Source organism: Salvelinus namaycush, chromosome 18 (assembly GCF_016432855.1).
Source record: "Salvelinus namaycush isolate Seneca chromosome 18, SaNama_1.0, whole genome shotgun sequence".
Taxonomy (NCBI): Eukaryota; Metazoa; Chordata; class Actinopteri; order Salmoniformes; family Salmonidae; genus Salvelinus; species Salvelinus namaycush.
Genome location: NC_052324.1, coordinates 31,032,842 through 31,090,602, shown reverse-complemented (window position 1 = coordinate 31,090,602; position 57,761 = coordinate 31,032,842). Strand labels below are relative to the sequence as shown.

At 45.0% G+C, this 57,761-nt stretch overlaps 1 protein-coding gene across 1 annotated transcript; it reads left to right on the top strand.

Moving 5' to 3' along the window:
- Positions 1-5,783: 5,783 nt before the first annotated feature.
- On the top strand, positions 5,784-45,554 carry LOC120062782 (substance-P receptor-like). Its single transcript, XM_039012851.1, has 6 exons — positions 5,784-6,193; positions 16,595-16,789; positions 35,341-35,491; positions 38,954-39,150; positions 45,176-45,358; positions 45,410-45,554. Exons 1-6 carry the CDS (start codon positions 5,784-5,786, stop codon positions 45,552-45,554), a joined length of 1,281 nt encoding a protein of 426 aa, XP_038868779.1.
- The last annotated feature ends 12,207 nt before the right edge of the window (positions 45,555-57,761 follow it).

Below are 57,761 nucleotides of genomic sequence, written 5' to 3'. Positions count from 1 at the left end.
TCCACCTGGCCGTGCTGCTGCTCCAGTTTCAACTGTTCTACCTGCGGTTATTGAACCCTGACCTGTTCACCGGGCGTGCTACCAGTCCCAGACCTGCTGTTTTCAACTCTCTAGAAACAGCAGGAGCAGTAGAGATACTCTGAATGATCGGCTATGAAAAGCCAACTAACATTTACTCCTGAGGTGCTGACCTGTTGCACCCTCGACAACCACTGTGATTATTATTATTTGACCCTGCTGGTCATCTATGAACATTTGAACATCTTGGCCATGTTCTGTTATAATCTCCACCCGGCACAGCCAGAAGAGGACTGGCCACCTCTCATAGCCTGGTTCCTCTCTAGGTTTCTTCCTAGGTTCTGGGCTTTCTAGGGAGTTTTTCCTAGCCACCGTGCTTCTACACCTGCATTGCTTGCTGTTCGGGATTTTAGGCTGGGTTTCTGTACAGCACTTTGTGACATCAGCTGATGTAAGAAGGGCTTTATAAAAACATTTGATTGATTGATTGAAGTAAGACACATGAATCAACCTCCATTATTTACAGTGGTGGGATTACTACAGTATGTGATGCTAGTAGTACCTTGACAGGCTACTATTGTGTGGTCTTTTCTCTGCAGAGGATTTTCCCAGAACTGCAATGTCCTTGCCTCGGCTCCCAGGCTGAGCTCACGTCATGTGAAAGCCTGTGACAGAGGCGAGTAATGGCCTCATAAAATGCAATGTCCTTGTAAAAGCGTATTACTACATTGTCACGATCGTCTTGACGTGGAAGAGAGGACCAAAACGCAGCGTGTGAAAAATACATTCTTTTTAATTATAACGACGAAACAAAAACAACAAACTGACGATCGTGAAGCTATTTAAACAAATCGTGCTGACACTAAACACTACACAATGACATAGACAATTACCCACAAAACCCAATGCCTATGGCTGCCTTAAATATGGCTCTCAATCAGAGACAATGAACCACAGCTGCCTCTAATTGAGAACCAATCTAGGCAGCCATAGACATACAAACACCTAGACAAGACACTGACCCATTTAACATACAAACCCCTAGACAATCCCAAAAACACATACATTCCCCATGTCACACCCTGACCTAACTAAAATAATAAAGAAAACAAAGAATACTAAGGCCAGGGCGTGACAGTACCCCCCCCCCCCCCAAAGGACTCCGGCCGCAAAACCTAACACAGAAGGGGAGGGTCCGGGGTGGGCCTTCCTATGGCGGCGGCTCGGGTGCGGGACGTGACCCCCACTCCACCATTGTCAATACCAGCTTTGGTGTCTCTGGTAGATCCTGGCTGACTGGCGGCTCTGGAAGATCCTGGCTGGCGACTCTGGCTGCTCATGGCTGGCTGGCGACTCTGGCTGCTCATGGCTGGCTGGCGACTCTGGCTGCTCATGGCTGGCTGGCGACTCTGGCTGCTCATGGCTGGCTGGCGACTCTGGCTGCTCATGGCTGGCTGGCGACTCTGGCTGCTCATGGCTGGCGGAAGGCTCTGGCTGCTCATGGCTGGCGGTAGGCTCTGGCTGCTCATGGCTGGCTGGCGGCTCTGGCAGATCCTGGCTGACTGGCGGCTCTGGCAGATCCTGGCTGATTGGCGGCTCTGGCAGATCCTGGCTGATTGGCGGCTCTGGCAGATCCTGGCTGACTGGCGGCTCTGGCAGATCCTGGCTGACTGGCGGCTCTGGCAGATCCTGGCTGACTGGCGGCTCTGGCAGATCCTGGCTGACTGGCGGCTCTGGCAGATCCTGGCTGACTGGCGGCTCTGGAAGATCCTGGCTGGTTGGCGGCTCCGGCAGATCCTGGCTGACTGGCGGCTCTAGCGGCTCCTGACTGACTGGCGGTTCTAGCGGCTCCTGACTGACGGACGGCTCTGACGGCTCGGGACAGACGGATGGCTCAGATGGCGCTGGGCAGACGGATGGCTCAGATGGCGCTGGGCAGACGGATGGCTCAGATGGCGCTGGGCAGACGGATGGCTCAGACGGCGCTGGGCAGGCAGGCAGCTCAGACGGCGCTGGGCAGACGAGCAGTGCAGGCGGCGTTGGGCAGACGGCCGACTCTGACCTGCTGAGGCGCACAGTAGGCCTGGTGCGTGGTGCCGGAACTGGTGGTACCGGGCTGAGGGCACGCACCTCAGGGCGAGTGCGGGGAGAAGGAACAGTGCGTACAGGGCTCCGGAGATGCACAGGAGGCTTGGTGCGTGGTACCGGAACTGGAGGTACCGGGCTGGGGACACGCACCTGAAGGCTAGTGCGGGGAGAAGGAACAGGGCCTACTGGACCCTGGAGACGCACATTAGGCCTAGTGCGTGGTGCCGGAACTGGTGGTACCGGGCTGGGGACACGCCTCTCAGGGCTAGTGCGGGGAGAAGGAACAGGGCATACTGGACCCTGGAGACGCACATTAGGCCTAGTGCGTGGTGCCGGCACTGGTGGTACCGGGCTGGGGACACGCATCTCAGGGCTAGTGCGGGGAGCAGCAACAGGACGCACAGGACTCTGGAGACGTACAGGAGGCTTGGTGCGTGGTGCCGGAACTGGTGGTACCGGGCTGGAGACACGCACCATAGGGCGAGTGCGTGGAGGAGGAACAGAGCTCTGGAGACACACTGGAAGCCTGGTGCGTGGTGTAGGCACTGGTGGTACTGGGCTGGGGCGGGGAGGTGGCGCCGGAAATACCGGACCGTGCAGGCGTACTGGCTCCCTTGAGCACTGAGCCTGCCCAACCATACCTGGTTGTATGCTCCCCGTAGCCCGACCAGTGCGGGGAGGTGGAATAACCCGCACTGGGCTGTGTAGGCGAACCGGGGACACCATGCGTAAGGCTGGTGCCATGTATGCCGGCCCGAGGAGACGCACTGGAGGCCAGATGCATTGGGCCGGCTTCATGACATCCGGCTCAATACTCAATCTAGCCCTGCCAGTGCGGGGAGGTGGAATAACCCGCACCGGGCTATGCACACGTACAGGAGACACCGTGCGCTCTACCGCATAACACGGTGTCTGCCCGTACTTTCGCGCTCCACGGTAAGCTCGGGGAGTTGGCGCAGGTCTCCTACCTGACTTCGCCACACTCCCTTGTATTCCCCCCCAAGAAATGTATGGGTTTGACTCTCGGGCTTCCAGCCTTGCTTCCGTGCTGCCTCCTCATATCGCCTCCTCTCGGCTTTAGCTGCCTCCAGCTCTTCACGAGGGAGGCGATATTCTCCCGGGTGAGCCCAAGGTCCCTTACCTTCCAGTATCTCCTCCCAAGTCCAAGAATTCTTTATGCGCTGCTCCTGCTGCTGCTTAACACGCTGCTTGGTCCTGGTTTGGTGGGTAATTCTGTCACGATCGTCTTGACGTGGAAGAGAGGACCAAAACGCAGCGTGAAAAATACATTCTTTTTAATTATAACGACGAAACAAAAACAACAAACTGACGATCGTGAAGCTATTTAAACAAATCGTGCTGACACTAAACACTACACAATGACATAGACAATTACCCACAAAACCCAATGCCTATGGCTGCCTTAAATATGGCTCTCAATCAGAGACAATGAACCACAGCTGCCTCTAATTGAGAACCAATCTAGGCAGCCATAGACATACAAACACCTAGACAAGACACTGACCCATTTAACATACAAACCCCTAGACAATCCCAAAAACACATACATTCCCCATGTCACACCCTGACCTAACTAAAATAATAAAGAAAACAAAGAATACTAATTCCAGGGCGTGACATACATACACTACCGTTCAAAAGTTCGGGGTCACTTAGAAATGCCCTTATTTTTGAAAGAAAAGCAATTTTTTGGTCCATTAAAATAACATCAAATTGATCATACATACAGTGTAGACGTTGTTAATGTTGTAAATGACTATTGTAGCTGGAAACGACTGATTTTAAGGGAATATCTACATAGGCGTGCAGAGGTCCATTATCAGCAACCATCCCTCCTGTGTTCCAATGGCACGTTTTGTTAGCTAATCCAAGTTTATCATTTTAAAAGGCTAATTGATTATTAGAAAACCCTCTTGCAATTATGTTAGCACAGCTGAAAACTGTTGATCTGATTAAAGAAGCAATAAAACTGGTCTTCTTTAGACTAGTTAAGTATCTTGAGCAACAGCATTTGTGGGTTCAATTACAGGCTCAAAATGGCCAGAAACAAAATGCTTTCTTCTGAAACTCGTCAGTCTATTCTTGTTCTGAGAAATGAAGGCTATTCCATGTGAGAAATTGCCAAGAAACTGAAGATCTCATACAACGCTGTGTACTACTCCGTTCACAGAACAGCGCAAACTGGCCTTAACCAGTCACTTAGACAGAACAATTTATCTCTGGGCCTCTAGGAAGTTATCTCTCTCTCTCTCTCTCTCTCTCTCTCTCTCTCTCTCTCTCTCTCTCTCTCTCTCTCTCTCTCTCTCTCTCTCTCTCTCTCGCGCTCTCTCTCTCTCGCTCTCTGTGTTATTCAAGCACATTGACTGATTGTCGATCTGCCCCAATTCCTCGGGTACAACATTCATTCAGTAATATAGCTATGACCATTATAGTGCAGAGAGCGCCACAGAGCATTGGGTGGTTGAGGCAGAAAAGGCCACCAGATGGAGAGTGAGAAGGAACATGTGTCAGAGAGTAAGTTGTGATAACTGACTTAAAATGAATTTCCCTGCTCTTTCAGGTTTCAGGACCTGATTTCAGTTATGCTTGACATAGTACTCTATCTATCCCCTTATGGCGCATGCAATAGAAGCCCATCAGGTACGTTTTCAGAGGCCTCTAAAACCTCCAAAACATATCACAAAGTTGTTCACCTCAGTATAAATATCTTCTACACTTTTTACACCAATTTGGGGAAAGGAAAACAGAGCAACATTCATTTGAGTCTCTCTCTAATCTAACCCTCTCTTTCTCCTTTTCCAATTTTTTGGCACAATGTCTTGTTTCTCCAATGTTGTCAGAATATGTGGCCTATGTCAGCTGATTGGAAATAGTGGGGTAGAGCCTATAATGAAATACACCACCCATTCACTATAGGTGTCCCCATATCCTACAGTAGCAACATGTATTTGTCGGCTACATATCTCTCTATTGTCTATATTTAGACATTTATGAATTTGCTAAACTATGCTGGGCTCGTTGAACAAGTTGTCCAGTCCATGGACGTTTCCGTTACCATATAAAATTGCAGAAAATCTCTGATATTTGCGTACGCCTGCTCTTGGCTGCGCACCCGTTGGCACGCATCTAAGTATGAGCGAGAGAGAGAGAGAGAGAGAGAGGGGGAGAGGGAGAGGGAGAGAGAGAGCGCACCTCAATGAGCCAAGAGTATAGGGTACGGAGTACAGAGTAGAGCGCTGGAGAGTGGAGTCAAGTCTAGGAACAGCTCCTTTCAAGTCATTTTTGCTGCGGTGGAGAAGAGGTGCTCCGTTGAACGCTATGTACAAAGGAACACCTACATTTTACGCGGAGTGGAGTCAACTTAAATACACATTAATTTTCTTATCCAAATTCAATTTTGAATAACTGCGGATTATTCTAAATGTTCTGTGTGTGAGCTGCTTCTTCAGTGATCATTGCATCATGTTACCAGTCTAATTTAGGGGTGCCAGATTCGTCAGGATGGCAATGCCGAAGAAAGTTTCAATTGAAAGACATCAGTATTCTCCAAGATGATTTCTTACCATTTATTCACTCAGTAACTGGTTGATTAGTGTACATTTCATAGGTGTTGCATGGACTAACTATATTATTGTCACCAGCAGAACACCAAAAAAATGGATCCCTTGTTCACCACAACTGATTTACAATTGCCAAGCAATTGGACCAACTCTTCAGGGGTCAATGGAACTGATCAGGACTGGAACCAGTTTGTGCAACCCGTTTGGAGAATTGTGCTATGGGCATTCGCCTACAGTTGCATGGTTACTGTGTCTCTGGTGGGGAACGTCGTAGTAATTTGGATCATTATGGCGCATAAACGAATGCGAACTGTGACCAACTATTTTCTGTTGAACCTCGCGTTTGCTGAAGCGTCTATGTCTGCCTTCAACACCGTTATCAACTTCATCTATTCCGTGCACAACGAGTGGTACTTCGGGCTGATGTACTGCCGCTTTCACAACTTCTTCCCCGTCGCTGCTGTCTTCGCTAGTATATACTCTATGACTGCGATAGCGGTGGACAGGTGAGTTCTGTTTGGGGAAACGTTTCAATGCGCAACTTCTTATGTTTCACACTGATCTAACCAATGTGAATTTAATCCAAAGGCTAGAATGTATGTTTATGGTGACAATAATTCAAACAGAACAAAAATGCACTTTAATAATAACAATAATGCACTTGAATCCAGTCAAGTTATTAGTAGCCAAATAACTATGTTATAACATATTAGGATTAAGACAATTAAGACATTAAGACAATAACATTTATACATAGGTTACATAGACATGTTATATAGCTAGTAATGTATTCATTCAACAGAATTGGTTCTGGAGTGATGCTACTGCCTCTGCTACTACATCCTTCATCAAACCAACCAATCAATATGTATTTCATTTGTGCACTGCAATTCAAACAGTTATTTAGGGTATGTCAATCAGCAACTTGTATAGATAATTGATGTTAATAATAATGTATGTAGTAGATGTGTTCATGTTATGTATTGATGTGAGGTGACAGAGGCTGTGATGTTAGAGTGCTGTGGTATGTTATTAGTATAATTAATGTATGGTGGTCAGGTGTAGTAGCCATTTGTCAACCTACAGCAACACCATATTCACCAATCTGATGGCTTCATTCCCCCAAAAACAGCTGTGTGTGTGTGTGTGTGTGTGTGTGTGTGTGTGTGTGTGTGTGTGTGTGTGTGTGTGTGTGTGTGTGTGTGTGTGTGTGTGTGTGTGTGTGTGTGTGTGTGTGTGTGTTTGCGTGCGTGCGCGTGTATCTGTGTGCATGTGTGTGTGACCTCACTGTTTTGTTTATCTCCAGGCTTTTGTTTTTAAACAGACTCACCCCTCACATGGCTGTTATAATTAACCTCCATTTCTGTTTGTGAGATTCTCATGTGAATGCTGCTGTCTGATTTGTCCTCTGACTTCGTTCTCCAGCAGTAATAGTCTGTAATGTCTGCATATCTCTGCTTTTCTACCAGCAGAGTCTGCATGAACTTGACCTTTGCAGTGTTTTAAAATTAAATGACCCCTGAGAGGAATTGGAGTAGTGAGAGCAGGCTCCATGTCAGGTGCTGAAAGGTCACAGAGAGACACGCTCCAAACACACACTGATCTGAATTTACCCCCAATGTTGGCCAAAATGGCACCCTATTCCCTATATAGTGCACTACTTTTGAGCAGGGTCCGTATTTGACCCCCCCCCCCCCCCCCCCCCCCACACACACACACACACTGCTTGTGAGCGGAGCAATACTATACACACAGGGGTTAAGCTAATAGTCAGCTCTCCATTCATCATTATTCAACCACATACTGTAATTAACTTGCTTAATGAATCGTGTCTCTTCATGAACACATTATCTTTACAAACTTAATGAGCCAGTGATCATGTATGCACTCCTGTATGCAAAATGTAACTGGTAAGGTCTATCATGTAGCGTCTCTGTTACCTCCTCCCGCCGCCTGTCAATGTGTGTGTGCATGCATGCATTTGTGTGTATTTGTGTCTGTTTGTCAGTGCATGCGTCTGCCTGTCTGAGTATATCTGCATGGGTGTGTGTCGACGATGGACAATATCCCCAGCAGCTTGTGGTGGGTGCTAAAACATTCAGTGTTGCAAAATTCAAAAATGCTGTCTGACTCTCAGTCTCCCAGTGAAGACACCCTGGTAAGTATGTACACACAATCAGATCCTCAGCCTGCCAAACCAAAACACACTGACAAGCCCTGCCACTTTTTTTAGAGTTCTCAGAAGAAAACAGTTTTCCAAGTGTCAACAACAACCCTAAAAACCAGCAGAGGAATTAAACAATGCTTTACTGACAGTCTGGGGGGGTGACGATGTGTGTGTATATATTTGTGTTGGAGAGCATGTGTGTGTGATACTGTGTGTGTATGTGTGTGTGTGTGTGTGTGTGTGTGTGTGTGCGTGTGTGCGTGTGAGCGTGTGTGTGTGCGTGTGTGTGCGTGCGTGTCTATGTGAACATAGGGTAGGCACTGCAAAGCACTTTAAAGCACATTCAATTGCATGTTAACCCAATTGTACCATCTGCTGTGGCAGTTAGACTACTGTGTCCGTGATTCTTCATTCACTTTCCACTCATTTCATCCTGACTCTCAGGGGATGTCACCGTGATTCTTCATTCACTTTCCACTCATTTCATCCTGACTCTCAGGGGATGTCACCGTGATTCTTCATTCACTTTCCACTCATTTCATCCTGACTCTCAGGGGATGTCACCGTGATTCTTCATTCACTTTCCACTCATTTCATCCTGACTCTCAGGGGATGTCACCGTGATTCTTCATTCACTTTCCACTCATTTCATCCTGACTCTCAGGGGATGTTACCGTGATTCTTCATTCACTTTCCACTCATTTCATCCTGACTCTCAGGGGATGTCACTGTGATTCTTCATTCACTTTCCACTCATTTCATCCTGACTCTCAGGGGATGTCACCGTGATTCTTCATTCACTTTCCACTCATTTCATCCTGACTCTCAGGGGATGTCACCGTGATTTGGCAAATCACTGAATCTGTATCTCTCTCACCCATCTTCATCTGATCGCTTTATATAGAAAAGGACAACAGCATTCTGTATGTGTTAATTTGAAGGAATGAAATAGGGAGGGTTAGAGGGAAGTGAATGGAGACAAGTAAGGAGTATGCGGGGAATGAACCCCCAGTGTTGGGGTCAAATGTATAAAGTCTGGGGTCAATGCGGCAGCGCTACCGCCAGACCAGACCCTGGTGGACCATGTGATTGCTGACTTTTTTTATTGATCTGCGGTTGGTCTATTTGATTGGTGACTCTTAGGGCAATAAACCAACATGTTGCTGTTGTTCATTTTGCTGTTGTCTACACTTGGCTTTTACAATGTTGGCGATACTTTTAGAGCCCGTTGCTCTGTGAATTGAGGAAATATATGACTGTTTCTCCCTCAAGTTTTGTGAGAAACCACACGCTTGCTCCGTAAATACACGTGAGAACTATGCACATTTCTCCCAAACAATATGGGAGAAATCGGACTCTTGCTCTTACATGTCAGGACTGTTCTCTTGGTACTTAACCATGTCTCTGGACTTCACACATCTCCTGAAATATGTGGCGTTAAAGACTCTGGTGACTATGGATTCTCATTCAAGTGCTGTCTGTAAATCCAAATGTTGTAACCCTCAATCTAGCCATTATCTTGCTGCTTCTATTGTCTGGAAATGTGCAATCTAACCCAGGTCCTGACATTCTTACCCCTGCCGAATTAAGTAGTCAGTGGCCTGCAGTTTTTGCATATGAATGTAAGAAGTCTTCTGCCGAAGCTTGATTTTGTGAATATATGGATAATAACTGCCGACCCTGATGTATTTATGCTTTCTGAAACCTGGCTCAAAAAATCTTTTACAGACAAAAAAATTGGCATAAATGGTTACAATGTTTTTCGTACAGATGGTAAATCTAAGGGTGGTGGTGTTGCTGTGTATGTAAAAGACAAGTTCTCGGTGGTCGTTCTGACTTCTGTTACCTAACCTAAGCAATTTCAATATCTGTCTTTGAACCTAAACCTTGGCTCATCTTTAAATATTGTTGTATCTTGTTGTTATAGACCTCCATCTGCTACTGTTGGCTCTCTGGATTGTATTTTCGAATTGTTATCACAGAATGTAAATTCTGAGTTTGTCCTGATGGGTGATCTGAATCAGGATTGGTTAACATCTAGCTCTGATCATCTCTAAATTCTATGCAATACCCATCATCTCACTCAGATTGTCAACAGTGTAACTAGGTTGAATATAAAATATCCTCTGAAATCCTCTTTGATTGATTTGATCTTAAACAATACTCCTCATTATTTTAATGCTTCTGGTATTTTTGCAAATGACAACAAGTGATCACTGTGCTATTGCCTGTGTGAGAGATGGTACAATTCTTAAGAAATCTCCACGTGTCATTAAGAAAAGAAACTGGAAGCGGTTTGATATTCAAGGTTTTCTACATGATGTATCTAGCATTGAATGGAATAGACTGGAATGAATCCCTGATGTTGAACTAGCCTTTTCTTACTTCCACAACGCATTCCAGGATGTATGCAATAGGCATGCCCCTTTAAAAAAAATCAGGATTAAGGTCAGAGAGAACCCTTGGTTTACTAAGGAACTTACAAAAATCATAACACAACGAAATGCTATGTGAGCTAAAGCAAGAGGGACTGGTTAGGCAGATGATTGGATGGCTTTTCAACGTCTTGACTATGATCCGTAAATTGAAAGCAGACCACTACCTGAAATATACTTCAGATAATTTAAATAATCCATCCAAATTTTGGCAAGTAGTGAAAGGATTGTAGTGCAAAAAAGAGACACAGCTTCCCAAACAATTGTTGGTCGACACACAGATTGTAAATGGGAGAACCTCCATTCTGAAACGCTTGAATCAGCATTTTTTAGATGCAGGGAGTTTATTTGAAAAGGTCAAAGGTATAATTGAGCCCCCTATGAATTTACCTGACACCCCTGTGCACTCACTCTTTCACCAGATTCTCCTTTTCATCCTTCTCTGTTTCAGAAGTGCATAAAGCCCTGAAAGAAATTGATGGAAAAAAATCCCCTGGCCCTGATGAACTAGACCCCCGTTTCCTACACCTAGCTGCAGACATCATTGCTCCCCCTTAACATGTATTTTTAACCTTACGCTTGATGTTAAGGAAATCCCCAAGTTATGGAAATCTGCTTGTGTACTGCCTCTCCTGAAAGGTGGAGATCCCTCGCTACTTGACAACTATTGACCCACATCAAGATTGTCTGTATTGTCAAAGGTACTGGAGTCCTTAGTTAGTAGGCAGCTAAAGGCCTACTTCCAAGAAAACAACATCTTAAATGGAATGGAATCAGGTTTTAGGTTTGGCCACAGCACTGTTTCAGCAACATTGAAGGTTTTAAATGACATCCACTGTGCTCTTGACAAGAAGTTACATTGTGTGTCTGTCTTTATTGATTTGTCGAAGGCATTTGACATTGTGGACCATGCTGTGTTGGTGCAAAGATTAAAATGTTGGGGAATTACTGGTCATGCTCTAGATTGGTTTATAAATTACCTATCAAATCGTACACAATGTGTAATGGCAGATGGTTGTAAATCTGAGTTCATAGAGGTATGCTCAGGTGTTCCACAAGGTTCTATTTTGGGCCCACTGTTGTTCATTTTGTATATCAACAACATTGGGGATCTTATTGAAACAGCGGATGTCCATTTTTATGCAGATGATACTGTTATTTATTCAAGTGGTAGTAGTTGATCTTTATCTTTTGAAAATGCCCAAAGAGCATTTAACATCATACAACATAATCTGTATGATTTAAAGCTGGTTCTAAATTTGGGTAAAACAAAAGGCATGGTATTTTCAAATGCCAGGCATGTTACTAATCATGTAATTGCTACATTGGCTGGACATACTATGGAGCAAGTCAAAGTGTACAAATATTTGGGTGTGTGGGTGGATGACTAGCTGAGCTTCACTGTTCATGTAGAGAACTTGATAAGGAAGTTCAAGCTGAGAATAGGTTTTTATTACCGGCATAAGGCTTGTTTTTCTCTGGAGCTGGGACGATGTACATTACTGGCGGTTTTAGATTTTAGAGATGCTATATACAGTTGAAGTCAGAAGTTTACATACACTTAGGTTATAGTCATTAAAACTCATTTTTCAACCTCTCCACACATGTATTGTTGACAAACTATAGTTTTGGCAAGTCGATTAGGACATCTACTTTGCGCATGACACAAGTCATTTTTCCAACAATTGTTTACAGACAGATTATTTCACTTATAATTCACTGTAATACAATTCCAGTGGGTCAGAAGTTTATATACAATAAGTATACCTCCCTGTAGGCTGTCTCATTGTCGCCGATGATCAGGCCTACCACCGTTGTGTCGTCAACAAACTTGATGATGGTGTTGGAGTTGTGCATGGCCACGCATTCGTGGGTGAACAGGGAGTACAGGAGGGGACTAAGCACACACCCGCCTGGTAGAGAGGCATCATTGGGCAGATCATGGCTGTGTCTTCCTTTGTAGTCCGTAATAGAGTGTTGCCCCTGCCACATGTGGTTGGTGGCAGAGCCTATGTAATAGCTTCTACCTTGTTCCTTTATTGTCCTTTTGTTTGTTTGATGGCTCTGGGGAGGTTGTAGTGGGACTTCTTGTACTTGTTCATGTCCTCAGCCGTAGCCTCGGGGTTGTCTGCAATACCCTTGTGTGTGGTAGCCCTTTCTTTAGCTTAGCGTCAACGTCTGTGTTAATCCTGGGCTTTTGATTGGGGAAGCAGCGAACCTTCACTGTGGGGACAACGTCGGCGATGCAGTTCCTAATGAAGCTGGTGACGGCGATGGTTAGCTCATTGATGCGCTAGCAAAGCAGTCCTGTAGCATAGCCTCTGATTCGGAGGAGCATTTCTCAACGGAGTGCGTCAAGGGTACTTCCTATTTGAGGTACTGCTTGTAGACAGGAAGCAGGAGAATAGAGTCATGATCTGATTTGCCGAAGGAGGGACGAGGGAGTGCCTTGTATGCTTTCTTATGGGTAGAGTAACAGTGGTCTAGAACTTTATCGCCCCTTGTGGCAAAGGAGACGTGTTGATGGAAGTTTTCATCACGTGTCTTAATGACGTGGAATTAAAATCACCGGCAAGAAGAAAAGCGGCCTTCAGGTGCATGATTTCCTGCTTGTTTATAGCCTCGTACAGTTCGTTAAGTGCCAGCTTGTTGTTATTTTTGTCATGACGTGGAATGTATAACAGTCACGATAACAGCAGCAAACAGTTGAGATGTAGAAGGGTTGGCATTTGACCATGAGGTATACCCAGACGGGTGAACAATGGGTCGAGACATCCACTGCGTTAGAGTCAGCACACCATTTGCTGTTGATGAAAAGGCATACCCCTCCCCTTCTCGATTTCCCTGAATCCAATGTCCTATCCACTTGGAGAATCCATTGAGTTGGACATGTCCCAAAGCCATGTTTCATATTTACTATTTGAAATAAGTATTGGAACCCAGGTCTGCCACCGGGACACATCTCCTCCCATCTGTTGATGTGGATATTATGCAAGGGTGTTGGCCCCTCTGCAGAAGAACCCTATACCATGGGGAGCTCTATATGAGATGAGAGCACCCTGACGGCAGAATCTTCCTTTTCCTTGATTGCATTTTTCTTTGTATTGTAGGGGGCTTTGGTGGTTTAGATGTTATTGCCGGATCATTGGATTTGTGCCTCTCTAATTCATTCATACCATCTTCCAGTGTTGCCTGCTATTGCCTAAAGACATTCACAACAAAGGCAGGTAGAACACAGAAAGAAAGTGAGGTGCGAAACAGGTGTGAAAGAAATTGAGACAAAGAGCGAGGCTGCAGACACTCGGGGGCAAATAGTAGCTACAGAATACTGATCGAATTTCCCCTTGGAAAATAACAAAAGGATTCCCTAAACAATGATTCCATGGTGTAGTAGGGGTATGAAAATAAAAAATAAAGACAGTGGTTATGTGTTTGTTGTTTGTTCATGTGGACATACAGTATGTAAATCTATGCATTTGGATGCCATTGGTGAAAAGTAAACAAGCTGACATCAGTCACCAGTATCTAACCCACACTAGCCTCAAAAGCCAGGCCTCTATAGCTTCTACTGTACATAGGCTCTTCAAGTAGTGTTGTCAGAAACACCTCTAAACTAAACTCATACCATGGAGAAGCAGCATTGCAAGTCTCAATTGAAACAAGATACAAGTTTCCTAGCCATGTGGTAGTGGAACGAGCCTAGCATAGCAGATAGCCAAAATGTGACAGATAGTTGTGTCGACTACTGGGAGTGTTTTGAAATCAAGTATCTTCTCTCCCCCAGTTGGTTATTGGCAGAAATCCAATTAGCAGATTAAATGGGGCTATTAGGTGGATTACGATGTTGATTAGATCTCCCAGTATAATCCCTAGTGTCTAAGCCTCTCGAGAGCAATATCTACTAAGCTAACAGATGAGTTGTTTTGAGATGGTCATACCATATACCATCTAGCTATTTGATTTCGAATTTTAGGACCCCTGTAGGTATCAGCAAAAAAAAAAGTTTTTATTATTTGATGAAACATTGAATTTGGTCTTACTGCTATTAGCCCATAGAAACACATTGAATAACACATTCATACATGGCAAAAAAAGACATTGCAAAACCAGTCTCTGATATTTTTATTTTTATGGATTATGTGCGTATTGTTTATTGTATTATTGCTAGGTATTGTGAGGATCAATGCTGGAGACAGGAAGCAGGTACAAGGAAAACATTTAATGAACAACGGACATGAAACAGGACAGGAACAGCGTCTGGACAGGAAAAAAATAACGACATCAATGCTGACACAGGGAATAACGTGAGGAGCAGACAGATAAAGAGGGGGTAATTAAGTCCAGGTGAGTCCAATATTGCGCAGCGGCGGGTAATGATTGTGACAGGTGGGCGTAATGAAGGGCAGCCTGACACCCTCGAGTGCCAGAGAGGGGGAGCAGGCGTGACAGGTATTAAACACAAGAAACACAAGCATTTTGCTGCACCTGCAAATCTGTTTACGTGACCACTAAACGTTGATTTGAGTTGAGATAGTCCAAAAATAAATCAAAAGGAAGTATGTTTTGAAGTATGTTTCCTGTATTTTAGAAATATAGGAAAGCTCAGGGACATTTTTTTGGTTGAAAGATTCTATTCACTTCCAGTTCCCGGATGACCTTGGGGACCAGTACTGTGAAGCTTGTGTCTCCTCTTTCAGAACTGGGTCCAAATCGTTTCTAGCTCAAACTGTTCCGACTTTACAGACTTTTTGTGAGAAGACCTGTACAGAGTTGGTACGCCGAAGGACCAAAATGGATGACACGTTCGTATTAGTGAGAGTCTCAGCTTCCCAAATATTTACTAGCTCAAAACGTTCTGACTTTACGGACGTTTCCATGAGAAGACCTGTGTCCTGGTCTCACAAACACGTTGTATGTCTGTCGTTTTCCACTGCAGAGCCGAACGGCTAACACCGGCGCAGTCAGTGGATTGAGATGCGCAGCCCATGCAAAAACCTGGAAGTCTCTAGCTTAAAGTCAGCGATTAAATGATTGTGCTAATTAGATTTCAGCGCAGACATCGACTCCAGGGGGAAGAATTTGCATTTCCTCTCAAGTGCCGCTTGATATGCTGCTGTCGAAGTGTGAGATACTGTTACGTCAGTAGCCTATTGATGGAATGGGACTTACTGGGTTTGCATCCCAAATGGCACTTTATTCCATATAGTGCACTATTTTTGACCAGGGACTCAAAGGTAGTGCATGATATAAGGCAGGGGTATTCAACTCTTTCCAAATGAGGTCCGAAGCCTGCTGCTTTTCTATTCTACCTGATAATGAATTTCATCCACCTGGTGTCCCAGGTCTAAATCAGTCCCTGATTAGAGGGGAACAATAAAAAAGCAGTGGACCGAGGTGAGTTTGAGGGATATAGAGAATAGGGTGCCATTTGGGACATAAACTAAAATATTCATGCACTCAGTACAGTATGTGCTCCGACTGAAATTAGGTGCTGCATGATTATCGATCTATGAGAGAATGATACTAAAGTGGTGATGAAAATAAATACTTTGACTTCCAAAGGGCCTCTTTTCATTTCAAAGGTCTGATAATGTCTGGATTAATTATTATGTTGGTACGATTCAAAGGAGACCAATTTACAGTATGATTTTCTCTTATCAGAAAAATGTATTCATAAGTTTTTACTCTGTCAACGGCAGACGTAGTCTATGAGTCGAACTGAAATTGTAACATCCACATTGCATTGTTGGAGACCCTGAAGCTCAGAGGAAAATAATAGAAAATGTTTTATCAATACCTTCAGTGTGTGTGTGTGTGTAGGTGTGTAGGTGTGTAGGTGTGTGTGTGTGTGTGTGTGTGTGTGTGTGTGTGTGTGTGTGTGTGTGTGTGTGTGTGTGTGTGTGTGTGTGTGAGAGGACACAGAAGGGAGGACATTTTACCGGTCCTCATCTAAAAAATTAGGTTAGGGTTAGGTTAAGGGTTAGGTTAAGGGTAAGAGTAAGAGTTATGGTTAGTTTTAGGGTTAAGTTTAGGGCTGGGGAAAATAAAATGTTTGAATGGGAATTAATTGTTTGTCCCCTCAAAGTACTCAGAAGTATAGTAAGACATAGTTGTGTGTGTGTGTGTGTGTGTGTGTGTGTGTGTGTGTGTGTGTGTGTGTGTGTGTGTGTGTGTGTGTGTGTGTGTGTGTGTGTGTGTGTGTGTGTGATCATTTGTGTGTGTGTGTGTGCTTGTAGATCTTCCCATTGTATCTTCCCCCAGGACTGAACATGTGTTTGCCCCTGCTGCCTCTCCTCTCTTCCTAGGTACACTGCCATCATCCACCCCCTGCAGCAACGCATGTCATCCACAGAGACCAAGGTGATCGTGGGGGTGATCTGGGTGCTGGCTCTGCTTCTGGCCTTCCCTCAATACTACTACTCAATGACCGAGGAGCTCCCTGGACGAATCATCTGTTACATCGAGTGGCCCAAATACACCGGCTGCGACTACAAGATTCTGTGAGTTTCATTTATAAGTGTGTTTGAGAGAAAGAAAGAGACAAAGAGAGAAAGAGAGAGTCAGACTGAGAGTGTGTGTGTGTGTGTGTGTGCGTGTGTGTGTGCGTGTGTGTATGTCTGTGTGTGTGTGTGTGTGTGTGTGTGTGTGTGTGTGTGTGTGTGTGTGTGTGTGTGTGTGTGTGTGTGTGTGTGTGTGTGTGTGTGTGTGTGTGTGTGTTAGTGAATAACAGCAGCATGGAACAAAGATACTTTGTTTCTTTACGTAAAAAGAAAAAGAAAAGAAAGGGGAGAGTGGGGTGTTGAGCCATTTCTACATTCAGCATCACTCCAACAAGGGAAATATAGTATTCTTTCTAACAAAGATATATATTTCAGGAAGTTGTGTATCCCTGGAAATAATCAGAATTCATGTAAACATTACGGTTTTGAAAACATAGCTTGTCCGAAAAAAGTGGTCTATGGGGTAAGTTGAGCTGCGGGACACGATAACTTGAACCCCCTTGGGGTAGTGGGTGACGGTGTCCTGTGACTGGGTGACGGTGCTGGTCGAACAAAGTTTAATTCATGGAATGGGGGTGTGGTATATTGTATGTCTTAAATGTAATCTCTCTAGTTTCTTAAAAATGTCTGTACTGAAATAAATATTACCACTACCTTTTTAAAACCATGTTAATGTTTCTTTCCCAAACACAATTCAACACAATCACAATAGCTTTTTTTGTCTTTTAATAATTTTAAGCATTTTTTAACACAGGCTTAAAGGACACCTCTAGAGGAATTTGCCTCCTCTATTTCAACATAATTTCCTGTCCAATAGAGGGAATGCACGTTTGGGTCCACCTCCAAAGAATAACAATGGCTACTTATACATATGCACGAATTGGGAATTTCCACATGGAGTTGATAAACATCAATGTAGCTAGCTAGTATGTTAACCTTATCTAGTTAGGTAATGTTATTAGCATTTTTTTTTGACAACACCATATTCAAAAGATTAGCCAGCTGGCTCTATGGCTGGTTCCGGAGCTGGATATGTCTTATGCATTGATTTGAGGGAAAACTTTGCCTCAGATGGAAACCACTGGCCTATTTTTGACTTCGTCATCTATTGTTATCTTCAACGTTTTGTCATCTTCCATAAATTGCAGCCGCGAATCCGCCATAGAAATAGTTAGAAAGAATAAGATGAAGCTCCGGCAAAATGGATAACTTTTGAAAGATAGCTGATATGCGTTATTCTACATCGTAATGGACACCGTGCAACCTTAGGTAGGCGGCTGGCAGGCTTTGGCTGAGGTACAGCAAAGCCAAGTCAGCCCGTGCTCATGGTTCTCACAGTGAAGTGAAATGATAGGCTACAATTACTTTGCTCATGATCATGCACGCCGTAAATGGCATGTAACTATAAGTTCCATGAATTCTCTTTCACAGGAGCCTTTTCATTATCTGGATAGACACTTGTGGGTTCTAGCTAACGTTACACCAATCAAAACAGTGGAGCATGTAGGTAGCCTAGTGGTTAGAGCGGCAGGTAGCCTAGTGGTTAGAGCGGCATGTAGCCTAGTGGTTAGAGCGGCAGGTAGCCTAGTGGTTAGAGCGGCAGGTAGCCTAGTGGTTAGAGCGGCAGGTAGCCTAGTGGTTAGAGCGGCAGGTAGGCTAGTGGTTAGAGCGGCAGGTAGGCTAGTGGTTAGAGCGGCAGGTAGCCTAGTGGTTAGAGCGGCAGGTAGGCTAGTGGTTAGAGCGGCAGGTAGCCTAGTGGTTAGAGCGGCAGGTAGCCTAGTGGTTAGAGCGGCAGGTAGGCTAGCTTCTAGTTCCTCCCAAACCCGGATCCGGGAGCACCCCCATCAGTAAAAAAGCTGACTAGCATAGCCTAGCATAGCGTCACAAGTAAATACTAGCATCTAAATATCATTAAATCACAAGTCCAAGACACCAGATGAAAGATACACATCTTGTGAATCCAGCCATCATTTCTGATTTTTAAAATGTTTTACAGGGAAGACACAATATGTAAATCTATTAGCTAACCACGTTAGCAAAAGACACCACTTTCTTACTCCACCATTTTTTTACTCCATCAGTAGCTATCACAAATTCGACCAAATAAAGATATAAATAGCCACTAACCAAGAAACAACTTCATCAGATGACAGTCTGATAACATATTTATTGTATAGCATATGTTTTGTTAGAAAAATGTGCATATTTCAGGTATAAATCATAGTTTACCATTGCAGCCACCATCACAACTCTCATCAAAGCGACTAGAATAACTACAGAGAGCAACGTGTATTACCTAATTACTCATCATAAAACATTTCTTAAAAATACACAGCGTACAGCAATTGAAAGACAGATCTTGTGAATCCAGACAATATTTCAGATTTTCTAAGTGTTTTACAGCGAAAACACAATATAGCGTTATATTAGCATACCACAATAGCAAACATCACAACAGCATTGATTCAAGCCAAACATAGCGATTACGTATAAACCACCAAAAGATATAAATTTTTTCACTAACCTTCTCAGAATTCTTCAGATGACAGTCCTATAACATCATATTACACAATGCATATAGAGTTTGTTCGAAAATGTGCATATTTAGCGGCACAAATCGTGGTTATACAATGAGAAAAGTAGCCAAGCTGCAAAGAAAATGTCAGGAGAAATCTTGGGAAAGGCACCTATTCTAATCGAAAACTATTCATTAACTTGACTAAAAAATACAAGTTGGACAGCAAATGAAAGATAAATTAGTTCTTAATGCAATCGCTGGGTTAGATTTTTAAAATTAACGTTACTGCGCAATACAGCGTGCGCTAAAGCGAGACCGCCCCATAATTCATGGCGGAATTTATTATTTAACATTTGTCAACATAAGTACGAATTAACAGCATAAAGACTGCTTACTATTAGCTGAGCTTCCATCAGAATCTTGGGCAAGGTGTCCTTTCTCCAGAACAATCGTCTTTGGGTTGAAAGATGTCCTCTTGTCCGGTCGAAATAGCCGCTAATGTTAGCCACCAACTGGAGAGGTGTCCAACTCGTGAAAGCGCATGACAAAGAAATCCCAGAAAATCGCAATAAACTGCTATAAACTGCTATACGTCGGTTTAAATTAACTACCTTATGATGTCTTTAACACCTATAACAAATAAAAACATGACCGGAGATATAGAACTACTAAAACGAAAGCGTTTGCAGGACGCCATTGTGATGTCTTCTTGCGCCAGGCGCACCGTTGAAAAGGACGGTACTTCCGTTCCACGGTCTTATATAAGGTCCCAGATTGCGCAATCCACTCCATTCAAATTCTCCCCGCTTACTGACATCTAGAGGAAGACGTATGCAGTGCATGTAGCCCGATGGCTTACATGGGGACTTATAAACTGACCTCAGAACAGGGACCTCGATTTCTGAAATCTCACTCCCTGACAGGAAATGTGCTGCAGAATGAGTTCTGTTTCACTCAGAGAAATAATTCAAACGGTTTTAGAAACTAGAGAGTGTTTTATATCCAATAGTAATATAATAATAATATTATTAATAATAATAATATGCATATTGTACGAGCAAGAATTGAGTACGAGGCAGTTTAATTTGGGAACTCATTTTAACAAAGTCGAAATGGCGCCCCCATAGGCTCAAGAGGCTAGTGGTTAGAGCGGCAGGTAGCCTAGTGGTTAGAGCGGCAGGTAGCCTAGTGGTTAGAGCGTTGGGCCAGTAACCGAAAGGTTGCTGGATTGAATCCCCGGGCTGACAATGTAAAAATCTGTCATTCTGCCCCTGAACGAGGCAGTTAACTCACTGTTCCCCGGTAGGCTGTCATTGTAAATAAGAATTTGTTCTTAACTGACTTGCCTAGTTAAATAAAATGTAGTGAAGCAAAACTTTAGTTGTGAAAACCTCATCTCAGTCACGAAGAGGAATAACTTTGTATCTGTTTCTGATGAATAAACAATGTCAACCTGGTGGATGGTAATAACGCCTGGGAAGAAAACACTCCAATTTGCTCAACTTGTCATTGGCTCAAATTACCCCAAGGCAAACATTTGTAACAATATTAGCCAACACAGATACAAGGATGCACTTTCATGCCAGGTTTAGGACCTCATATTGTAGCTTATAGAGACCCCCAGCTGATGTATAGAACAATCTTAAAATTATCAACTTTGGTTCAGACACCAGCATCATGAAACCTCTAACACAATAAATTAATTTGACTTAGTGAAATTCCTTTTTTGCTTGCCACTTTTTCCATGTGGTTTCTTCCTTCACATACTCCATAAAATGATGACCTCTTCCCAAATATTGTCAAATTGTTACATTTTGTGTATGGTTTCCTGGAAACAAGGTTGGCTCAACTTACGCTTTTGGCTCAACTTACCACTCTCCCCTAGAGTTTACTATTCTCTCAATATTTATTAAAGCTAATGTACCCTAAAGCAGCAAAGTCTAACTATGTTTTAAATGCAATGGAAATGATCAATGTTATTCCAGAGCAGCAGAGAGTTAAGGCACCCCCTGGGTTGACCGATGCATGTCTTCAGCAGAGTACAATAAAACACAGACGAAGACATTCTACTGTTTATCGTTCTGTTGCCTAACAGAGAAAATCCCTTATTTACCTTCACTATTGATTCCAAGTTTCTTCTAATTGTGTCTCCACTCAAGAGCAACTTTGGTTAAGTATTAAAGAAAATTCCATTATCTCACAACTCGAGCTGATTCCAAATTCTTCTCTTAGCTCCAACCACCAGAAGCAACAAACAACCTTGGGAGGACTGAGTGCGTCCCAAATGGCACCCAATTCCCTTTATAGTACTTTTGACCAGGGGCTTTATGTCATTTTAGATGTTATTGTATAGATTATTCTTTGTATTGTAGAGATTTGTAGCGGTTTAGATGTTATTGTATAGATTATTCTTTGTATTGTAGAGATCTGTAGCGATTTAGATGTTATTGTATAGATTATTATTTGTATTGTAGAGATCTGTAGCGGTTTAGATGTTATTGTATAGATTATTATTTGTATTGTAGAGATCTGTAGCGGTTTAGATGTTATTGAACAAGATATTCCTTTTATTGTAGGGGGCTTTGGAGGTTTAGATTCATTGTATTGCTGGATCATTGGATCTGAGCCTCTCTCATTCATTAACACCATCTTCCAGCGTTGTCTGACATTCTTAAACATTGTCAAGGACATTCACGACTCAACCAGCTAGGAAACAGAGAAGACAGATGATGTGAAAGAGTTACATTAATCTATGATCTCTTCTGGAGAGTTGTGAAAGGACGGGGTGCAGCACCTTAATGGCTGAGTTGGAGTTGTGCGAGTCAGATCTGCTCTCCTAAGTATATACTGTATATACACTTGATTGTACAAAATATTAAGAACACCTCCTCTTTCCATGACATAGACTGACCAGGTGAAAGCTATGATCCCTTATTGATGTCACTTGTTAAATCCACTTCAGTCAGTGTAAAGAAGGATTTTTAAGCCTTTAGACAATTGAGACATGGATTGTGTATGTGTGCCATTCAGAGGGTGAATGGGCAAGACAAAGACAAGTGCCTTTATACAGCAAGGCAATAATATACAGAACCAGTCAAAAGTTTGGACACACCTACTCATTCAAGGGTCTTTCTTTATATTTACTATTTCCTACATTGTAGAATAATAGTGAAGACATCAAAACTATGAAATAACACACATGGAATCATGTAGTAACCCAAAAAGTTTTTATGCAAATCAAAATATATTTTACATTTGAGATTCTTCAAAGTAGCCACCCTTTGCCTTGATGACAGCTTTGCACACTCTTGGCATTCTCTCAACCAGCTTCATGAGGTAGTCACCTGGAATGCATTTCAATTAACAGGTGTGCCTTGTTAAAAGTTAATTTGTGGAATTTCTTTCCTTCTTAATGTGTTTGAGCCATTCAGTTGAGTTGTGTCAAGGTCGGGGTGGCATACAGAAGATAGCCATATTTGGTAAAAGACCAATTCCATATTATGGCAAGAACAGTTCAAATAAGCAAAGAGAAATGACAGTCTATCATTACTTTAAGACATGAAGGTCAGTCATTCTGGAAAATTTCAAGAACTTGAAATTGTACGGTGCATTTGGAAAGTATTCAGACATCTTGACTTTTTCCACATTTTGTTATGTTACAGCCTTATTCTAAAATTGATTAAATACTTTTTTTCATCATCAATCTACACACAGTACCCCATAATGACAAAGTGAAAACGTTATTTTTTATTTTTTTTGCAAATGTATTAAAAATAAAAAAACAGTAATACCTTATTTACATTAGTATTCAGACCCTTTGCTATTGAGCTCAGGTGCATTGTGTTTCTGGCCAAACCGAGCAATTGGGGGAGAAGGGCCTTGGTCAGGGAGGTGTCCAAGAACCCGATGGTCACTCTGACAGAACTCCAGAGTTCCTCTGTGGAGATGGGAGAACCTTCCAGAAGGAAAACCATCTGTGCAGCACTCTACCAATCAGGCCTTTATGGTAGAGTGGCCAAACGGAAGCCCCTCCTCAGTAAAAGCCACATGAGAGCCAGCATGGAGTTCGCCAACAGGCATTGAAAGGATTCTCAGACCATGAGAAACAAGATTCTCTGGTCTGATGAAACCAAGATTGAACTCTTCAGCCTGAATGCCAAGCGTCACGTCTGGAGGAAACCTGGCACCATCCCTACAGTGAAGCATGGTCGTGGCAGCATCATGCTGTGGGGATGTTCTTCAGTGGCAGGGACTTGGAGACTAATCAGATTTCTGGATTTCGATAATTAGCAGGTATCAGCCTAATTCTGCTCTGCATGCATTATTTGATGTTTTACGTTGTATTTTACGTAGGATATTTTTGCAGAATTCTGCATGCAGACTCTCAATTTGGTGTTTGTCCCATTTTGGGAATTCTTGTTTGGTGAGCGGACCCCAACTCTCTCTCTCTCCCTCTCTATCTCTGTCTCTCTCTTTCTCTCTCTCTCTGTGTCTCTGTCTGTCTGTCTGTCTGTCTGTCTGTCTGTCTGTCTGTCTGTCTGTCTGTCTGTCTGTCTGTCTGTCTGTCTGTCTGTCTGTCTGTCTGTCTGTCTGTCTGTCTGTCTGTCTGTCTGTCTGTCTCTCTCTCCCTCTCTCTCTGTCTCTCTCTCTCTTGATCTATCTCTCTCTCCTGTGTGTGTCACTCTCTCTTCTCTCGCTCGCTCTCTGCCTTTCTCTCACAGCAGCTATATTGTGAGGCGATAGGAGGATTTACACCTTCAGCTGAAGCTGCCATTCATTTTCACGGCTCTTACACACACACACACACACACACACACACACACACACACACACACACACACACACACACACACACACACACACACACACACACACACACACACACACACACACACACAAGCACACACACACGCACGCACACACACATGCACACACACACACACACACACACACACACACACACACACACACACACACACACACACACACACACACACACACACACACACACACACACACACACTGTTATACGTCTTCACAGCCTTTGGTTTGCCGTACATCATCAGGTGAAGAGGACCAGAAAAATAATTGGGAAGCAGTGCTGTTGACGGCCTTGCTATTCTATTTCCCACAGCACAAATGCATACTGTAGGTAACATTATTGCCTTACTATATACAGTGCATTTGGAAAGTACTCAGACCCCTTGACTTTTCCCACATTTTGTTATGTTACAGCCTAACTCTAAAATTTATTAAATATGTTTTCAATCTACACACAATACCCCATAACGACAAATTAAAAACAGGTTTTTAGACGTTTTTGCAAATGTATAAAAAGCAAAAAACTGAAAACACTTTTAGAAAAATATTCAGACCTTTTACTCAAGACTTTGTTGAAGCTGGGATCTGGCTGGGCCACTCAATGGCATTCAGAGACTTGTCCCGAAGCCACTCCTGCATTATCTTGGTTGTGTGCTTAGGGTCATTGTCTTATTGGAAGGTGAACCCTTGCCCCAGTCTGAGGTCCTGAGAGCGCTGGAGCTGGTTTTCATCAAGGATCTCTCTGTACTTTGCTCCATTCAACTTTCCCTCAATCCTGACTAGTCTCCCAGTCCCTGCCACTGAAGAACATCCCCCAGAGTATGATGCTGCCACCTGCTTCACTGTAGGGATGGTGCCAGGATTCCTCCAGACGTGACTCTTGGCATTCAGGCTGAAGAGTTCAATCTTGGTTTCATCAGACCAGAGAATCTTGTTTCTCATGGTCTGAGAGTCCTTTAGGTGCCTGTTGGCAAACTCCAAGGGGGCTGTCATGTGCCTTTTACTGAGGAGGGGCTTCCGTCTGGCCACTCTACCATAAAGGCCAGATTTGTTGAATGCTGCAGAGATGGTTTTCCTTCTGGAAGGTTCTCCCATCTCCACAGAGGAACTCTGGAGCTCTGTCAGAGTGACAATCGGGTTCTTGGACACCTCCCTGACCAAGGCCCTTCTCCCCCATTTACTCTGTTTGGCCAGAAACATGATGCACCTGAGCTCAATAGCAAATGGTCTGAATACTTATGTAAATAAGGTATTTCTGTTTTTAAAAATTTATAAATTTACACAATGTTTTCACTTTGTCATTATGGGGTATTGTGTGTAGATTGATGAGGGAAAATAACTATTTAATTCATTTTAGAATAAGGCTGTAACATAACAAAATGTGGAAAAAGTCAAGGTGTCTGAATACTTTCCGAATGCCCTGTATATAGAAGAATTCAAAAACCTAAGAAAGAAATTGAGAAACCTATCCAACCAAAACATAGAGACCCAGGTAACCTGAGCCTACGCCTTCATTATGGTGTGAGCCCACGCCTTCACTATGGTGAATCACTAAAACAATACAAAAATACACTATCGGGAAAAAAGGAACAGCACATCAGAAATCAGCTCAATGTAATTTGAAGAATCCATAGAATCTAACCACTTCTGGGAAAAACTCGAAACAAACAACAACACGAAGAGTTATCTTTCCAAAATGGAGATGTATGGATAAACCTCCTCTCCAATCTTTTTGGCTATTTAACAAGAAACAAACAGCAAAAACATATACATGATCAAATTCAAATCTTAGAATCGACTATTAAAGACTACCAGAACCCACTGGATTCTCCAATTACATTGAATGAACGACAGGAAAATACAAACCCTCCAACCGAAAAAGGCCTGTGGGGTTGATGGTATCCTAAATGAAATGATAAAATATACAGACCACAAATTTCAATTGGCTATACTTAAACTCCGTAACATCATCCTCAGCTCTGGCATATTCCCCAAAATTTGGAACCAAGGACTGATCACCCCAATCCACAAAAGTGTAGACAAATTTGACCCCAATAGCTACTGTGGGATATACGTCAACAGCAACCTTGGGAAAATCCTCTGCATTCTCATTAACAGCAGACTCATACATTTCCTCAGCGAAAACAATGTACTGAGCAAATTTCAAATTGTCTTTTTACCAAATTACCGTACGGCAGACCACGTATTCACCCTGCATACCCTAATTGAGAAACAAACAAACCAGAACAAAGGCAAAGTCTTCTCTTCAAGTTTCTTTCCACAGGGCCGGGAGGTGAGACAGGGATGCAGTTTAAGCCCCAGCCTCTTCAGAATATATATCAACGAATTGGCGAGGCCACTAGAGCAGTCTGCAGCACCCAGCCTCACCCTACTTGAATCTGAAGTCAAATTTCTACTGTTTTCTGATGATCTGGTGCTTCTGTCCCCAACCAAGGAGGGCCTACAGCAGCACCTAGATCTTCTGCACAGAATCTGTCAGACCTGGGCCCTGACAGTAAATCTCAGTAATACAAAAATAATGGTGTTCCAAAAAGGCCCAGTTCCCAGGACCACAAATACAAATTCCATCTAGACACCGTTGCCCTAGAGCAGACAAAAAACTATACATACCTCGGCCTAAACATCAGCTCCACAGGTCATTTCCACAGAGCTGTGAACGATCTGAGAGACAAGGCAAGAAGGGCTTTTTATGCCATCAAAAGGAACATAAAGTTTGACATACCAATTAGGATCTGGCAAAAAATACTTGAATCAATTATAGAACCCATTGCCCTTCATGGTTGTGAGGTCTGGGGTCTGCTCACCAAACAAGAATTCACAAAATGGCACAAACTGTCACACCCTGACCGTAGAGAGCTTTTTATGTCTCTATTTTGGTTTGGTCAGGGTGTGATTTGGGTGGGCATTCTATGTTCATTTTCTATGTTTTGTATTTCTTTGTGTTTGGCCGGGTGTGGTTCTCAATCAGAGGCAGCTGTCTATCGTTTTCTCTGATTGAGAACCATACTTAGGTAGCTTTTCCCCACCGATGCTTTGTGGGTAGTTATTTTCTGTTTAGTGTTTTGCACCTGACAGGACTGTTTCGGTTATTGTCTTTGTTATTTTGTTCTTAGTGTTCAGTTTCAATAAAAAGCATGAACACTTACCACGCTGCGCCTTGGTCCGATGATTCCAGTTCTTCAGAAGACGACAACCGTTACACAAACATCAAATTGAGACTCTGCATGCAGAATTCTGCGAAAACATCCTCCATGTACAGTGTAACGTAGAACACCAAATAATGCATGCAGAGCAGAATTAGGCCGATACCAGCTAAATATCCAAATCCAGAAACGAGCCGTTAAATGCTACAACCACCTAAAAGGAAGCGATTCCCTAACCTTCCTTAACAAAGCCATCACCTACAGAGAGATGAACCTGGAGAAGAGTCCCCTAAGCAAGCTGGTCCTGGGGCTCTGTTCACAAACACAAACAGACCCCACAGAGCCCCAGGACAGCAACACAATTAGACCAAATCATGAGAAAACAAAAAGATAATTACTTGACACATTGGAAAGAATTAACAAAAAAACTGAGCAAACTAGAATGCTATTTGGCCCTAAACAGAGAGTACACAGTGGCAGAATACCTGACCACTGTGACTGACCCAAACTTAAGGAAAGCTTTGACTATGTACAGACTCAGTGAGCATAGCCTTGCTATTGAGAAAGGCCGCCGTAGGCAGACATGGCTCTCAAGAGAAGACAGGGTATGTGCTCACTGCCCACAAAATGAGGTGGAAACTGAGCTGCACTTCCTAACCTCCTGCCCAATGTATGACCATATTAGAGAGACATATTTCCCTCAGATCCACAAAGAATTCGAAAACAAATCCAATTTTGATAAACTCCCATATCTACTGGGTGAAATTCCACAGTGTGCCATCACAGCATCAAGATTTGTGACCTGTTGCCACAAGAAAAGGGCAACCAGTGAAGAACAAACACCATTGTAAATACAACCCATATTTATGCTTATTTATTTTCCCTTGTGTACTTTAACCATTTGTACATTGTTACAACACTGTATATATATAATATGACATTTGTAATGTCTTTATTGTTTTGAAACTTCTGTATGTGTAATGTTTACTGTTCATTTTTATTGTTTATTTCACTTTTGTATATTATCTACCTCACTTGCTTTGGCAATGTTAACACATGTTTCCCATGCCAATAAAGCCCCTTGAATTGAATTGAATTGAATTGAGAGAGAGAGAGAGAGAGAGAGAGAGAGAGAGAGAGAGAGAGAGAGAGAGAGAGAGAGAGAGAGAGAGAGAGAGAGAGAGAGAGAGAGAGAGAGAGAGAGAGAGAGAGAGAGAGAGAGAGAGAGAACCTCCTGGAGCTTTTGTCTGGGGTTACGAAAACAAGGGATGATTCTAGTACGTGTAAGGTCCATTTACTCTCACAGCTGGAAAGTGCTCCCCATACCTGTGGCCCTTAATGTATTTGTTTGTTTGCAGTCATTACCTCTCGCCATCCAGCAGGCTGATAAACACAGATCGCCCAGCTCTGCTCTGATCACAGCAGTCCCTCCGCTCTCAGCACATCAACACCCCAGTGTTTTAGGAGCTGCTTTCTTTGTCTCCAAATGCCATTGTCATTCAGCCTGGCTGTCCAGGCTCCCACCCTCCCACATTGCAATCATTTGTAATGAATAGGACGATGACAATGTTCATGTCAGAATTGCTGCGGCACTCATTACTTTTTTAATGAAACTGTAATCACTGACACATCTGGCTAAGTGAGCAGAGCCTTGGTGTGGTTGTAATTCAGCCAGCCTGCCTGCTGCTGTAATTGACATCTAATTATGGCTGACCCCTGGTCAGATCTTCCAGTCCCAGTCTGTGTGTGTGTGCTGTTCCTGCCTCTCTGCCACCGTCGTTGTGGCCCCCTCTCAGCCAGCAGGGATTACAGAGCAAGGCAACAGGGGAGGGTAAAATTAGCGTTGTCACAAACTAACCACAGTTTCAGTTCCTGAAAGTATGATCACACACACAGACAAGTACGCCAGTCTGTTACACACACGTCTGTGTGTGTGGGCGATTACAGCCAACACAAACAGCTGCGCACAGACCTACGTAAATTCACACATAAAGAGAGAGAGTTTTAGACACACATTGACTCTCACACACACACACACACACACACACACACACACACACACACACACACAGTGAAAGAGAGAGAGAGAGGGAAATAGAAAGCTACGGACAGGGAGTAATAGAGAGAGAAAAAGAGACACACAAATTGACGACCACACAGACCATCCCATTCAAGCACACCCTGTACTCTCTGCCCCCCTTGCCCTAAATTGAGTACCTTAAGAGCTTGTCTGTGATGAGTAAGCCAGCAGTGTTGTGCAGGGTGTCATGTTACCTCAGCCACTACGTTCATCTCCCTCTGCAGACACCCAGGTCGCATTCTCTTTTCCCAGAATAGTCAAAAGAACTACAACAGCAGCCCAGACAACAGAACCCAGACACTGAGATCCAGGCTAGGGCTTGGCTGGACACTCAGGCAGGAAGTCAACATGCATTGAGATCCAGGCTAGGGCTTGGCTGGACACTCAGGCAGGAAGTCAACAGACACTGAGATCCAGTCTAGGGCTTGGCTGGACACTCAGGCAGGAAGTCAACAGACACTGAGATCCAGGCAAGAGCTTGGCTGGACACTCAGGCAGGAAGTCAACATACACTGAGATCCAGGCTAGGGCTTGGCTGGACACTCAGGCAGGAAGTCAACAGACACTGAGATCCAGGCTAGGATTTGGCTGGACACTCAGGCAGGAAGTCAACAGACACTGAAATCCAGGCTAGGGCTTGGCTGGACACTCTGGCAGGAAGTCAACAGACACTAAGATCCAGGCTAGGGCTTGTCTGGACACTTAGGCAGGAAGTGAACAGACACTGAGATTCAGGCTAGGGCTCAGCTGGATACTCAGGCAGGAAGTGAAGCCAGAAAAGTCATGAGCAGTAAGTACATGGTGAATATTACTGGATGGGCTATTGGGCTTTAATGCACTGGGTATTATTCTGCCCCAGTTTGACTTCCTCTGACAGGGTTTTTATTTATATCAGTCGTGTGACAGTTTGGTGACAGAGTACAGCCTCCGATTCCTCCAAGTCCCCATCCATCAGAGGAGGGATGTTTTTCTAGACACTTGAAGGCTCCCAGACACTCTCTTTTCTTTTCTGCCATATCAGAGAGCAGGAGGCACAGGGCAGGTGGGAGGAGAGAAGAGGAGAGGAGAGGGCAAGCGGGAGGCAGGCAGCTGCCCGGCTCATTGCATATTCCGGGAGTGTATACTCAACGCCACAATGATTTTTGTAAATTGCCTCAAATATCCACACAAGTCTCATCTGGAAGTACTGACAGTTCTTCAGACGGACACTAGTTTCTAACCAGAATATACACTACCGTTCAAATGTTTGGGGTCACTTAGAAATGTCCTTGTTTTTGAAAGAAAAGCACATATTTTGTCCATTAAAATAACATCAAATTGATCAGAAATACAGTGTAGACATTGTTAATGTTGTAAATGACTATTGTAGCTGGAAACAACTGATTTTTAATGGAATATCTACATAGGCATACAGAGGTCCATTATCAGCAACCATCACTTCTGTGTTCCAATGGCACATTGTGTTAGCTAATCCAAGTTTATCCTTTTAAAAGGCTAATTGATCATTAGAAAACCCTCTTGCAATTATGTTAGCACAGCTGAAAACTGTTGATCTGATTAAAGAAGCAATAAAACTGGCCTTCTTTAGACTAGTTGAGTATCTGGAGCATCAGCATTTGTGGGTTCAATTACAGGCTCAAAATGGCCGGAAACAAATAACTTTCTTCTGAAACTCGTCAGTCTATTCTTGTTCTGAGAAATGGAGGCTATGCCATGAGAGAAATTGCCAAGAAACTGAAGATATCATACAATGCTGCGTACTACTCCCTTCACAGAACAGCGCAAACTGGCACTAACCAGAATAGAAAGAGGAGTGGGATTCCCCGGTGCACAACTGAGCAAGAGGACAAGTACATTAGTGTCTAGTTTGAGAAACAGATGCCTCACAATTCCTCAACTGGCAGCTTCATTAAATAGTACCCGCAAAACACCAGTCTCAACGTCAACAGTGAAGAGGCGACTCCGGGATGCTGACAGGGTGAGAATAGAAAACCTGGCCTGATATACACATTATATCTACGTGTCCATATCTACATGGCCGTCCGAATGTGTCCCACGTGGTATCGTATTCCCTATGTAGAGCACTACATTTGACATTTTACCAAAAGTAGTGCACTATATGGGGAATAGGTTGAGATTTGGAACACAGGCACATTATTTCATGTTGAGAGAGAAAGGGAGAGAGGAAGAGAGAGAGGGAGAGAGAGGGAGGGAGGGATAGGGAGAGAGAGGGAGAGAGAGGGAGGGAGGGATAGGGAGAGAGAGAGAGAGAGGGAGGGAGGGAGAGAGGGATAGGGAGAGGGAGAGAGGGATGAAAATATGACAATGTTGTTTGTTATTGGCTTCTTTTTCTCTCCGTTTGACGTGTGGTCACAAATGAAACAGGACTTTATCTGAGAAATATAAATGAAATACAAGTGCTGCCTACCTGTTCTCCTTCTAATGTAATTAGTTGCTCCCTGCTAGTGTGTTATTTACAAACAGAAAGCGGTAAACTGTGACAACCAATTTCACACATCCCAGACAACAAAGTCAGTGGAAGGCTTTACAGGAGCCCAGCCATTACCAATGTACTGCCTGTACTCTCTCATGCAATTCCCTAACATTTCACTGTTGTAATCACTCCAAATAGGCTGTGAATGCCTCTAATATTGGATTACTCAGCAAACACAAACAGATGCTTTCCACAATCCCTTAAAAACAAAAACACTACATGCATCCCTGGAGAACAAAAAGGTACAACAAAGGTTTTTGGAAAACAAAAATATTTTGGAGGAAAAAGGTGCATGAAAATGTTCAGCATCATAGTCAATTGGTTGAATTACAGCTTCTCTCTCTTTGAGCTAAATGCGTATGCCTTGTGTGCTGTGTGGGCCATGTTTGATCTGCATTTGGCTCAGTAGGCAGGTACTGTATGAGGGCCTGAAGGCTGATGTGTCTCTGTCCTCCTGGGCGTTCTATCTGATTATCATAATTGTAGTTAATTACCAAGGAAATGGCCTGTGAGTCTCAGCCGTGCTGTGTGCAGCGAATGAAATGGAAGTTCACTGGAGATGAGGGGTGTCCCCTCTCCACATGAACAAGCACACACACACACACACGCAAGCTCATATTTAACATATTATTGGACAATTCCAACCAACAAAAACCTTTAAGTATTTCTTTCATTAGTCCATTGTTGATATAGTCCCAAAATGTTTTGCATGTCAGCAATCAAGTCTTCAATATATATAACTTTAAAAATATAGAAATCCAGCTGGTATGATGCATAATGGGCTGGGGTTTGTTTCTTTTCCATTTAAATATCTAAAAATGAGCACAGAATATTTCCATTAGATGTATTTGCTTCCTAAAGGAAGCCCTTATTTATATTGTATTATTGTTACACCTTACATAAAGATACAGTTACCCCATCTGTATCCCATCGGAACCCACACACCTGCCTGATCTCTGCTTTAGACTGTACGTCATCATTCACGGCTGTCCTCGGTGTCTGCCTTCCTCTCCCCCTGTCTCCCCTGGCCTGTCCTGTAGGCAGTATGTGTGTGTGACTGTGCAGATCTTCTTCCCCTTGTCACGGCCGTCGTCGAAAGGAGACCAAGGTGCAGCGTGGTGAGCGTACATTTTCTTTTATTATAGTAAATGTCGCCAACAAAACAAGAAAACAAAGAAACGACCGTGAAGCTTAACAGGGCATTAGTGCCACTAACAAAGATAACTACCCACAAACACCAAAGGAAAAAAGGCTGCCTAAGTATGATTCCCAATCAGAGACAACGAATGACAGCTGTCCCTGATTGAGAACCATACCCAGCCAAAACATAGAAATACAAAACATGGAAATAAAGAACCTAGAATGCCCACCCAAATCACACCCTGACCAAACCAAATAGAGACATAAAAAGTCTCTGTCAGGGCGTGACAGTACCCCCCCAAAGGTGCGGACTCCGGCCGCAAAACCTAAACCTATAGGGGGGGAGGGTCCGGGTGGGCATCTATCCGCGGTGGCGACTCTGGTGCGGGACGTAGACCCCGCTCCACCTCTGGCTCACCCCACTTAGGTGGCGCCTCTGGTGCGGGGACTCTCGTCGCCGACCCCGGACTGGGGACCCTCGCTGCCGGCCCCGGACTGTGGACCCTCGCTGCAGGCCCCGGACTGGGGACCCTCGCTGCAGGCCCCGGACTGGGGACCCTCGCTGCAGGCCCCGGACTGGGGACCCTCGTTGCAGAACCCGGACTGGGGACCCTCGTTGCAGGCCCCGGACTGGGGACCCTCGCTGCAGGCCCCGGACTGGGGACCCTCGCTGCAGGCCCTGGACTGGGAACCCTCGCTGCAGGCCCCGGACTGGGAACCCTCGCTGCAGGCCCCGGACTGGGAACCCTCGCTGCAGGCCCCGGACTGGGAACCCTCGCTGCCGGCCCCAGACTGGGAACCCTCGCTGCCGGCCCCAGACTGGGGACCCTCGTTGCAAGCCCCGGACTGGGGACCGTCGCTGGAGGCTCCAGACTGGGGACCGTCGTTGGAGGCTCCGGACTGGGGATCGTCACTGGAGGCTCCGGACTGGAGACCGTCCCTGGAGGCTCTGTGCCATGGATCATCACTGGAGGCTTCGTGCCATGGATCATCACTCGAGGCTTCGTGCCATGGATCATCACTGGAGGCTTTGTGCCATGGATCATCACTGGAGGCTTCGTGCCATGGATCATCACTGGAGGCTTCGTTCGTGCAGCAGGCACAGGACTCACCAGGCTGGGGAGACACACAGGAGGCCTGGTCCATGGAGCAGGCACAGGACTCACCAGGCTGGGGAGACACACAGGAGGCCTGGTCCGTGAAGCAGGCACAGAACTCACCGGGCTGGAGAGACACACTGGAGGCCTGGTGCGTGGGGCAGGCACCGGATACACTGGGCCATGGAGGCGCACTGGAGGTCTCAAGCGTAGAGCTGGCACAACCCGTCCTGGCTGGATGGTTACTTTCGCCCGGCAAATGCGGGGCGCTGGCACAGGATGCACTGGGCTGTGCAGGCGCACCGGAGACTCAGTACGCAGAGCCGGCGCAGGATATCCTGGGCCGTAGAGACGCACTGGTGGCCAGATGCGCTGAGCCGGCACCATCCGTCCTGGCTGGATGCCCACTCTAGCCCGGCCGATGCGGGGAGCTGGAATGTAGCGCACCGGGCTGTGAACGCGCACTGGAGACACCGTGCGCTCCACCGCATAACACGGTGCCTGACCAGTACCACGCTCCCTACGGTAAGCACGAGAAGTTGGCTCAGGTCTCCAACCTGACTCAGCCAATCGCCTCGTGTGCCCCCCCAAAAAATTTTTGGGGGGCTGCCTCTCGTGCCTGCTTCGTTGCCGTGACTCCTGGTATCATTGTCATTCCTCCCTCGCTACTTCCGCCTGTTTCCATGGCAGGGTCTTGTCCCCTGCCATAATCTGCTCCTATGTCCAAGATGTCCTCCACTCTCTCTTCTCCCGGGCCCAGGATCCCTGCTCCTCCTGGCCACGCTGCTTGGTCCTTTGGTGGTGGGTAGTTCTGTCACAGCCGTCGTCGAAAGGAGACCAAGGTGCAGCGTGGTAAGCGTACATTTTCTTTTATTATAGTAAATGTCGCCAACAAAACAAGAAAACAAAGAAACGACCGTGAAGCTTAACAGGGCATTAGTGCCACTAACAAAGATAACTACCCACAAACACCAAAGGAAAAAAGGCTCCCTAAGTATGATTCCCAATCAGAGACAACGAATGACAGCTGTCCCTGATTGAGAACCATACCCGGCCAAAACATAGAAATACAAAACATAGAAATAAAGAACATAGAATGCCCCCCCAAATCACACCCTGACCAAACCAAATAGAGACATAAAAAGGCTCTCTAAGGTCAGGGCGTGACACCCCTGTGCTGTTGGTAAAATGTGACAGAACTGCATGCTGATGTTGTCTTTCCCTTCCTGTCCTGTAGGTACTACGTATGTGTGACTGTGCTGATCTACTTCCTGCCTCTGCTGGTGATGGGCTGTGCCTACCTAGTGGTGGGCCTCACCCTCTGGGCCAGTAACATACCTGGAGACTCCTCTGACCGCTACAAGGAGCAGCTCACTGCCAAACGCAAGGTACAGTATGAAGATACTATAAGCCTGGGTGTACATGCTCATAGCCAAATGCAAGGTTCCAATTATGAGTTTGTAGGGTAAAGATGTACTGCAGGGCTTTGGTAAGAAGCAGGCTGTGACGTCATTCAGTACAGTGCTTTGAGAGACTAGTCAAGGATCATATCACCTCCACCTTACATGACACCCTAGACCCACATCAATTTGCTTACTACCCCAATAGGTCCACAGACGATGCAATCGCCATCACACTGCACACTGCCCTATCCCATCTGGACAAGAGGAATACCTATGTAAGAATGCTGTTCATTGACTATAGCTCAGCATTCAACACCATAGTATCCTCTAAGCTCATCATTATGCTTGAGGCCCTGGATCTCAACCCTGCCCTGTGCAATTTGGTCCTGGACTTCCTGACGGGCCATCCAACAGGTGGTGATGGTAGGAAACAACATCACCACTTCGCTGATCCTCAACACTGGGGCCCCACATGGGTGTGTGCTCAGCCCCCTCCTGTACTCCCTGTTCACCCATGACTGCGTGGCCATTTCCTTGGCGTGCACACCACGGACAAACTGAAATGGTCCATCCACACAGACAGTGTGGTGAAGAAGGCGCAACAGCGCCTCTTCAACCTCAAGAGGCTGAAGAAATTTGGCTTGTCACCTAAAACCCTCACAAACTTTAACAGATGCCCACAACCGCAAGTCTCTCCAGAGGGTGGTGCGGTCTGCACAATTCATCACCGGGGGCAAACTACCTGCCCTCCAGGACACCTAAAGCCCCCGATGTCACATGAAGGCCAAAAATATCATCAAGGACAACAACCACCCGAGCCACTGCCTATTCACCCCGCTACCATCCAGAAGGCGAGGTGAGTACAGGTACATCAAAGCTGGGACCGAGAGACTGAAAAACAGCTTCTATCTCAAGGCCATCAGACTGTTAAACAGCCATCACAGCCAGTTTTCTTAGCTTTCTTGGGAACAGGAACAGTGGTGGCCCTCTTGAAGCATGTGCGAACAGTAGACTGGGATAGGGATTGATTGAATATGTCTATAAACACACCCGCCAGCTGGTCTGCGCATGCTCTGAGGATGCGGCTAGGGATGCTGTCTGGGCCAGCAGCCTTGCGAGTGTTAACACGTTTAAATGTTCTACTCACGTTGGCTGCGGTTAGATATTGCTGCACTGTCGGAACTAGAAGCACAAGCATTTCACTACACTTGCAATAACATCTGCTAAACATGTGTATGTGACCAATAAGATCTGATTTAAAATTCTCTTTTTTTCTACCATGTTATTGACTTGTTTATTGTTTACTCCATGTGTAACTCTGTGTTGTTGTCTGTTCACACTGCTATGCTTTATCTTGGCCAGGTCGCAGTTGCAAATGAGAACTTGTTCTCAACTAGCCTACCTGGTTAAATAAAGGTGAAATAAATAAATAAAATAAAAATTTGATTAACCCTGCATGGGTTTACATCATAGAACACATGTATCCTATGGTTTACATGCTCTGCCAGCAACTGTACATCAATGAGACCCTAGGGTATTTTAATAGTATCAGTATCTTGGGTTTATGGGGCTAGCTCTATACCTCTATGTTTATCTCTACTTTGACTTCTAGGTAGTGAGGAGAAACACATGTGTACCGCATGCTAGAGCTCTCTCCGACTGAGCCATTCATTATGGACACATAGTTAGCAGATATGTTTGGTTAAGAGCTAGGGTCTATTTTCCTGAATTTCCGCCTGACTGACGTGCCCAAAGTAAACTGCCTGTTACTCAGGCCCAGAAGCCAGGATATGCATATAATTGGTAGAATTGGATAGAAAACACTTTGACGTTGGTAGAAATGTTAAACTAATGTATGAGACTATAACACAATTGACATGGTAGGCAAAAATCCAAAGAAAAACCAACCGGAATGTTTTAGTTTTTTTAGGTCCCAGGCTCTTATAATGGAAAGCTATGTGTCCTATGCAATTCTAGCTCCCAGATTTCAATTCCTAAGGCTTCCACTAGATGTCAAGAGTCTTTGTTTAAGGTTTCAGGGTTGTTTCTTCCAAAACGAGCCTGGGACTCTTTGGTACAAATAGTCCCAGTGGGAAATCAGTCTGTCGCCATGTGACGATTTTACTTTTCTATTGAACATACTTCTTTCTGTATGAAATATTGTAGTTTATTTACATTTTAGGATACCTGAGGATTACATAGAAACATCGTTTGACTTGTTTGAACAAAGTTTAGCGGTAGCTTTTTGGACTCCTTTGTCTGCATGTTGAACGAGTGGATTACTGAAATCGATGGCGCCAACTAAACAGACTTTCTGGGATATAAAGAAGGATTTTATCTAACAAAACGACCATTCTGTCACGACCGTGGTAATGGACGGACCAAGGCGCAGCGTGTGTAGAGTTCCACATCTTTATTACGGTGAAACTTCAAACAAAAACAATAAACCAACAACAAAAAACGTGACATCAGTGGTGCAACAAACACAATATCCCACAAAGCAGGTGGGAGAAAGGGCTTCCTAAATATGATCCCCAATTAGAGGCAACGATTACCAGCTGCCTCTAATTGGGAACCATACAACCCACCAACATAGAAGTAGAATGACTAGAACACCCCCCTAGTCACGCTCTGACCTAAACACCATAGAAAACCAAGGGCTCTCTATGGTCAGAGCGTGACACATTCATGTTGTAGCTGGGACCCTTGGGATTGCAAACAGAGGAAGATTTTCAAAAGTAAGTGATTTATTTAATCGCTATTTGTGATTTTATGAAGCCTGTGCTGGTTGAAAAATATGTTGATGTGAGGCGCCGTCCTCAAACAATCGCATGGTATGCTTTCGCTGTAAAGCCTATTGTAAATCGGACAATGCAGTTAGATTAACAAGAATTTAAGCTCTTAAACAATATAAGATACTTGTATGTTCATAAATGTTTAATATTAAGATTATTTATTTGAATTGCGCGCCCTCCAATTTCACCGGATGTTGTCGACAGGTGTCCCGCTAGCGGAATACCTGCTTCCAGGAATGCTTCCAGGAATACTCCTGGGATAGCACTATAAAGGGAACATGGTTCCATTTGGAAAGCATCCTAAACAACTCTACTGCATCAACTTCAGGTCAAGCCAGAGAAACAGAGAGAGGAGTGGAAAGTTTGTCAATGTTTACTTCTTCCTTCATGACTCATGAAATAAACACGACAACACCCTGAGCTTCAAGCTCTCTCTACTCCTGTCATCATTTCCCAACTGACAGCTACATGTCTGATTGTTTCTTATTCCTCTAACGTACACCGTCTTCCACTTTCTTTATGCTGTCCTGTCCCCTTTCTGAATGACTGAATTGGACACAGAAGTACATTTAGAACTAATTAAATAGAATATCTGTGGAATGGATTAATTGAGCCCAACCCTTTGTGGTATCTGTGTCTCTGTCTGTGTTAGGTGGTGAAGATGATGATCGTGGTGGTGTGTACGTTTTCTCTCTGCTGGCTGCCCTACCACGTGTACTTCCTGCTCCATCTGTTCTTCCCCCTCCTGTTTGAGACGCTCTACATCCAACAGGTGTACCTGGCTGTCATGTGGCTGGCCATGAGCTCCACCATGTACAACCCTATAATCTACTGCTGTCTCAACGATAGGTAGGTACACTACACTACACCACACACACACACACACACACACACACACACACACACACACACACACACACACACACACAGGTACGCATGCACACACACAAGCAGGTACACTACACTACACTACACTACAGTACACTACACTACACTACACTACACACAAACACACACACTACACACACACAGGTACGCACACACACACACAAACACACACACACACACACACAGGTACGCATAAACACACACAAGCAGGTACACTACACTACACTACAGTACACTACACTACACTACACACAAACACACACACTACACACACACAGGTACGCACACACACACACATACACACACAATTGTTTATCATTCTCTTTAACACCTGTTTTTATTATGTACATAGATTATTCATTGCATTATTTATAAGTTATGGACTGTTCAGCACGTATTATTCATAACTTTTACCACTGTGGTGAAGGCAAAATGAAAAATACTTATTTGAATTCCTGCATGAAAAACAACCACTTGCTCTCATATGACTTGTTGACATCCTGGGTATGGCACATAATAGTAAAACCTCTATGAGTTTGTTTTTTAATTATTTTAAAATTGTTTTGGAAAGACAGACGGCTAATATTGCATTTGTAACCAAGTGGGAAGTGTGAATTTACCACCATAGAGTTAGATGGTATGGATACTGTCATTGAGGGCTTCACCATTTTAAAGTAGTCAGCTGGGTGGGATGATTCCATCCGGTTCATCAGGAGGGATCCGCCAATAAATTCTACTTGTGAGCAAACATTCCGTAACTGTAGGTAGCAGGAAATCACCAACCATGGCTTTATACATGTTCAAACAATACACTCTAGATGGCAGTATGTACCTTTTTAGTTTGCCAACTAATAGAAGTAGAAGAAAATGGACTACTTCAAAATGGAGATGGCCTCAATGGCGCTGTCCGTGCGCTCACAGACGCCATAATGGAACATATATAAAGATCAGTGGTGGGCCGTCAGGGCCTGCAAGGCCTTCTCTGCTGGCCTAAACATCATCAGAATATAATTTTTTTTTAAATATATTTTCCCACAAATATGTATTAAATTATTCCCCAGAGTAAGAGTTATACTCTTCATTTCATAGCTTTCCTCTTGGTTGCACTGCTTCCAGCCCCAGGTTGAGATTTGGAGGGCTGGTCTTTATGTTAGATCTTTTATCCAATCATATTCAGCCATCATGTGTTGCCAGGGGTCTAAAATCTGCCCTCAGGCCTTCAGAATCAACAGTGCGGGCGCTTGTAGCTTATAGTGAATGGAAATGAAAATTTAGTGTCAACCAATCAGCTTTAGAGTTGGCTATTGTACGCCTGCTGGCTGGCTCCAGTGTTACACAGGAGCCAGCTAGCAGGCGTAGTGCGTGCACGTCTTTTGATTGGATTACCAATATTGAGAGGCAGGTCCTATGGGCAGGTCTATGCAGATCTAGGAAACTGAATTTGATAAACGAATTAATTCGCGTACTACTAAGCTGTTTTTTCAACCCACAATGGCGGAAGGAGGAGAAGATATCGATTTGGTCGAGGATATAATTATAACGCCATTCTCAAGACGAACTTTTCAAGAAAAGTTAGACATTGTAAGGAGAGGTCGCCCGACGCCACAAAGCCTGTCACAGGCGGGAAAGGGGTTCGTTCGCTCGCCACTTTCAAAGTCTCATCTACGTGCGCTGTAAAAGGCTCACAGGCTCCTTGGCTCCGAGAAGCACTGCAAACTGTACTGCTGGGAATGCCTATTATTTGCAAGTGATCGATTTGGTGTTTGGAGCCACACTGGCTTTGCAAACTTGAGTTGTCTAACCAAGGCAGCAACGAGACACCAAAGTACGGCTGGGCACTAACAAGCAATGGTGCTTTTGAAAACTTTTGGGGACACCGGAGTGGATCTACAGCTCAAAGATCAAGCGCGCAGGGCAACGGAGCTGCACAATGAAAAGGTGAAGGGAAATATTGAAAAGACTCATTGATTGTGTCATGTTTTTGGGTAAACACTGTTTACCCAAAAATGTCAATTTGTCAATTTCAAGGTGACGCAACGCCTGGTTATACTGCGTTTCTGTCTAAATGTATAGTGTCTAGAGCCATGGCATCATAATGATGGTAATAAGAGGTGGATTAATTCGGGTGGGACTGTGTAGTACCTCACTGAAGGCCCAGGCCCCAGGCCCACGGCACGCCACTGATAAAGATGATATCTATCATTTTATATGTTTCCCACATATGACTGGGAAAAGTACATTTGAACGGCCCTCCAACTGGTAATTACTAGCAGGAAACGTGTCTATCATCCTTGAGCTCCAATTGGGAAGTGGGAATTTACCAGTTGTGAAGTTGTAAACACCAATTGGATGCATTCACGTGCACTTGCTGAGAAACATCCGATTAGCTAATAGCCAACAAGCTGTGTCAACCATAAACTAAAAGTACAGCTATCAGGCTCGTAAAGAAATGGTCTTCAAAAACCATTTCAATAAATAGCTTTTTTTTAAACTGTTTCGTAGTTAAATGCTGAAAATGTTGTTATCGAGGTAATTTCCTTAGTAGGTGTAACGAAAGTCTGGCAGCGCCAGACAGGCGGGAGGCTCTGGCAGCGCCAGACAGGCGGGAGGCTCTGGCAGCGCCGGACAGGCGGGAGGCTCTGGCAGCGCCGGACAAGAGGGAGACTCTGGCTGCTCCGGACAAGAGGGAGACTCTGGCTGCTCCGGACAAGAGGGAGACTCTGGCTGCTCCGGACAAGAGGGAGACTCTGGCTGCTCCGGACAAGAGGGAGACTCTGGCTGCTCCGGACAAGAGGGAGACTCTGGCTGCTCCGGACAAGAGGGAGACTCTGGCTGCTCCGGACAGGAGGGAGACTCTGGCTGCTCCGGACAGGAGGGAGACTGGCTGCTCCGGACAGGAGGGAGACTCTGGCTGCTCCGGACAGGAGGGAGACTCTGGCTGCTCCGGACAGGAGGGAGACTCTGGCTGCTCCGGACAGGAGGGAGACTCTGGCTGCTCTGGACTGAAGCCCGTCGCTGGAGGCTCCGGACTAGAGGGCGTCGCTGGAGGCTCCGGACTAGAGGGCGATGCTGGAGGCTCCGGACTAGAGGGCGACGCTGGAGGCTCCGGACTAGCGTCCTTCGTTGGAGGCCTCGTGCCATAACTCCTCACTGGAGGTTTCGTGCCATGGATTCTCACTGGAAGCTTCGTGCCATGGATCACCACTGGAGGCTTCTTGCCATGGGTCATCACTGAAGGCTTCTTGCCATGGATCATCACTGGAGGCTTCGTGCCATGGATCATCACTGGAGGCTTCGTGCCATGGATCATCACTGGAGGCTTCGTGCCATGGATCATCACTGGAGGCTTCTTGCCATGGATCATCACTGGAGGCTTCTTGCCATGGATCATCACTGGAGTGGAGAGACACACAGGAGGCCTGGCTCTGGGAGAAGGCACAGGACTCACCAGGCTGGGGAGACATGCAGGAGGCCTTGTCCTTGGCCGAGGCACCGGATGCACTGGACCGTGGAGGCGCACTGGCGGTCTCGAGCGCAGAGCTAGCACCACTCGTCCTGGCTGGATCCCCCCTATAGCCCGGCAAGTGCGGGGAGTTGGAACAGGCCGTACTGGGCTGTGCTGGCGAACTGGGGACACCGTGCGTAGGGCTGGTGCAGTATACCCCGGGCCGAGGAGACGCACTGGAAACCAGATGCGCTGAGCCGGCATCATCCCTCCTGGCTCGATGCCCACTCTAGCCCGGTCGATTCGAGGAACTGCGATGTAGCGCACCGGGCTATGCGTGCGCACTGGGGACACCTTGCGCTTTGCCGCATAACACGGTGCCTGCCCAGTCACTCTCTCGCCACGGTAAGCACGGGGAGTTGGCTCAGGTCTCCTACCTGAGTCCGCCAATCTACCCGTGTCCCCCCCCCCCCCAAAAAAAAAATCTGGGGCTGCCTCTCGTGCACTTCTCCTCGAGCCAAGTCCTCATAGCGTCGCCGCTCCGCTTTAGCTGCCTCCAGCTCCTTTTTCGGACGCCGATACTCTCCCGACTGTGCCCATGGTCCTTTGCCGCCCAAAATTTCCTCCCATGTCCAGGAGTCCATTTTCCCACGCTGCTTGGTCCATTGTTGGTGGGTGGTTCTGTAACAAAAGTCGTCGGGAGAAGGAGAGGAGGACCAAAGTGCAGTGTGGTACGTATCCATAATTACTTTTAATCAAGATGAATACACGAACAAAAACAACAAAACGACCAACAAACAGTTCTGACAGGTGCAACAAACACTAACCAGAAAATAACCACCCACAAACAAAAGTGGGAAAACAGGCTACCTAAGTATGGCTCTCAATCAGAGACAACGATAGACAGCTGCCTCTGATTGAGAACCATACCAGGCCAAACACATAGAAATAGAAAACCTAGACCTACAACATAGAATACCCACTCACATCACACCCTGACCAAACTAAAAATAGAAGCATACAAAGCAATCTACAGTCAGGGCGTGACAGTAGGTGACGTCAGAGGTCACCATTTGGGAGAAGTCAGAGCTGAAGGAGGATAGAGAAGTTTCTCACTAGTAATTACCAGTTAGTATCATGTTTTAGGGTATAACCCAGGTGCAGACAGTGTTGAAGAAATGAAAGTTTATTCTTTAAACAGGGGCATGCAAACGACAGGTCAAGGCTGGCAGGGGTATATAATCCAGATTGGGTATAAGGTACCGGAACAGCAGGCGGGCTCAGGGTCAGGACAGGCAGAGGTCAGTAATCCAGAGTAGTGGGGCAAAGGTACAGGACGACAGGCAGACTCAGGGCAGGCAGGAATGGTCAAAACCGGGAAACCAGAAAACCAGGCACTAAATCACAGACAGGCGCAAGGGAAAAACGCTGGTAGGTATGAACAAACAAAATGAACTGGCACAGACAGGTATAAGTACACAGGGGATAATAGGGAAGATGGGCGACACCTGGAGGAGGGTGGAGACCAGCACAAGGACAGGTGAAACATAACAGGGCGTGACAGTTAGAGGGCCGTTCAATAGATTTTTCCCAGTGGTATGTTGTAAACATATAGAAGGATAGCTATATCATCTTTATACATGTCCCATTATGGTATCTGTGAGCGCACGTGCAGCGTTTTGAAGTAGTCAATTACATTTTTGTACTACCTATATGAGTTGGCAAACAAATTGAAAGGGTGCATACTGCCCGCTAGAGTGTGTTGTTTGAACAGGTTTAAAGCCCAGGTTGCCGATGTACTACCACCTACAGTTATGGAATGTTTTCTCACAAGTATAATTAATTGGCTGATGACCCAGATGGAATCATGTGATCCTTCCTTCACCCAAATGAAGGCCCACCCAGTTAACTACTTTAAAATTCTGTAAGCCCTCAAAGCCAATGTCCATGCCAAAATGGGTTTTATCCATCTAGAGTACTCTATCTAACTTTATGGTGGTAAATTCCCACTTCCGACTTGGTTACGAACACAGCATAATTAACTGTGGTGGTAAAGTTTTATGAAGAGCCAACTTTCAATTGGTTTTCAGAATAACAAGCTGGTGTCTGAAAAATGTCTGAAAAGTCTTTGAAATATGTCTCTGAAAGATGCCTATTTCATACCCGGTTATGACAGTGTCGTTACAAGACAAAATGAAAATGTGAGAGTTAGTTGCACTGCTAGAGAACTGTTAGGTCTAAGTCATGAAACATTATGCAGTGCTCTTCTCTCCACAGCAATATCCATTTGAAGTTTTAACATTCATAACCACATCTGCCTCTCCACTCATTTTCCAAAAAATTCTTGCCTCTTCGTCTGTCTTCAGCCTTTTTACTTTCCCCTTTTTTGAACATGTCTGTCTGTCTGTCTGTCTGTCTGTCTGTCTGTCTGTCTGTCTGTCTGTCTGTCTGTCTGTCTGTCTGTCTGTCTGTCTGTCTGTCCTCTGCTATCTATCCGTTTGTCTGTCTGTATGTACTGTATGTCTCTCTGTCTTTCCCTAGGTTTCGAGCTGGCTTCAAGCAGGCCTTCAGCTGCTGTCCCTGTGTCCCCGCCGGCTCCTACGAGGGTCTGGAGCTCAAGTCCACACGTTACCTGCAGACCCAGGCCAGCATGTACAAGGCCAGCCGCATGGAGACCAACGTGTCCACCGTGCTGCATGTGGCCAACGACCTGGAGCCTCCCAGGTTTGGGGCCCTATCTGTGGCCGGGTGTGGGTCCGAGGCGCGGGGGGTTAGCGGAGGGGGAGGGGGGTTGTGTGCGGTAGCGGCACCCAGGCGCTCCTCTCTGGACCTGACCTCTAACGGCTCCTCGTCCCGCAGTGTCTCCAAGAATGTGTCGGAGACCTCCAGCTTCTACTCTAGCAACAACCTGCCTGAGTAGAGAGGGGAGAGGAGAATCAGGCACCGCTAAACACTCTATCTCACTATACCTGCCAATGGGGGCTGTGTTTGTGTATGTGTGTGCATGCATGCGTGTGCACATATATTCCATCCATGTTTGTCTTTGACCATTTACAAAATGTCCTTTTTTTTTATGTTGGGCATCAAGTCTACCGCCTGTGGCTGAGGCTTGGTTGGTTCCCCTTCAGAGGGCAGTGTGCTTATCCAGTGGTCCTTGGTTCAAACTAAGGCAATACGGCATATCTAGGGTACACGGCCTGGTACCTGCTATAGCCCAGAGAGATACTGTAAGGGCTGGGTTCATGACTGGGTAACAAGACTGGGTCAATACAGGACAGGACTGGGTAAATACAGGACAAGATTGGGTCAATACAGGACAAGACTGGGTCAATACAGGACAAGATTGGGTCAATACAGGACTAGATTGGGTCAATACAGGACAAGACTGGGTCAATACAGGACAAGATTGGGTCAATACAGGACTAGATTGGGTCAATACAGGACAAGACTGGGTCAATACAGGATAAGATTGGGTCAATACAGGACAAGACTGGGTCAATACAGGACAAGATTGGGTCAATACAGGACTAGATTGGGTCAATACAGGACAAGACTGGGTCAATACAGGATAAGACTGGGTCAATACAGGATAAGACTGGGTCAATACATGATACGATTGGGTCAATACAGGACAAGACTGGGTCAAGACAGGATACGATTGGGTCAATACAGGACTAGATTGGGTCAATACAGGACAAGACTGGGTCAAGACAGGATAAGACTGGGTCAATACAGGACAAGACTGGGTCAATACATGATACGATTGGGTCAATACAGGACAAGACTGGGTCAAGACAGGATAAGATTGGGTCAATACAGGACAAGACTGGGTCAAGACAGGACTAGATTGGGTCAATACAGGACAAGACTGGGTCAAGACAGGACTAGATTGGGTCAATACAGGACAAGACTGGGTCAATACAGGACAAGACTGGGTCAATACAGGACAAGACTGGGTCAAGACAGGACTAGATTGGGTCAATACAGGACAAGACTGGGTCAATACATGATACGATTGGGTCAATACAGGACAAGACTGGGTCAAGACAGGATAAGATTGGGTCAATACAGGACAAGGCTGGGTCAATACAGAACAAGGTTAATACAGGACACAGCACTAACTGAACCCGATAACCTTCACACTATCCACACACCTTCAACTATCAGAATGTATCCAATACTTATCTAGCAATTGACATTTGCTTCTAAGGACCCACTCACCACACACACACAGTGGTGTATGAGTTCATATTATCACCCGTACTTCTGAATGGTGCATTCATGTTTGATTGCCGCCCCCGTGCTGGAAGCACAGTCAGTCCTCACAGTATAGTGGTTTTCTCAGTTTGTCAGAAACATATGATAACCCTGCCATTCCTGTAGCATCTCCTTAGCCCCTATAGTGGAGCCCAGGGTTAACAAGCCCGCACTCCATAGGACACACACTTTGAAACAGATTATTGTGGCTGAGGTGTGTTTAGCTGGTGGCCTGTCAGCATGTAGACTTCAGGGGGATAATGTGGGATAGAGCTGAACAAACAGACCCTAACCTGAACAGTGTTAGTCAGCTGTGTACAAGACAACAGGAGAGAAAAGTGGTGTGATTACAGAGGCAGAGAACCTGCACTGTGAGGACTTCCTCTTATACAGCATGTTCTTAGTGACAGTAAAGGCTAGATGGATTGTGTTTTCGGGGATGATGTTAGTTCTTGTAACTAGCGATGGGAAGATGTGCCTGGATACTTAGCATAATGCAGATATGAGAGGAAGGGAAGCAGCTTAGAGGCCATGCTCTCTTTATGAGACTTCTGGGTCTCAAATGGAACCCTATTCCCTTTATAGTGCGCTACTTTTGACCAGAGTCCTATGGAATAGGGTGTCATTTGGCATGCAACCTCTGTGTGAGACTGAGTCCAGCAGGAGGGAGCTATTTTAGCTGTGTGTAATGATTCTTGATGTGTCACAGCAGTTCCTGTCTACCCCGCCATCTGAAACCCAACAATGACACATCATATGTTTGTATGATGTTCAGCACACACATCCCCACACAATCACACATTCTCAAACAGACACACTGACACCCACAGTTGTTCACACATCAGACAGAGGGAAACTCGCCTTCCAACACACACATGCACATGCATGGGTGTGCTTACACACACACCCCCACACACACTTTGACCAGAGTAAAATGAGCACAGTAGTCATCTCAGATCTCCGGCAGGTTTGATGTGGAGTTTCAGCCTGGTAACGCTAGGTCAACATGATCTAGAGGGCAGAGGGGACAGGAGGGGTAACAGAGTAACACCTGTTACTTCATATCTCTGGGCCTTGTAAGAGTGAGTTTATTGGTAGTGTGGAATATACACTGAACAAAAATATAAACACATCATGTAAAGTGTAGGTCCCATGTTTCATGAGCTGAAATATAATATCCCAGAAATATTCCATACTCACAAAAAGCTTATTTTGCTCAAACTTTGTGCACAAATGCATTGACATCCCTGTTAGTGAGCATTTCTCCTTTGCCAAGATAATCCATCCACCTGACAGGTGTGACATATCAAGAAGCTGATTAAACAGCATGATCATTACACAGGTGGACCTTGTGCTGGGGACAATAAAAGGCCACTAAAATGTGCAGTTTTGTCACACAACACAATGCCACAGATGTCTCAAGTTTTGAGGGAGCGTGCAATTGGCATGCTGACTGCAGGTATGTCCACCAGAGCTGTTGCCAGAGAATTGAGTGTTAATTTCTCTACCATAAGCTGCCTCCAACGTTGTTTTAGAGAATTTGCCATTACGTCCAACCGGACTCACAACAGCAGACCACGTGTATGGCGTTGTGTAGGTGAGCGGTTTGCGGATGTCAACATTGTGAACAGAGTGCCCCATGGTGGCGGTGGGGTTATGGTATGGGCAGACATAAGCTATGGACAACAAGCACAATTGCATTTTATCGATGGCAATTTGAATGCACAGAAATACTGGGACGAGATGCTGAGGCACATTGTGGGGCAATTCTTTTTTAAGGTGTCTGTGACCAACAGATGCATATCTGTATTCCCAGTCATGTGAAATCCATAGATTAGGGCCTAATGAATTTATTTAAATTGACTGATTTTCTCATATATGAACTGTAACTCAGTCAAATCTTACAAATTGTTGCATGTTGTGTTTATATTTGTATTCAGTATATAATCTACTATATAATCTACAATATAATCTACTATATGTAATATATCTACCAGAGACAGTAACTGAGGAGTGACAGTGCAGAAAGAATAGTTATCTAATTACAATGGGATAAGTAGATATTCTACGCACCCAATGATTTACATTTTAATGGGATGTTTTGTGTGTGTGTGTGCGTGCGTGCGTGCGTGTGTATGTGTGTGTGTCTGCGTCTGCGTGTTGACAGTTACATGTCTCAGTGGGCCCAGTAATCTGTAAAACAGAGGCCAGGATACACCAGACATTCCATTACTCCTGTAGACAGCAACTAAATGAAACACGCCTTGCAACTGATTAATTTACCATGGGGAACCAGGTAGGCTGTTATTCTCTGCAAACAAGCTCTCCCAGGCACAGACACTAGTCTAGCTAAAAAGGCATTGCTCTCTTACAGTTAGTCAGACAACATACGGACTGAATACTAAAACCAAAAATAGACCAAACACTCAGTTTCAAAATGCTGCAGAATGTTTTTCCATTTCAGATGGCAGGTTCAAGTGGGGATTTTGTCAAAGACAAGCAACTGAATGCGTAATCAACCGCATTCAAAACCCATCTGTTAATTGACAATGTTCCAGGTTGGATGGTAGGTTGTTTAAGAAAGCAGTGTTGGTTTTGATCACTGTAGTGATGGAGACAATACGTTTGCCTTGTTCCTGTGGGCTGGGAGAGAGCTGGCACCAGGCTGACTACTCAACTGGGTGAATGTCCTCATCAGTGCCATCACTCTTCAATCACACTAATTACCCACAAGAAAAGAGAGAGACTGAACAGAGAGAGAGACAGAACAACTGCACACACACATTGAGAGAAGCACACAGGCAAAGACACAGGGTAAAAAGAGAAGATATCTCTTTTGTCGTAAGAGTAATTCTAAAATGGTGTGTCTGTGCAGAGGTAGTGTTTGTATTCATTAAAACGTGAGGCCCAGTTAGGTTAAAAACAAAAAAAAGATGGTTGTAAGTGTGTGCATGTGTGTGTGATGTGTTTTTCACTTACCTGTATGTAGGAGTCTACCATCTACATGATGGACCCAGGCTGCTGCAGCGCATCATGAGATGTGCTTATCTCTGCTACAGTGACCTGAGTGGTTACTGCTTTGATGGTCCCAGCTGTACTGCTAGACAGCAGCTCATACACAGCTTATAGTATACCACAGTTACACTTGCGTTCCAAATGGAACCCTATTCCCCATATGGAATAGGTAGCAATGGGACGCACACACAGTGCTCTCTGATACAGTGCTGAATGAGCAGTTCATATCTTGTGTGGACCTCTTTGTACATAGTACAGTTATGTTTGGGATGTTCTTTATGTACAGTATAACATTGTTGTTTCTTTGAAATGTAATTGTCAATCATACCAGTTCACTTCCTACTGTAATGTTACAAACACTTGCTTGTTTGCTACTATACATGGCTTGGCTTGTGAGGTCTGTGTTGATCGCTGTTGTACATTTTGTTTTGAATGTAACTGTCGAGCTAGACATCACATGAAAGCGGTTGAAAATATTCAACTATTACAGCTGCTGTGATGGGGTTTACAAGCTGTCGGAGGGAGAAATGGCATGATGCAACTTTGATCTCTCTATTGCATTAATCTATCAAATGGATTTCTCTTGTCAGGCTGTTGACCTCTCTGAGGCACTGTTGAACATTTCTGATACTTTGTCTGACAACTACACTGACTGAACTATTAGCCCAGTAGGCAGCATCCATGGGGGAAGATCTCTGTTACAACACAACATGTATCACAGGCCAGTGCCATATTACAGCCTCTAGCGGAGTCTCCTCCTCTGGCTACTATCAGCAACTATATCCCAAATATCGAGAACCCTCTTGCAGTACATTTTTTCGTGGCTGGGGGAGGATTCTAAACAGAATGTTGCACTGTATTAAAGTATCACTTTGATATTTCATGCGTTCATATGTGTTATTATGTGTTATTATGTGTAATTTCAGACATGTGTTTCATGTGTATATCTTACTCTTGTTGGGAGTTATTATGTCAGCATTGTGAACGGTACTTATTACAGTATTATCAATATATTTTTTAGCAGGATTCATTAGTAAAACAATCGAAGGTATTTACAAAGTCAGTATTATTTTACACTCAACCACTATCTCTGATCTACATTATCAGATGTTTTGTGGAGTTTGTTTGCCTTTTAAAGTGTAACTATATTGTTTGTTGTTTTCAAGGTACAGCTCAATATTGTGTTAATGTTATAAATAAATGTTACCTTTTATTGTAGCTACCTTTTTAATTCACCATCAGTTTGGCAGGAATAGTGTACCCTGTAGTATTTATTATGGCTTCACACAAATAATCTAACAATGTTTCAGTTTAGATCAAGTTTAAACATCAATTCATAACGAATACATCGAAAGCAAACTTGCAGACCTTAGCAGAGAAACAGCACCTTTAGCTAAATAATGTTGGGGAATCACTAAAACATCACAGGCAAGTTAGCTCTGGGAGCAGCACGGTCTGGTCTCTACCTCATTGTAATTCCTGACCTTCAGTTGAGTCCTCACCAGACAGAGGAGAGGAGAGAAGAGGGAGAGGAGAGGGAGCAGTGAGCGAAGCGCCTCGTGTCAGATGAAGCATATTTGTGTTTGGACTGGACCTTTGTTGTCTGTCTGTGAAAGGAGAGTAGAGGACAGTCTGTGCGTATTAAACTCCAATCTATCTGCATGGGCCTGGCCAGAGTCTGGCTGTCCACATCTCTGTAGACCCGTCTGAAAAGGAGTGACTCATAGGCCATGTACTTTATCTGTAAGTAAGTGTAGGTTCCAAATGGCACCTTAGTCCCTTCATAGTGCACTACTTTTGACGAGAGCCTAATGTGCCCTGATCAAAAGTAGGGCACTATAAAGGGAATAGGGTGCAAATCACAGACAGGGGCTTGGCTGTCCGGAAGCAGTTTGTCTTAGAATCATCTGACCATAACAAAGGTTTCCATCCTATTTCAAGGAAAATATAAGAATAGACCTGTAAGAGCAGTCCTGCATGGTTGTAAAGCGACCAAGTCGCAGCCCAATACTTCAATTGCCTTGGTGACGAATGCATTAGGAGACAGAAGTGAAGTTGACAGATATGAGCAGAATAGGCAATGAGATACAAAATGATATTGATAGCATGAAGAGATTGAAAGAGAAGAGGGAGACAGAGAGACTGACAGAGGGGAGGAGGCGGTGAGGGAGTATAGAGGAATCCATGCTGAGATTGATTATCACGTTGGGCCCCAACACGGTGGCTCCCGACAGATCTGCAGCTCATGTAAATAAATCCAGATTTTCTTCATTCACTCATCTCACTTCTTCTCAAAAGCATATCACCTCACTCGAAGAGAGAGGCAGGAGGGAGGGGGGGTCTGATAGAGAGAGATAGCCAATAGACAACTTGAGTGCACTAGCTAGATTCTTCAACGATCACCCCTAGAGAAGGAGTGTGTGTGTGTCTTTAGCGGCCTGAGCAGCCGTGCAGTGATTAGTGTCGGTGTGAGTGGCAGGTGGTAGGAGAGCAGTAAGGGGATTGTGAGAAGCTGCTCTCCACTGAGACTTTGTTTCACTCCACTACATGACTGTTACTTGCCAAAAGATACCGATACTACCTTTACCCTTGTTTACACTGAGCTGCACAGAGGTCAGAACGCAATCATGGTTACATTAACACACCGTGGAGCCGGCATGAGATATGGTTCGGAAAACGTACCTCAATGCAGGGAGGGATATGGCACTGTACTCCAAATTTGACCTTTATCCACACTGCTCCATTGAGAAGATTGAAATACTGCTTGTTTTCCAGGAAAACGGCCCTTTTCGGCCTCATGCTAGCTAGCAGTAGCCACAGGAGCCATTATGGAATGGCACATTGCGTTGAACAACAAAAGAGTTGATTGGCTGACACTGCCATTCCAAAATTGCTGCGGTGGCTACTGCTAGCTAGAATGAGGAAGTAAAGGGCAGTTTTCTGGGAAAATGTTCAGTATTTCAATCTTCTCGATGTATCAGTGTGTACAAAGGTCAAAATTTGAGTACAGTGGCATATCCCATCCCTGCATTGAGGTACATATTCCGACCCATATCTCGTGCTGGCTCCACAGTGTCTTAATGTAACCATGATTGCGTTCTGACCCCAGCACAGTTCAGTGTAAACAAGATTGTCACTGTCTGCCTGCCTGCTAGGGTTCTCGTGCTGCTTTCCTTTATCAAGCACATCATCTCCCATTATCATACATTATTGTGCGATCACACAGTGTAAGTGGATCTTCTTATGTTCGTACCAGTGTCCGCCCTTCCTTCCTCTCTCTCGTCTTGATGTGCATAAGATGGGACTTGATCCGAGGGTCGTTAGACGATATTTCTCTCTTCAGATGTTCTGCTCTGATTGTCATAAGGGTTTCCCCTGTTGTGGTTCACTCAAACGATGTACATACTGTACATTTAAATTCAACAACCACCAATAAAGGCTCCTTTTGTTGGGACAAACTGTGTCTGTCGTTCAACCATTGACCTTATCTTACTCAGGATTTATTCATATGATATATATGTTGTTTTTCATCAATAGTCCTACTTCCTTTCTCACTGTTACTGAAATTACCTGTCTGCTTCTGCTCAGGTAAAGAAATATCTAACAACATGCCAGTAGTAGTACATCTGCATGTGGTGGTGGTTTTACAGACCTAACCGGTCTGTACACTTCACCCTTCCTTAGTGGGAAGGGAAGGGAAAGTCACACCGTGCAGATGTCTAAGAAGGTCCATCTCACGTCCATCTGTCTTAAGGGCAGGCATAGGGAACCTATACACCTATATACTATATACTATAGACACTAGATTTCCCTCTCTCACACAAACGCCAAAAGACAGATTAAGAAAACTCTTGCTCTCAAATACACATGGTACCAACAACAACAAAAAAGCAGATACATGGATGTAGGCTGCTCTATGGCTGTGTTTACACGTGCTGCCCAATGTATTTGTATTTATTTTATACAATAAAGTGCATTCGGAAAGAATTCAGACCCCTTGACGTTTTCCACGTTTTGTTACGTTACAGCCCTATTCTAAAATTGATTAAAATAAATGTTTCCTCATAAATCTACACACAATACCCCATAATGACAAAGCGAAAACAGGTTTTTAGAATTTTTTGCAAATGTAAAAAATCAAAGAAACAGAAATACCTTATTTACATATGAGACTCAAATTTGAGCTCAGGGGTACCCTGTTTCCATTGATCATTCTTGAGATGTTTCTACAACTTTATTGGAGTTCACCTGTGGTAAATTCAATTGATTGGGCATTATTTGGAAAGGCACACACCTGTCTATATAAGGTCCCAAAGTTGACAGTGCATGTCAGAGCAAAAACCAAGCCATGAGGTCGAAGGAATTGTCCATAGAGCTCCGAGACCGGATTGTGTCGACTCACAGATCTGGGGAAGGGTCCCCAAAATATTATGCAGCATTGAAGGTCCCCAAGAACACAGTGGCCTCCATCATTCTTAAATGGAAGAAGTTTCGCACCACCAAGACTCTTCCTAGAGCTGGCCGCCCGGCCAAACTGAGCAATCGGGAGTGAAGGGCCTTGGTCATTGAGCAATCAGGGGAGAAGGGCCTTGGTCAGGGAGGTCACCAAGAACCCGATGGTTACTCTGACAGAGCTTCAGAGTTCCTCTGTGGAGATGGAGAACCTTCCAGAAGGACAACCATCTCTTTAGCACTCCACCAATCAGGCCCTTATGGTAGAGTGGCCAGAGAGAAGCCATTCCTCAGTAAAAGGCACATGACAGCCCGCTTGGAGTTTGCCAAAAGACACCTAAAGGACGCAGACTATGAGAAACAAGATTATCCGGTCTGATGAAACCAAGATTGAACTCTTTGGTCTGAATGCCAAGCGTCACATCTGGAGGAAACCTGGCACCATCTCTATGGTGAAGCATGGTGGTGGCAGCATCATGCGCTGGGGATGTTTTTCAGTAGCAGGGACTGGGAGACAAGTCATGGTCGACGGAAAGATGAAAAGAGCAAAGTACAGAGAGATCCTTGATGAACACCTGCTCCTGAGCGCTCAGGACCTCAGACATGGGGGAGGGTTCACCTTCCAACAGGACAACGACCCTAAGCACACAGCCACGACAATGCAGGAATGGCTTCGGGACAAGTCTCTGAATGTCCTTGAGTGTCCCGGCCAGAGCTCAGACTTGAAACCAATCGAACATCTCTGGAGAGACCTGAAATTAGCTGTGCAGCACCGCTCCCCATCCAACCTGACAGAGCTTGAGAGGATCTGCAGAGAAGGGGATGAACTCCCCAAATACAGGTGTGCCAAGCTTGTAGCGTCATACCCAAGAAGACTCAAGGCTGTAATCGCTGCCAATGGTGAAAGGTGGTTCAACAAAGTACTGACTAAAGTGTCTGAATACTTATGTAAATGTGATATTTTACTTTTTTATTTTTAATACATTTGCAAAAATCTAAAAACCTGTTTTTACTTTGTCATTATGGGGTATTGTGTGCAGATTGATGAAGAGGGGTTTTTAATACATTTTATAATAAGGCTGTAACGTAACAAAATGTGGAAAAAGTCAAGGGGTCTGAATACTTTTTAAATGCACTGTAATTGGGAAAATACCAGAATTGGGCTGCCTGTGCAAATGCAGCCTACATGTTTTAAAATGTTATTGTTAACTATAGTCCATAAAATAAGGCTGGATGCAAGGTACAGGTACTGTAACTTCCAAAATAAAGGAAACACCAACATAAAGCGTCATAATAGGGCGTTGGGCCAAAACTGCAAGAACAGCTTTAATGCACCTTGGCATAGATTCTACAAGTGTCTGGAACTATATTGGAGGGGTGTGTCACCATTCTTCTGTGAGAAAATCCATAATTTGGTGTTTTGTTGAACGCTGTCCAGAATCTCCCATAAGTATTCCATTGGGTTTAGATCTGATGACTGAGACCCAGACACACACACACACACCCTTTAAACCCCCTCCTTTGAGACCCCTCTTTCAAAGTCAGTGAGATCTCTTCTTCTAGCCACGGTATACAAAATAATGCGCAACTTGGCGTTTTAATTCATGATCCTAAGTATTATGCAATGTTTTTTGCTTAATTAACTCATGAACCACACCTGTGTGGAAGCACCCGCTTTCAATATATTTTGTGTCCCTCATTTACTCAAGTGTTTCCTTTATTTTGCCGGTTACCTGCAGCTCCCACAGTGGATCTAGTTCAGGTAATTGGTAGCCTAATTGCCAACACTTATTTGACATTCAACCTGGATTTCTACTGTCACTCATGTGGACTTAAGTTACAGTGGCAAGAAAAAGTATGTGAACCCTTTGGAAATACCTGGATTTCTGCAAAAACTGGTCATAAAATTTGATCTGATCTTCATCTAGGTCACAACAATAGACAAACACAGTCTACTTAAACTAATAACACACAATTATACATTTTCATGTCTTTATTGAACACACCGTGTAAACATTCACAGTGCAGGGTGGGGAAAGTATGTGAACCCATGGATTTAATAACTGGTTGACCCTCCTTTGGCAGCAATAACCTCAACCAAACGTTTTCTGTAGTTGCGGATCAGACTTGCACAACAGTCAGGAGGAATTTTGGACCATTCCTCTTTACAAAACTGTTTCAGTTCAGCAATATTCTTAGGATGTTTGGTGTGAACTGCTCTCTTGAGGTCATGCCACAGCATCTCAATTGGGTTGAGGTCAGGACTGGGCCACTCCAGAAGGCATATTTTCTTCTGTTGAAGCTATTCTGTTGTTGATTTACTTCTGTGTTTAGTGTCGTTATCCTGTTGCATCACCCAACTTCTGTTGAGCATCAATTGGCCTAACATTCTCCTTCAAAATGTCTTGATAAACTTGGGAATTAATTTGTCCGTTGATGATAGCTGTAAGGCATCTGTGTGTAGCTGACACTACCCCCCCTTGACGCGCGGCTCCAGCAACGCGCCGACACCGACCTCGGGGACGACCCGGAGGACGAGGCTCAGGACGATCCGGATGGAGACGGTGGAACTCCCGCAGCAACGAAGGGTCCAAGACGTCCTCCACCGGCACCCAGCATCTCTCCTCCGGACCGTACCCCTCCCACTCCACGAGGTACTGAAGGCCCCTCGCCCGACGCCTCGAGTCCAGGATGGCTCGAACAGCATACGCCGGGGCCCCCTCGATGTCCAGAGGGGGCGGAGGAACCTCCCGCACCTCAGACTCCTGGAGTGGACCAGCCACCACCGGCCTGAGGTGGTGGCTGACAGGTGCGACCACGGCCGTTGTGGAATGGGTAGGGGTTGTAACGTCCCTCTGGGCCGGTGCCTGGGAGCCTTGCACTGGGCGCACACCGAGCAGGAGGAAACATAAACCCTCACGTCCTTGGCCAAGGTGGACCACCAGTACTTCCCATTAAGGCAACGCACCGTCCGACCGATGCCAGGATGACCAGAGGAGGGTGACGTGTGGGCCCAATAGATCAAACGGTCGCGGACAGCAGACGGAACATACAGGCGCCCAGCTGGACACTGGGGGGGAGTGGGCTCTGTGCGTAACGCCCGCTCAATGTCCGCGTCCAGCTCGCACACCACCGGTGCCACCAGGCAAGAGGCCAGAAGTATGGGAGTGTGATCCATGGACCGCTCCTCTGTGTCATACATCCGGGACAGTGCATCTGCCTTAGCATTCTGGGAACCTGGTCTGCAGGACAGAGTGAAAACAAAACGGGTAAAGAACATGGCCCACCTTGCCTGGCGAGGGTTCAGTCTCCAGATTGCGGGGGTCAGTCCAGATGAGAAAAGGGTGTTTAGCCACCTCAAGCCAATGTCTCCACGCCTTCAGAGCCTTGACAACAGCCAACA

Coding starts and splice junctions, on each gene's coding strand:
- LOC120062782 (XM_039012851.1), top strand. CDS start 5,784: ATGGATCCCTTGTTCACCACAACTGATTTACAATTGCCAAGCAATTGG. Junction 6,194..16,594: donor ACTGCGATAGCGGTGGACAG/GTGAGTTCTGTT, acceptor CTCTCTTCCTAG/GTACACTGCCATCATCCACC. Junction 35,492..38,953: donor AGCTCACTGCCAAACGCAAG/GTACAGTATGAA, acceptor TGTCTGTGTTAG/GTGGTGAAGATGATGATCGT.